This window comes from Meleagris gallopavo, chromosome 7, assembly GCF_000146605.3.
Source record: "Meleagris gallopavo isolate NT-WF06-2002-E0010 breed Aviagen turkey brand Nicholas breeding stock chromosome 7, Turkey_5.1, whole genome shotgun sequence".
Taxonomy (NCBI): domain Eukaryota; kingdom Metazoa; phylum Chordata; class Aves; order Galliformes; family Phasianidae; genus Meleagris; species Meleagris gallopavo.
The window spans coordinates 33,356,397-33,428,485 of record NC_015017.2 but is presented as its reverse complement, the minus strand read 5'-3'; the positions used below and the strand labels follow the sequence as shown (position 1 = coordinate 33,428,485).

General features: G+C 38.1%; 1 long non-coding RNA gene across 2 annotated transcripts; it reads right to left on the bottom strand.

Annotated features, from left to right (window-relative positions):
* Positions 1-21,524: 21,524 nt before the first annotated feature.
* Positions 21,525-37,246, bottom strand: LOC104911839. 2 transcript variants are annotated; one of them, XR_004160392.1, is made up of 5 exons: positions 35,959-37,246; positions 35,061-35,286; positions 34,433-34,517; positions 25,175-26,325; positions 21,525-22,291 (listed from the first exon to the last, which is right to left on the bottom strand). It is a non-coding gene; the product is annotated as an uncharacterized LOC104911839 (long non-coding RNA). The 2 variants fall into 2 exon arrangements; XR_004160391.1 differs by having other exon boundaries at positions 21,525-26,325; positions 35,959-37,235.
* Between the last annotated feature and the right edge of the window lie 34,843 nt (positions 37,247-72,089).

Below are 72,089 nucleotides of genomic sequence, written 5' to 3'. Positions count from 1 at the left end.
CTTTTCAATATCAATATTCCCGAAGTCTGTAGAGCTCCATGCAAGGGCTTGGCTCAGTTTTGTCACTACTCATAGGAAAAGCCCAATACTGCTTGTAATTTAGTATTTTAGGATTGAGCTCTTCTGTAATATTCTGCAGAATAAATATTTTGAGCACGGAGTGCTAAATATGTCCCACATAATAATGACTAAAATAAATCTGGACTTTCATTTTAGTAAATGCCTGTTTTTATACACAGAACAGGTAGCTGCGTCTCCAAGAAATACTGAAGATTTGTATGATATGAGTCACTTAATTACAGTCAATGTAGCTGTCTTAAATAGTAAGGGAAAAGAAATTAAAGCACATTCTAGAATTATATGAAAGATACCAATACCAATGCTGAATGCAGAGTTGAGAACACAGAATGTTGTGATTGCTGATGGGACTGTTTGACATTTAAAATTTTGAAGTAGCAAACTTTTTGGTTCTAAGATAAATCAGAATTTTGCTATCCATTTTTATTCACTTTGGTGCTTACTGAGACTTAACACCTTTTTTTATGAAACAGTGCTCACTTTAAGTTCTCATTAGCACAGATTTTGCACAGCTGATGATTTCATTAGTTCAGTCCTCCTTGCTGACAAGCACTTTGTGTCTCAAGACATCATGATTCATAAACTTCCTTTTGCTATGGGATTTGAGAGACCAGTATGGGAGTATCCTATTCCTACAGCAAAAGCTCAGATGAATAATGTAGTATGAGTAAAACGTGTCAGTCAGCAATGGAGATATTCTGTATGTATAGATAGCTTAAAACTGCTAGTCAGGAAAAGGTAGATTGATGCAGATAATGATCTTCTGAGTAAGATTTTGTCTGACATAAGAAACATAGTGATAAAACAGTCATTTTGCAGTACTGTAATTGGATACAAACTTCATTTGAGATTTTGTCTTTCAGCTGCTTTACCAAATTTACATAAGACAAGTGCTTGTTGCTGAAGAACATTATACATTCACATTATCCTCTGAGAGGTTCAGGATTCCACTGTTATCAAAATGTAAAAGTCACTTTTGTTTAAATATTCTATTGACACCACTGATTTGGAAAATTTGAAACTTGCAGTAGTTATTCATCATGACAGCATATTTGCACGCAGATTTCATTCTGTATGTATTTGTATTAATTAAAGAATAACTTTCAGTAGTTTTCCCATATATATTTTAAAAGACCAATTTTCTCACAACTCAAAGGTGAGTTGTTTAATTTCTTTTGTCTCCTTTTTTTTTTTTTTAGTACCTCCACCATTTTACTTGAATTAATTGAAGCTTAGAATCTGATATTTTCATCTGTCTCTTGTATCCCCAAGTATCTTTGTTGGTTCAGTAATGATCACATCCAAAAAGCAGGAGCTGACCTGACAACTGCAACACAGTGTATTTAAGTTCAGAACAAGTAAACAGTAGTTCCCTAGCGTGCTCCGATGATAAAGACCAGATAAATAACGGAATGGACATACTTTTTGTGCTTCAGTAGTTGTATAATTAAGAACTGGAATGTAATGTATCTTTCTGAGTTTCAGTTTTTTAAGATGTATTTAGGAGCATATAAAGTAGTTAAAAAAAGCTAAAGATATTCATCTTGGACAACTACCTTGAACTGCCTTTGAGTGCCAACACACTCTTGAAGTGTGTTACCACCTCAAAGTCTCAGCAGTCATAGATGAAATTTTAAAAAATATACCTTCTAAGAATACAGTCAAAGTTTGGATTTGTCATCTACAACAAACGTTCTGTTCTATGAGTTTTAAGGTAACAGAAGATGACAGCAGCGTATCCTCAAAATGAATAGATTCAAAGGAAGTCATGATCTCATAAACACAGAATAGCTTGAGGCTATCCAAGGTTCTCTGAGTCATATTTCCTTAATGATAATTTTAAGGTCACTGCTGAAAATGATCAGTTTATTTTGAGAGACAAGAAATAAATCAGAAGCAATACCTGGCAAGAAAGAAACAAAGATCAATTGGCGCAATACGTAGCTTGAGCTCAGTTAATCAAAATGCCTTTTGAAATACTTTTGATTTGTAGCTTTGCTATTCTGTTGTTCTAGAAATCTGTTTTAATTTTTCATCCTGTACTCTGTGAAAGAGGTCTATGAATTCCATAATGTCTGGATAGAGAACAATTTGGTTTTAGTACTTTGATCAGTCTTTGTTGACAGAGTAAGCTTTATCAACCATTATTGAGATCAATTTTTCCGATGTATTATCATCAGTTGGGCTTCTCTAAAACCTATTTTGAGTGCATGTAAGTAGCTAGTTTGCATGAATAGAGGGGAAAAAAGGTCAAAATATACTGAGGGAAAACTTAGTATCCTGTCAGCTATGCTGAAAACAGTTTATGGTGGTTTGTCAGTCAATTATTCATTTATAATCTAATACAATTTAAGATCTGACATGGAACATCACCCTTTGAAGAATTCCAACCTCTGGTTTTCTAGACATGAGATCCTTTATAAACTCATGGTATGGCATCCTTAGCTGTCACCCTTGTGAGCTCAAAACTTTAGCCCAAGGAAAAGCTGTTAATGTCCAGCCCAGAAGTTAACAGAGTTAACTGTGCTTTTAATCATTTGTGCTGTCTTATCAGGTAAAGAGCTTCAGCATCTAGGATTTTGAAATTTTAAATAAAGGAGTCTTCTTTGGACGTAGTAAGTTGGATAGCACTTGCCCAAGAAGCATAAATGGAAAGAAAGAAGCATATGGATAAGATGCCACAAGTCTATGTGCATGTGACTCAGAAATTTGACATAGTTCTAGAATTCCAGTTCTTCCAGGATAAAGAACAATTTGATTCTAAGTCTTGAGCTGTTAATATTTAGCATTCCTTAGATGGAATTTCATGTGAACAGATTTGTGACACTACAAAATGTCAAAGAAAGCAAACAACAAAACAGTAATGCAGCACCTACAGACAGACAAGCCATCTGCTCACCTTGGTATCCACATTTAGATGATCTTGCACAATATCAAAAACAAGAATTCAGTCTTCCCATAAACTGGCCTGATCATGAGAAGTATAATAAGAAAATGAAGGCAAAGTTGGGATTATCTTTTCTCTTTTTGTACTTTTGCATTGGGAAACAAGGACAGAAAATGATTGACCCTGTTACAAGGAACAATTCCTGAAATACTGGAATGGTAATAAGTGTCTGATGAGAATAATGGCCTGAGGCAGAATGAGACTGTACAGTGGGAAGGATGAAAACATTAGTGGCCATTAACGCAGAACAAAAAACAAAAATACAAAAGTTCAAGCTAAAGGAACCTGGAAACAGAGTAGTCAGACACCATGTGAGAAAGCAGACATTGGGTTCAGCATATCTGCAAGAGGAAGAAAAATGTTTAGCCTGTAAATTTTGCTGAGAGTTGTGTGGACAAGAAAAGTATCTTTGTTCTCTAAAGAAAATGAAAGTTGAACTGCTTATGATCATGCATAGAGACAACAAATGAAAGAACTGACAATGCATGACAAGATTCTCTCTGGTGTTCTCCATGTGCATTCTTCATATCCTGAAAAAGCTGATGCCACTTTTGCCACTCAACTATTAGAACTGGTGGCCAGCTGGGTTCTGCTGGCTGGCAGAGCTGCAATTTTATTCCAGCATCACTGATAATCAACTGTATTTGAAAGGAAATAGGTGACTCTAGAAGAGAACTTGAGCATTTTGAAAGCGGTGGATAATTGCTGGCTTTCAAAACATTCCTCACAAGAAGATGACTTCTTTTTTAACAACTGGCACAGAAGAGCCCTGCCTTCCAGGAAATCTACCTCTCAAAACAGCTGAATAAGGATCTCACTTGAGCCAACAGGTTGACTCATCATAGATATGTTTCACTTCTCTTCTAAATAAAGTTACATGATTTTTTTTTTTAAATTTTAAAGGGCCCCCTAAAATATCTCATAATGAGAAGTCAAAAACAAGCATTTGTCTAAAGTCGAAACAGAGTTTTTCCACTATTCCCAAACGGGGAATAACTTCTCACACTACCTACCTTTTTTCAGACATGCCTAGATAAAATTTAGCATAGAATCTCTGATTTCAGTTCTGTTCGACATTCTGGTAGATAGCGAGTATTTAGCCAAATATTTAGTGCAGGACAACAGATGGAGCAGTATAATAGAAAGGTGCTATAAAGAAAGGGAAGAAGATTGCCCACCTGTATCAAAAGATTCCAGGTCTGCAGGGGAAAGCTTCACCAAGAAGGGATCTCCAAAAAGAAATCCTTCCCCAGTGGCACTCAGCCCTTAAACGAGGTCTCATAGAGTATGAGGTCCAGTCATACAGCTGAGTTGCCTTCACCTGTGCTCCCAGGGCTGTCTGGGTCCTTTTTCCAGGTGCTCAATCTGTAGTTCAGGCCGTGACTCAACAGTTCCCATATATATGTTTAAGAGAACCTGAGAGCTTACCAGTCCTCTGTTTTAAAATATTTATGAAAACAAAGCTCTCTGTGAATGACTGTGTTATTTTCACACTTCACAGTTTTACAAACCCCAGTCTTTGATCTAACAAAATCTCACAAGTGTCACAATTATAAACATTCAAACTGAAAGGATGTAAAGTGTTCTCAGTTCTGTAAACTGGATGTAAACCAGAAGCAAAGAAGATGGCACACGTTTCTTCACTTGAAAAACTTCACCCAGAATCAGAATCTTCTTTCAGGGACAGCTTGAAAAAACAAATTGTACTGTAGTTTTGCAATCTGTCACAGTGGAGGACAGCTTCTCAGCTGTAGATGCCTTCAAATGAATCATATATCATTTCATCTGAGAATTTATAAACCTTTCTAGTTCAGTTAGTTTTTTTCTCTCTCAATATCAGAAACATTCCGTCCAGTTCTAATCCAGTACATACTAGAAAAACAATCATACAAATCCAAACCAAGTGTTGGAACGCCCCATTAACTGAATTTTGTCTATTTTTTCCTAATTTTTCTCTTCAAAATTAACGTCACGATAAAGCAAAGTGAAGAAGCATCTATTATTTAATGGGAGCTCCAGGCTGAACATGATGGCCTGTACTTGCTAAAGCTGAAATCCAGGCTTAGTGGATGTCATTAGTATCAAAGTACAGCACAGTTGAGAGGTTATTGTCTCTCTCTTGAAAAGAAAGAATATGTATAAGATCCTATGCAGTAGGTTAGTGTTAAGGTTCATGAAAATTCTGCCAACCTCAGATTTGAAATATGTGAATTCAACCTTGGAGTTTTCCCTGTTTATGAGAAATCTGCCTCAGTGCACAAGAATTGATATAGAATCTGGTCATGCTCTGGCACAATGCACATAAAATTGAAAAAAGAAGACAGAATTTCCTGATCTGATGTACAGTAGAAACATTATTTCCTCGGTGGCAGCCTGTTCAGTATTCATCTGTGATCACACGTACAGTAGGATTGTACTTTAATATGAATTCTGTTCTAACACATTCTCATAGGTGATAGCCTTTGAGGTTTGACAAAACCCTTAAAAATATTTTACCACTAATTTTCTTCTCGTTATAATTCCTCATCAGGAACTTTGCTAACTGCAGTTGTTATTTTCTCTTCCCTTGAGCGCAGTTCATATATTATTTTTCAGTTGAGCACTTTGATTAACTAAATTGCTGAGATTTTTAGTGAAGTAAGTGACTAATGATATTCATGTCTTATAAATGTGGAAGAATAGAGAAGGAAAGTGACTGTCATGGTGAGTGGCACGGTCAGTGCCAGGGCTGGGAAAAGAAACCTAAGATCTTTACTGCCAGTTCCAATCTAGCTGATGTTCCATAGGTGACATCTCCTCATCCCCATGCAGAAATGCATAAAAACAGCTTCAGCAGAGCAAAGTCAAGCATTCACAAGATAGGAAATGACAAAATAAGAATGCTTATGTAACTTACAGTTCTGGTCTAAAGGTACTTGTTCTGTGCAGTTTGCATCCATGACTGATTTGAATCAAATCTGCATGGAAAAATGCTTTGCTCCTGAAGAGATATGGTGTTATGTTTGTAGTGTCATGGCTGGAGTCACAGTAGTAATGACAAATCTGGAAAGAGTCCTGATGTCATCATTCTCTTGCCACTGTAGAAGACTCTTCCAGGCAAGTTTCTGTTTCCATTCCTGTAGTGGCTCATTCCTTTGACCTGTCTATCTCTGAGAAGTTTTTTGAATATATCCCCAGGTTATCCCTTAGTCCCTTAGGTGGTCTGTTCCTGGTTATTGGTCTGTTCTTGTTTCTGTTTTCTCAGTCTCATTCTCAGCAGACATGCTGTGCTTGTTCCTTCTGCCCACAACAAGATCATCTCAAAAACCTGTAGGCCAGTAGGATCCTTATTTAAAGTGATAAGTAGAATTAAGTTCCTCATTGTGGAGTTACACAAATAAGAAGTCAGTACGTTTTTAAGGGTAGTCTCTGAGTGTGTTAAAAGTTTAATCAGAGGAGCTAATTCCTGAGCTCTGACCCATCTACTCTTGGGCAGGTCTGGGTGATTCTTTTAGAAATATACTCTTACAACTTTCACACCAGAGAGCATGCAGAGCTTGCTGACCCTTTATCAGCACACTAGGTTGATGAACCCCATATAGCACTTTTGTCGGTGTTTGGGGGAGGGGGTGAGCTGAGTTGCGCAGAAAAGATGCATGAAATGAGCTAACAAGTTAACTAACAAGTTTCAGCTCACAGTAAGATTCTTATGCATGAATTATAAACCTTCTATAATAGAAACTGTAAAGGAAATTCAAATAGACTATTAATTGTAGCAACGCCAATATATTAAGATGAATAAGATTTTCTAAAGATATAAACTAAGCAATTTCGGTTCCTTTTATTCGCTTCATTAGAACTGAATTCCTTGTAGGTGCATTTTCAGTAAGCGTGTGTGCTAATTTAAGAGCTGTATTGGAGTCATTCACCCCAGCCAAGGCTCAGAAAACACTGTGCTCCTAATGCCACCAGAGTTATACTGCGATTACATGCTCCAGTATGCCTCTGGCTTTGTATAATCTTCATCTGACCTGTGGTAAATCCATGATGACTGTTCTCACCTTCAAGGAAATTGAGTGAGATTAAGGCTTCTAAAGGCATAAACTTTTCAAAATTAATCTCATATGCCTAAAACCTCTTGTCTGTTTCAGAACATGATATAGTTCAGCTGGTCGTGATATTTTGTTCACTTGACAACACTCTTCTGAGGAAATGCTGAAACTTCTCCATTGAGAAGGGCAGTTTCAGTTTTCTTGTGTGACCTGAAATCCCATATGAAATTTCAGACCCAGACAGGGAGAATTAATCCAGCACTGCCTATGGCACAGAGGCTGTGTCATGCAGTGAGGAAGTAGGCTAGTGGTTCAAGTTCCATCGCTGCCTGGTTCAGATCAAAGATTTCTATCTCAGTTGAGACTCTTAGCATTCTCTTCACCTAATCCTTTTTCTTTTTTTTTTCATTATTATTATAATTTATATAAGCTAGAACAGTTCTTAGAAAAGATGCTGAAAAATGGAAATGAGAGTTGACTTTTAAAAATTCTATGAGTGCAAGCTCTTTTACCTAGCATTCATTCTGCAGAAATAAATAAGTTGATTGAAGTTTACAATGCACAGAGTTGATACATATAAATATGGTAACTAGAACTAATAAAAAAAAAAAGAGAAGACAGCATAAAGTAATATTCCTAAATGTATTTATAATGAACACAGCAGAATTCTAAATGGAATAAAGAACTGTCTATGAAAGCCAGTCTTGTGAGTGAAGTAGAGAATAATTACATTTCAATGAATAATCTTCTAGAATGAGTTCTTTCCAGATGTGAATGAGGTTGTGAATGAGGTAATAAGGTCATTTTATTCCATCATTCATTCTCCTGTGTTGTTACTATACTATGTCTCTGCATATGTCATTGTAAACAGAAATTTTTAATTACATCTTCATAAAGTGTTTGTGATGATTGTATATGTGGCTACTTAAGTGTTTTTGTGGAACAGGCACATCTGCCAGAAACAACAGTGAAAAATATGCATCAGCTTAAATGGTTTCATGTTTTTCCTGGATAATCTCATTCTCATGGGAAGTATAATCACAAGCTTCCTTTAAAGGAAAGAAATGTTTGGACGACTCAGAGGGACAAAACCAATTTCTTCTTACTAAGCATCCCTAAATAATTAAACACCATTTTCAGAATACATGAAAATATTTGCTACATTTGACTTGTTCCATGATGTATCATCTCTGCCAACCAGTTCTTCCCTTAGCTTCTTTGAAAAAGATATTACAATTATAACTTAAGGAAACTCATCAGCAGAATAAAAAATAAAATAAGATCAACCTTATAACATATGACAACAGACTATCACAGAAGGAAGAAAATAATTTCTCTTACATGATCTTCAGTGTTTTATTGCATGCTGTTATTAAGGTGAGCCCAGAACAGTGCTTGTTCCTGTATGCTGAGGAGTATGTCCAAAACAGCAGTTTCTCACTATTTCCAACTCACAGATAGCTACCTACCACTCTACATTTAGCAGATTGAGTCCCAGATCTCTTTTTTGCAGAGATCCAAGGGCTGAAAATAAAAACAGTCTTTTACAGACTCTGGGCTCCCAGAATCAATGAAGATATTCGAATCCATCCAAGCCGAGGGCCTGGCCTGAGAGGCAGTGGTGCCCATCAATACATGCTGCCTCTATTTTGTTTCTTGCTCATCTTCTCTGCATTGAAATCACAGAACTCTTTTCTCTTAACTATTCATTACAGTTCTTTCCTGGAAGAATACCAGTAATTTAAAGGTTAATAGAATGCCAGATTCACTGTAATTAGAGCAGAAGAAAAACATTTCTGTAATCACTGTTAAAGCTTTCGTGCCACTCAACCAAGATACGGCTCCCAGTCTGATTCAGAAGGTGGGTGTAGAGATCTGTGTGAGTGAGAACTTGTGGCAGGGTGATCAGGCTAGTGCAGAGATGACGTCTGAGTCATTTTGGAGCATGCTGGAAATTCGTCGTTAGGCAACCCACTTGGGAAAAATAAAAGCCAAAATGTCAAGGATGAGCACATCCTAAAAATGTATTTGATGGAACCGGCTACCCTGGAAAAAAAGAAAAAAATTACGACATGTTGTTAATCAGAATATTTATTTATTTTATTTTCACTCACTGCATTATAGATAAACCCTTTACTTCCAGAGGCCTACATTTCCAAAAACCATGACACTGCAGAGCTGTACATGCAAAGGAGTCTGAAGTTGGTCGCACCCAGGCGTTTATTTCTGAAGTGGTCAGTTGTTGCTGTGCCTGGTCACATGCATGGCATCTGCTGGAGTGGAAGTGGTGTGTTAAAGCTCAGAGCATTAGCTGTGAGCAAACAGAGTAGCTGAGCTGTCCTGCTGTTGGGGGACCTCTGCACCGTGTCTGTGAAAGAAGGTACCTCAGAAGAGTCTGTTAATTCAGAAGTCTTGCCATTTTGACTTTCAGATTTTTAGATTTCTGAGGTCCAGCTTTACATTTCACTGCCTGTAGTTAGTCTTGGATGGCTGACTTGTTCATGATGGAGATTTCTGTGTTTGGAAGAATTCATAGTTTTAAATTACTTTTTATAAAATTCATACTGTTTGGTCATATTGCTTTAGTCTAGTCCGGTTGTTTCCTTTCTGGATTATAGATGCTTCTAATTAGTCAGCTGTAACAGTCCCTAGGCTTGGCTTCAGCACTTTATTCACCTTTTTTCCTTTTGGGAAGTTTTAATGGCTGCCTTCATCTTACTGCGCTTATTTCTTTCATTCGGCTGGTTTATAATGTTTTGGGGCCTTATCTTCTAATTTTAGGTTATAATCAGCAAGACTTATTGGCTGGGGTATGTGGTGCTTGAACAACTGCTGCGGCTTTGCCCGCATTGCTTTTGTGCATAATATGGACTTCCATTTATTAGCATAAAACAAAATTTTCACAGGGTAGTGTAATCCTCAAATGTATAGAAATACTTTTTTGTTTGTTTGCTTGTTTTTATGTAGATAGGACTTAAATTTGTAGTTATACAAAATTATTTAATGTTTAAAGAGCATAGAAAGAGAATAATCATTGAATGATAGAAGTTGTTTTAAGAAAAGTTAAGAAGCTGCTTTCCATGCCTTTTAAATGGTTGGCTTATATGCAAGCACTGAAAGTCACCCAGTTCTGAGTAATTTATGCCCTTGATTTTTTTCAGCATTGAATATATTTTTGCACTCAAGCAAACTGTTTATTTTTTATGTGTGTGCATTTATATATTTACTGGATGGAAATTGAAAATTGGTGGGTTTTTTTATGAGATAAAGTGTATGTCTGCACACACCTACCTACAAAAACATCTTCGTATGAACAATGCAAACTTTAGTGGAGATGCATTTGCACAATTCCTCATGAAATGTCCCTCTCTGATGGATACAGCAATCACTATGCTGCCACTGAGGCAGCGATAGGGCAGAGTGCAGCACTGTGCAGATGTACCAACTTCTTTCTTTAAAGCAGTGCAATGCTGTTAGCAAGGCACTGTGCTTGGGCTAATTAGCTCTGTCCTGCAGAGCTGACTCATTCAGTAGTAGCTCAGGTGTCTCCGTGGCATGCAGTATTGTACGGTGGAGACGTGCCCTAAGAAACCAATCAATGAAGAGCAGAAAAGCAGAATAAAAGTTAAAAGCAGCCACTGTGATTTTTACTGTCACGTATTTCCCAAGTTCCCTTCGTTAGACCTGTTATTAGTCACCTCGTAGCTTACATGTGTCACAGCAGATGCAGATTTTTAAAAAGGAGTTTGCAAAGAAGCAGCTCTGTTTCATTTCAGAGCTGGGATTCCCTGGAGGAACTTGGAATGAGAGAAGTGGCAAGTGCAGGTGAAGGTCAGAAAGACTGGAGAGGAACTGGATCATGCAGTAATAGACAGGAGCAAATAACAGCAAAAGTTCCACAGCAAAGGGAACAAGCATGCTAGATTAGGAGGAAGATAAATAGGCCTTTGAAACTTCAAATCTTCTCCTTTTCAACTTAACATATGAAAGTGAATTATATCTGAATGCTTATGGGGATCTCGTTCTGAAAAATAGCCAAGGTTCTTTCTCTTTTTACAATGTTCCAGTGGCTCAGTTTTCACTTTGAAACCCAGGTGGGAAGCAAAATTCTCATAATGTGATCTTCACACTTTAGAAAGACAAGTTCTCCAGAGATGGTAATTACAACAGCAAGTAGTGCTTTTTTGTATTGTCACTGCAGTGATCAGGATTCTTGTACAGATTCTTAGAATGTTGTACCAAACTGCTCCTAAGTAACTTCAATGATTTGAAATTGTAAAGATATACTTCAGCAGTACTAATTCAAATGTAACACCGAAACTGTATCCTTGAGTATATAATGCTGTACTACTTTTAAGTAGACTAAGCTGTTCGATTTCTCCTGGTGTCATGTCTGTAATCTGCATTAAAATGTGATTAAAAATCAGAGAGACCAGAGACCTTCATGGCCTTAGGCTTAGTAGAGGCTTTTTTAATATAGGCAAAACTGATTTGGAAGAATTATAATATCTGAGTACTTACTAAGTTTACCATCTCTCCTTCTTCTGGATCTTTGTTTTGACCAAATGTGACATGGAGTAGGAACCAAAGAGATTGGATATTTCAAGCAAAAACAGAAATTGGAGGAGTCATATCTCACCCCTTTTTTTTTTTAGTGGAAAAGTTTTTGACCATTTAGCTAACAAATGCATGGAAGAATTAATTCTATCATTTTTATCTGAACCAAACTTGAATTTTCAGAAACCAGGAACCTGCCCTTCAATTAGCTACAATTGCAAATAATTAACAAACCAGTTTAGTATAGGGAAAAGGTGAACTTACCCTCCACTTTTAGCCTCAATTTCCAGTGGCAAATTTGCTTAAGCAGAAATTACTACTCTTCGCTCTCTCTTCTCATAGGACAAGGTCCTAACACTGTGCCTGTTCAACCAGAACTCTGGCAGGAAGGTTGATTAATGGTCTTGAACTTAGTATTTTGGGGGCAAGACATCTAATGGTAGACAGATAGGTAAGGCTGTAACCAGAAACTGGAACTGTGTTAGTTAATCAGCATTCTTTACATTGCTATAAAAATTAAGGGAGTGATGGGCATGAAGAAGTCTTCCTGGCAGAAAGCATTTTCAGAGGACATGTGGCTTGCTCAGATTTGTAGGAAGGTGTTGTTAACAACCCTTGGAAATGGAGAACGCTTATTTAGATTGTGGATGGACTCCAGAGAAAGGTTGCCATCTTTCTGAAGGCCATCTCTCTACTAAAATGATGGTAGCAAGCTGTCTTGGCAATGGGAAGAGTTATCTAGAGAATAAATCACAGCCTTGTGCTGGAATCCCTATGCATACTTCTGAACGACAGTTTAACAGTAAGCTGGAGGCTATGGTATGAGTGTCTAAGAGCTCTTATGCCTTGTTGAATCTTCATTTTTCGCACATTTTTCCTCTTCTTAGTACTGTTGTCCTTTGGTTCTTGTACTACTTACTTCTCTAACCACAGATTTGGGAAAACTGGGAAAATATGCAACTAAGGGTTCTCAGTCAAGTCCTTGCAAGCAATGTATTAATGTCTAGTTCTGATTATGAGATATTTCATTTTAATTTGATACAGTAAGTAGTGGGAAATGTACAGCTCCTATATTAACTGACATAAACTTCTTAGAGGAAAAATCTGTAATGGATTTAATGCACATGTTGATGGAATGCAACATTTCATTTTGTCGAATTTGCAGCTAATGACACTCTCAGAGTGCTCTCTGAGCCACTTGAACAATGAAATAGTTTTGTAAAAGAAATTACATGAACTAAATCACCACGTAGGTATAAAACCAGCAAGGGTTCTTTACGCTCATACTCTGAACCTCTGAATAACATTTTAACTTCACTTTTAAGTGCCCATACTGCAAGATTATTTCAGCATATTCATGTTCAGCTTTTTTATCTAGCAGCAAGGGGGATAATTTGCCCACACAAGCTTTGCAGTTTTATGGTAAGAAAAGTAGTAAGAATAGTTTTGCTACTGCAATTAAAGGTGAAAATTATTTCTTTTAAATTTGCAAATATTTTCAGTTGATACTGGGCATAAACTTACAGACAGCTATATAATCATTTATATTATCTGCACGAGTATTCAAAGGTCCAAATACTAGCATAAAAAAAGGAAAATGAGATGTAACATTCTTGTCTTCTGTAATGTGTAATTTCTCAAGACTCTTATCAACAGCTCTGGTTTTATGATGAGGAGAATTGTCAAAATAGGCAAAAAGATTTTGTACTTTTTATTGTTATCTGAAATTAATCTTCATAGATATTTTTACGTGCACATTTGTTAAATGCAATAGTCACCTCAGCTGAAATGATTTTCTCCTTTACCTACCCCATATATCTAAGCAGCTAAGGAAAAATGTTTTCATTTGTTTCTGTCTTAGCACAGTAGTTGCACAATATTTTTCATGCCAAAAACTCCCAGAGCTCTCAGTAATCTATTAAAAAAAAAAACAGGAACGTAGTCCAAAGAGAGAAAATTTAGCAAAAAGTATTGGGTAAAACCCTGTTAATAATGTTTCTGCTGTGAAATGATGCCTTCTGTGCCTTTCAGCTGACACTATTTCCCTTGCCAAATGACTGCTCTGTTTGCATGTGCTGGCTTTCGCCTCTTTAGATATAAAATACTGCTGTGGTTGTATTAATAGTGCAGCCAAATGGTTTAATCTCAGGAAGGGACAAGAAGTTTTCATGTAACTGGATAAGAGTATCTTCTCCTGGCTGAAAGTTTAGGTTGTAGCCATTTATAACTTTCTATTTTCAGCTGAAATCTGAACCCTTGTTCTCTGCATGGAGAATGTTGTTTTCTGTTAATATTCCCCTGTAATTGAGATGGGAAGTTGAATTATGGAACAATATTGGGCCTCTACATTTCTCAGGGTCACATTCACTTATATTATTTTTTTTTCCTGAAAATACTGAAGATGTTCCATATGTCTATAAATTCTTTAATATGACTTTGCTATCTAACAGTGATCCACAGATTACACTTCATTAACCTGAAACCAAAAAATTGCATGAAATGCAACATATTTAGTAGGAATTTCTGCTACAGATGTATTAAGTTGTTCAGTACTAGGGAATCCTGCTGTTTCTGGATCTCAAAATGTACTTATCTGTAAAATAATGGTAGAAATGGTGAGTACATTCACTGTATTTGAAATTAATATTTCTCCCTGCATGCACCATCGTTGTTATAGAAGAAAAATAAAGAGCTATTTCTTATTTTTCTGAGCACCAGTAGATGTTACTTTCTATGCTTTTCACTGTAGGGAAATCATTCTTTCCTACTATATATAACAAAATATCTTTGACTTTATGTTCCTAGTGTGCTTGATTATTATATAAACAGCGTTCAATAGATGTCATGAAATCACATCCTCTTTCTCTTCTCACTTTAATTCAGCTAAAAAGGGGCAATTAAGCTGAGGAAATAAATGTGTATTTCACAAGAAACTGCAGTAGCCTGAAATGCCCTCTGTTCACAATCTCGCAATGGAAACGTGTTTTCATTTAGTGAGTGCAAAAGTTTATATTGGATGCCCAGCATGAGTCTATCTCATATTGGAGACCCCTTGTTAATAAAGATAGCTCTCATGTAAATATGCTTCAGTACTAAGACAGGGAGAAGAGTATAAACCCAGGATCAAATTGTGCTAAATAGCTTCCTGCTGCTATTTAAGCCATGAGGACTGTAGCTTGTAACTTATTTTGATGGACACAACGCATATTTTGTGTTTTGCATGTGGCACAGCCTGAAGCGAGAGAACTTATTGCAAGACCTAAGTATTATACCTGAAACTGCCTTGTCCTTTATTTCAGGAGCAATTTTGTCATTACTTTTCCTGTGCAAAAATGTGCAGGTTCCACCAAGTGAGTTTTGACATGAATTGAAACAGGTTCTTGGGTACAGATTTGCTTTAACCATCACTTTCATTCTCTTTTTGTGTATGTAGTGGGCTGCGTTTCTTTTTAATGACACTTGGCTACATCTGTCACTAGGCATTTAACCTTTTTTGAAAATAGATGTATGAGAAGACCTCTACTGAGCTGGCAGAGCTTGCTTTCAAAACTCAGTGAGTTCCCAGTCATACAAGCCCTCTGCAAGATTAATTCAAGTCAATAGAGGATTTAAAAGTGAAAGGGGAGAAAAATCAGGTCAGCAAGAAATATGAATAGAATGATTAAATCAGTGGGAAATGCTGTGGTAAAAGACAGAGGATTCCAATTCCAGTTATTATAGATTGGGAGGCTGAGATGCTTAATAGCAAGGAAGGAGAGGATTGCTTGAGAATTGGATTGAATAGGCAGAGTACATCCAATCAGTCTACTTCCAATAGATTGGTTGAATACGTAATATAACGTGATAAAAGTGTTTGGTCTCTTCGCTTTTTAACAGGACTTCCATGAATGTAGTCCAGATAAAAAGATCATTTATGTTTCCTCTCACCAAAGGGATGAAGTGTCTCTGTATGCATTTGATACTGTGATACATTTTTGTGGTTCCTGTTTTATAACAACGCTGGGAAAAATGGAGTGAAGCTCATTCATCATGTCCTACTTAGGAAGATGAAGATTAAGCCCTGATCTAATGGTTAGTGCCAGAGTCATATTACCAGTTATCCTTTGCTATCGATATTTTCAAGAAGATGGTTTGTTCTTTTAACTCCTAGATCTTACCATAGTTACAACATTCCCAATGGCACTGAAAATGGATACAGACAGAAAGAAGTGCAATTTAGGTTTTCTAACTCTTTCTAGGAAGAGTTGAATTTGGAATGAAAATCATCGCTTGTCTTAAAATTTGTATATAAGAGAAATTCCCAGTTTTGCTAAAGAGTGCTGTCATGTAGGTTTTATCTCCTGAGACGTAAATGTTCCCAGGAGGTTTGGATCAGATATACATTTTAGAGCTGGGATTGACTTTTTCCAGACTTGCATGAAATTACAAACACAATGGAATCCCAAACATTGTTGGAGAATCTCATCACTACCTCAGTATAAATATGCATCACTGGGGATGAGACAGGCTTTCTCACAATGGCATTACAGATGCACCCAGTGTGATGGCATTTTAATTCTGTTCTGAGGTGGTACAGTACTGTCACGCTGTAGAAACTAGAGATTAGAAAGTCTGTGTCAGCCTGTGCATTCCCCATACTGGATGGAGGAGAAGCTGTCTGAAATAACTGAGGGCACAGAAGGAACAGTGAATGCCTAGATTAAAGTTTAATGACAAAGGTACGCATACCATGAAGATCTGACTTGTCTCACTGTCATCTGACAATTCACAGTGCTGTTCAGCAGTGTGAATCTGTGACATGCTGTTTACACCTACTGATGCTAACTCCCTTTGTGGGCATGATTTATGTGTGTATTTATATATATGTATGTATATAGACTTGGCTCTCATCACTGCATGGGGCAGGAGTGCAGAGCAGCCAGAGATTCAGAAATATTTAGCCTAGTTTATTGTACACTGCCTTTCTTATGCAGAGAGGCTCTGCTCTAATCAAACTAAAGCCACTGCAAGTGTGAATGAGTGTTTACGGAGAGGTATCATGCAGTTAAATAAATCTGAGTGAAACATTAATTTTCTCCTTTGTCTCCTTCTACGTGAGCCCTAAATAGTTTTGCCATTTTTTTTCTAATAGCCTTGACAGCTACTTCACGAGTCCAGTTACATGATGTCAGAACAGGACTATGATCTGCAATCCACATCAAAGTAAACTTTGGGGTTTTTCTTTGCTGTGCTTTTCGTAGTTATGGATGCTAAGCTTCAATAATGTGCTTAGCACTGTAAGAGGCAGGAAGAATGACACTTCCTGGCCCTGGGAGTGTGCAATCTAACAACAGACAGACAGCACAAACTGTGCTGGAAGACCTGGGGAAGGTGCTTCTTAGAGAAATGTATCTTTTTTCTAAATAATGGTTGGGCGACTGACAACATTTACATTAACATTGATTAGTATTCATGGCTTCAAGATAGATGAGAGTTTAGAGAAGGGATTTGCTTCTTCTGCAGATTTCATTCTACCACATGCAGAGGGATCACATCACCCTGCCATTGATGCTATATTCATATAGGCTTCTTTCTTCTTTTTTATTTTTTTATTTTTCTATCTTTTAAAGTGCTGTTTAAGCTTGCTTGTTGATCTGTGCTCCTTACATTTTACACAGTGACTAACAAGGATACTCATGGTGCAGAGGAGTTTGCTGACTGCAAAACATGTAATTAGTACAGTACTTTAGGCACTTCGCTGCATACTAAGGAAGTTTTGATGGCCTTATATTGATGTCAGATATTGCTGTACCAAGAAATCATCTCCAAGAAAATAAGCTTCTTTAATCTATGGTTTTTGGTAAGTCCTTGAAAGTAAAATTGATATATTTGGGCTCTTCTTCTTTCTTAGTTATGGATATGTGTGGGATTAACACTTCTTTCTCTATTGGTGAACATCTAACTTCTAGTTAAATGAGTATTTTTGGAAGGAACAATTGTCTTATTATCAAAAGGTGTCCACAGTCAGAAGTGAAATCTTTCAAGTGCAGTACCAGTGCATTTGGTAAGTCATTTGGGGTTGATTTGGGGACATAATCCATATGAAGAAGTAATTTGGCATGTGCTTAATTTATGGATTTAAGGACAGGGTATCACTGCATAACATCAGTTTGAGAAAGTGAGGAAATTTGACTCAAGGTTCAAATTAATTTTTAGTGGGGTCAGTGAAATTTCTGTGTGAGGAACTAGAACGGACCTAAAGAGAAAAGAAGCTGTTTGGAGTAAAGCTGATGATTACAACAAAACTCCCTTTAATTCTTTTGCTCTGTTTGAGCTTTTGTTTCTGATATAGATTCTGTGCTTGCTGTGTTTTAGGCTGGATTCTGGAAGCTGCTGAGCGCTCATTATTTCTCACTGCATAATTGAGAGAAATCAGTCCTCAGCACACACTGGCTGTTTTATGTGTTTTTAATTATTATTTTGACTATTGTAAAGAAATGGCTCTCCCATTCAGAGTTACAATGTAGTCATTTGCTGAACTTAACGGGACGTAGAAAGTCCAGGTTTCAACAAAGAAATGTACTGCTATTACTTAAGTAGTAAATTAGCAGTAGATCTGTCATGTTACTCAGATGACAATAGTCATGATTTGTTGTAATTAGATATATTGATGACTTCTCCTCAATCTATTTACAGTGAAATGGCCACTGACTGCTGATGATGACCAACTCTTTATGTACTGTTACTGTCTCTACTTTAGGCCTTACCTGTGCTGAGTGGCTTCAACAAGTAATGCTTGCTATTTCATAAGAACTTCTGTAACTCATCTGATTTTGGTTCAATCTCTCCTCGCAGAGACTGGTTTTACCTGCAGATGTTAGGCAGTGTTGTAAATGAGCGTTTCATTGCCTTCTCTACAATGGTTGAGTGGGAGTTCATCCACAGTACACTATAGGATGCCTCTCTGGAACTGTGACATCCTTAGGATCAGTTCAGCCAGCCCTCTGCCCCCCATCAAGCTTTGGTTCACAAACCTGGTGCGTGCGTTAAACTGTGCATCAGATTCACTATAAAAGAAAATAGTATTTATGCAGTTATTTTTTCTAGTAACAACACTTCCTTGTGATTTCTGACTTGTTTTTCAGCAGAAATGGCAATTCCTGGTAGGCCGTGTTTCCAGCCACTTAGCCGCAGACCCAGACTTAATTAAAGATGCCTACGTCCTCTTTGAAATGGAATAGGCAGCAAGTCAGAGCACTCCTTTTGACCAGAGACAATGTCTCCAACAACAAGCCTCAGCTTGATGCATTTCATCTCCGTGTGCTTGTATCTCAGCAGAGGTTTGCAGGCTCTGACTTGCCAGTTGCTGAAGCCATCCCCCCGTTGTCAGGCAGCACGGGCTGCTTGGCAGTGCTGAGCTGGCTGCATTTGTTCCACCGGCTGCACGCTGCTGCACTTGTTCAAGCCAGACACCAGCAGCCCGTTCTTGTGAGTGGGTGGCAAAGCTTTGACAACAGAGGCCAAAGAGAAAACACTAATACAATGTGGGATCAGAGCTAGTGGCTCAGCTGCACTGAAATGAATCACCAATTTGGGTTCTGTCCTTCACCCTCAAGCTGGCAGGGGCTATGAGTGCTGATAAGGCAACGTACTCAGCTGGCACAGAACACCTCCCATTTCACTGTATCTCAGCTGTTCTCCAGTATGAGGTACATCCAACTTCCCATGACTGGGTTGGTGATTCAGCATGAGAGTTTCGTTGGTTGTGATGAAAGGGGAAGTCGAAGGTAGTGAAAAAAATAAGAGGAATCTTCATTTTTTGAGAGGGACAGATTTTGAGATGCGGTAATAGAGAACAGAAGGCAAAACATACTTTGCTGCAATAAAATGTTGCCCTTCACTTGTGAGCTTTCATGTGAGAACTTCACAGATGAGATTTGCAAAGGGGCTTACAAATAGATTGTATTTTTGCTAAATAAATGCTAACTAAAACTCACGTTCAAGCTGTAATACTACAAATTTAACATGAGAATATGTCACTGAAGCTGCTAACCTTGGCTATGTATACCCACAGAATAGAAATCCAGTGTTCTTTTAGATTATTATTATGTAGTTTCTAAGGGGTTATTTTCTCTCTCTCTCTCTTTTTGTCCTATGCTTGCCAAAAACAATCTCATAGTCCACAAAAACTTGAGTTTTTGCTTGTCACTCCACTCTGGAATGGCTGTAGGGACAAAAAGTGGTTAGTGTAAGTCATTGTCTGGCTCTGCCTTGTTTTAACATATTGACATTAAGAAAAAGTTGAAATCATATAGTAAAGCTTCAAACACACTACCACTCACATGGGAGACCCCATTGCAGCCTTCCAGTACTTAAAGGGACTTTATAAACAGGAAGGAGATGAACTTCTAATGCAGTCTGATCGTGACAGGACAAGGGGGATGGCTTTAAACTAAAAGAGGAAAAATTTTAGATTAGATACTAGGAGAAAGCTCTTTACTCAGAGGATGGTGAGGCCCTAGCATTGCTGCTCAGAGAGGCTGTTGTACCCCATCCCTGGAGGTGCTTAGGGTCAGGTGATGAATCCTGAATAGCTTGAGCTGGTAGGAGGCAACCAGCCCATGGCAGGGGGATTAGAACTAGATGATCTTTAAGATCTCTTCTGACCTAAGCCATTCTATGATAAGCTACCTCTATGCCATATCATCAAGGGCAACAAGTAGGTAGCACTACTTATGCTGTTGAAAAGCTGATGTCTGAAATTTTTGGTGGTTGTTTGTGCAAGATGGACCCAGAAAAGGTAAAACAGCTTCTGTCCTCAGATGAACAGCCAAGCTTGCGTGTCTGAAACCTGTCTGCCCATACAATTATATTTCTGTAATTTTCACAGTTCAAAATTGAATATTGAGACTCTCTTCTGCATAACTGCCTCCAGAGAAAAATCTAACTTGATACTGTAAAGTATGTGTGTGTAGATGTGGATCTGTATAAGTGCTCCTTATACATTTATTTGAAAGAAGGTGGTTAAGATTTGCCATTCTAAAAGTAGTTGCCATTGCTCAGGAAGAATGAAGGGGGCTGCCTGTATCACACTTAACTATCCTGCTCTAAGGAGGGAAAGAAACATAGCAATGATCTGTTAAAAGTTGGAAAGTTTGTAAAGAAATGATCCCACGCTTTCTAGCAGCAGCAGCTGTGTTGCAGCATAGAGCGATGTACCGGTTGTCTGATTGATTGGTTTTCCTTCTACCACTATTACTTCTTGGCAGCCAACCTAATGTAATTACGCATGTTTTCCTGCAACAAGCAAACACTTTATGTGGTTGAGGAAACAGCTGCAGTGCACTGAGGAGCTCATTTGCATAAATATGAAAGTATAGTCACAGAATTACAAAATTACATATCGTATGGAGTTACCTGTTAATGTCAAGGATTATAAATACCTGTAGAGATGATAAATACCTAAAATGCTCTTTTATTTAAAATGAATGTATATTTAACCATTTTTCATCTGACTATTTAGAAATACGACTGTTCAGCCTAAAAATAAGTTCTAATGCAACTCTGAGCTGGAGGAGCATGGGGAAACCTTCAGAAAAGGATACCAAAGCAATTAAGGTCTTTCTCATTTCTTTGAAACTTAAACCAGGCTCTTTGTTTTTAAATTCTCAAATCGGTTTCTAAATGAATCAAGCAAAAATCCACGTGTGAACTGCCTCACATTTTATCACAGAAAACAAATCTAGGAATTGCAGTAATCAGCAAGTCATTAATACACGACCAGGGATATTTGCTGAGTAGTTCTATGAGTTCTGAGAACTTCTTACCAAGGAAAAAAACAAAAAATAGAAAAACCAAGCTTGTGTCAGCACAAGAATCTGTGCAGATGTGTCAAAAGAACAGATTCAGTGCAGCTACATTTAAAAGGCTTTTTCAGTCCTTTATTTGTTTCATACTGTGACCACACTTGTGCTTTACAAGAGAGATTGCAATACAAAGCAAAGATAGAAGACAAATTTTGGAGACTATGGACTCTGCATCAGCCTATACTACCCAAAATTATACATGGAGTTACAGCATCTCACTGTGACAGCTGAATTCTTGTCACATGCAGGAACATCTCCTGAAGGAAATGCAGCTGCAGTAGTCTTTAGCCCACTGCTTTGGTAGAAACTAGACAAAAGATTTGGGCTACGAGGCTGTACACATTGGCTGTAAGCTGCACACGCTTCTGCACTTGGTACCAACAGCCGTAAGATCTCTCTGCTTGTGAACCCAGAATCCTGTGTGCTAAGAGCACAGTCAGCAGAGCACGATGCTGACATGGGGAGATGGCTCCAGCTGAAGCTCTATGTGCTGTCCCCACAGAAGTACATTGCTTTGAATTCTTGGGTTCTTTTATGCAGATGTCATTGACACGGTTTGTTTCAGCTGACAGATTCTGTTGCAGAGTTTGTTCAGTTTTGCATGAAGTAAGATCAAGAGAATGCACAGAGTGTCCTAGCAGGATGATGAAATGAACTCCAGCTCATCCACTCTTTACATTTCAAAATACGTTGCCACTTTTTCCTCCAGTAGTTCACTCTGCCCGCTTGCTGGGCTTTCTGCCAAACCAGCACAGGTTCGTGAGTGACAGAGGAAGAAGGCAAGAGAGGGTACCAGCCCTCCTGTTGCAAAACCAGCCTGCTCAGATGTCTGCCTGCAACAGTGAATCGTAACATATCCTGAGTCCAAAGGGACCCATAAGGATCTTCAGTTTTTCAAGTTTAGATTGGAAGTTAGAATTGGAGGTTAGTCACAATGAATGCCATGATTATTTGTATTTACAAAGCACTTCAAACACATACTTGGGGAAAATGCTTTCTTTAGAGGCGTATACCAGCAGCAGAAGTTTCTCTGCTCTCTTTACCAGCTCAGGCATTGTCCAGGGGCATGGCTTGACTGTAGTCAAATACAGTTGCATCAGTTTAAATGCAGCGTGGCCGTGGCCATGCTGGACAATCACTACAAAAATACATCCTGCAACTAACAGTTACAATCTCCCTCCTTAAAAGCGCTATCTGCTTGGATCAAAATTTTAAGATCCCTGCTGTCAGCTTACCTGTATTCCCAATTGCCTGCAGAGCCTTAATGGGGAAGGGAGGGAGTGTTGGAGGTTTTGTGTGGCAGGAAGCATTCTCAAAGCCTGCTGATCCTCATTTGTTTGCTTTGATATTTAGATGCCTTCAGGAACTAATAGAATTTCATAACAAAACAGTTTCCCTGAAGTAAATTGCATTTTTCTTGGACATTAGGCTGGGACCAGTGCTTTTGCGAGTGACTGGTTTGTGAGATTTTCAGGATTGAGAAGAGTGAGTAAATGCTGAAAATCCCTGTTTTGTACTGGCGAGTCACTGAGATGAACTGGAAACCTGCATTGAGAGACCAGGTTTGGTTTGGGGCTGAAAGAGGTTTTGTAGCAGGTAGACTGGAACTGTTAGCTATCAATAATAAGCTAAAAAGAACTAGTAGAGCAAAAGGCTAAAAACAATTTGGAACTAAAGAACAGAGAGCCAGTGGCAAATGGAAGATATATTAGTTGAAATAATGTATATGGAGGTAAATGAAGTGGCATTACTTAGCATAATGCCAGTGTGGACAAATCAAATGTACCTATAATGAGGAAAGACGAGTGAGGTAGTAGCGATTCTCTTGGTGCTCAAAAAGGGGAGCAGAAATCTGTATGTGTATTCAAATAGCATCAATCTATTGAATATGCCTCCTGGGTGCTCTTACGGCTCTTACAAGCTGAAAGAAAGTGTATCTGGCTGCAGAAGAGGTTGCTTACGCTTTTCAGATGATCTTGCTGAGACGAATAAACAAATAGGGCTGGGAGTATGGAAATAATAGGTTGGTAGGGTCTTCTTGGAATTTAAAGAAGTGTATTATTCACTGTGGAAAGGCTGTGCCTGAGAATTGATGGAACCCTGCAGACTTCCTATAAAGATTGGATATATATGAAAGAACGATAACATATGAGAACTGAAACTGAAAAAGCGTGCTGGTTTAAAGTGAGGCTGGAAATGCAACAGGGTTGTGTCTTGTCCTCCAAGTTGTTTGAAACTCTCAAGCATAAGCTTCTTAACATTTACTGGAAGAAGACATGCTAAAGATTACCAGCCTGAAGGTATTAGGGTATGCAAGGCATTAGGAATGGTAATTATCATGACCTCATACAAAAATAATCATTTAATAACACAGCTGATTTCCAGAACCCTAGCAGTGTGCTGTCAGTGTAGAAGATACAATATGAAAATTTCCTGAAGCGGGAAATGTCTTCAAGTTAAGAACCTATAAAGGAAGGGAGCTTTGGAAAACAAAATGGCAAACATTCAGGTTCCATAAAAAGGCAACAAAGTTCAGTAAAAGATGCTTAAAAGAACCCATAGGCAGGCATTCAAATTTTCAAGAGTGAAGCGTTAACAGTAAGCTCACAAACAGAGCAGGCCAGGGTTTTCATAATACGGGAGAACATCAGTTCCCATTGGACCAGTACATTTCTGGTATCTTTTCAGGTCAGCTAATTTCTAATTAGGTTCACAAATGTGAATGCAGAATTCTAATTTTAGATATATTCATGTTTGAAAAACGGGACTTAATCCATACAGTTACTTAATATGTCTGTTTTGTTATCTTGTTTATTACTTTGCTTTCTGAGATCTCATTAATTTTCTGGTTAGCATCAATTCTGGCAGCATTTCCAGGACAAAATATAAACTGTACAGCAGCAGTGGTGTAAGATGTCTAATAATTCACTGTGCAGTTTGACAGTAATTATTCATAGCTCCAGCATTTACAACTTGATAGCCTATTGTAACCATATTGTTAAAAAGGTTCTTAAGTAAACAAAGCAATCATAGTGAATTTACATAACGGGTAGTAACTACGTACACTTAATTTTTAATTTAAATGTAACAACACTTGGAGTACCTCTGAAATCATTCATGAAAAGACAATGAAAAGTAATGAATGCTATTAATTTTGTGCCGGAGACTATTTTTAGTCTGTGTTCCCCACTATCACATGAAAATTGTTTCTGAGAATGGGAACCAGATTCTAGGTTCATATTTATGCAGCAGACATATTTCTAATGAGGCGACACATTTCCAGGTAAGGCAATAATTTCATGGAAACTTTTAACAGCTGACTTTAAAAGCGTAGATTTTGTTTTTTCATGTCTAATTTACCTCAACCACATAGGATAAAGTTGATGGAAAAGTCAGATGATGTATTGTTGAGTAAGACATACAATTTTACATGCCTACATTGAAATTCTTCACCTTTTCTAAACTAACATACAAGCAGTGTCTTTTTATCTTTTCTGAGTGCAATACTAAGCTAGAAATGAATTATGCAAGGTGTGGGTTTATCGGGGGGGGGAAGGCAGTTGCTTGTGATTTCTTAAACAAAAAGCAAGGCATGCTGTAATATAATAGAAGGCATAACAAGATGGAAAGGCAGCAAGGTCTTAGGCTGTAGCAAGTGAGGATCTGCTCAGATGAAATAACAGTAGGCACAGAAATAAGAGAAAGAAGCTGCTTACCTTTAGAAGGCCTATAAAGCCCTCAAAAGTATGCAGAGAGCTCCAGATGAAACACCCTCACCTCTGCTGCCAGCCCTCAAATGAGGTCTGGTAAGGGCTGGATCCAGGATCTTCCAGTCATTCAGGTACATTGCATGCACCTGAGCTCCCCTGGGTCGGTCCTGCCTTCCCACCAGGTGCTCAACCATTGCTTTAAGCTGTGACTCAGCATTTCCACTACACACACACAACATTCTCACACTACCCCATAAGCAGTCACATTTCAGTAAGTTAGATAGGTACAGAATTATGTAATTGCATATTGGGTCACACCTTGTAATAATCATTTCAGAAATTATTTCCATGTGTTTTTTGCTGTCTTCCAACTCTTGCATATTACTGGTAGGCCACCAAGAGCTGTGGTAGCTGCTCTTTTAGATTCATTTTATTTTAGAGCTCAATCTGGTTATGTCTGTTAGCATTGTACATGAATTTCCCCATGTATCCTTGCAGGGTAGTAAGGTTTCTGAAGCTTTTACACCACACTATTGTTCTCTGGGAGACCTTTTTTTTCTGAGGATACTTTTTTGTACGTTGAAAAAAAACTTCTTTATAGTTTCCATTATTCACTGGATTTTCCATTTAGCGCCGACATCAGCTGAGGCCTGTGAGAATTCCCAGTGCATAACAACATCTTGTTGAGTGGCAGCAGTTCTGAAGGTGCTGTGTCAGAAATGCTGTTCGCAAGTAGAAAACTGCAATTGCGTTTTTTATAAAAACGGAAATTTAGATTTCCTTAGAGTTTTTTTTCTAATCTGTATTTTTTGGTCTCCCCACTTTATACCTGAAGATCAATAATATATGTGGTGCCAAAGGGTACGTTTCTTTATGTTATAAAACATCTCACTAGCTGTCATTTCCAAGCTGCTAGTCTGCAATGCCAAGCTGAGTAGATTCTCTCTTTAAATGTCACTGACATTTTTTGTTGCTTTTTTTTTTTTTTTTAATATCTTGACAGCTAACTTCTCTTTGTAAGTGTCTCTTCATTCATTTAATACTCATATTTCTGTATAGCTTATCATTTTCCACATAAAGACTGGAGTGCTGTATTCCTCTCTCTCCTCCCAGGTAGAGAAATCCCACGGTATGTTTGAGACATCAGAAGTAGGCTGCTGAAACAATAAAAACATGGAAGTGGTGTTCAAGTAGTGTTTTAGGATGGTTACTACTAACTCGATAATTAATTTAATGTAAGTTTTTTAAATCTGTCATTTAATCAGTTTCTAAAGTCATGAATCAGGCTACTAATGTCAGTAACAAAACGAAAACAGAAATGCAGAGGTGAAAAAGCTAACTTCACCTCCTTATTTAACTATAGATTGTTAACTGGGATTCTAACTAGGATCCTTTGCTTTATGTTATTTTCCCCTGATAACAGGGAAAAACAAAAACATTCTATTCTCATCCCATTCTTCTCAGTTAGAGATGGCCATATGACAGGACACAGCTAGGAGAAGAAAGGAAGAGTAATAGGTGACTAAGGTGTGAAATTCCTATAGCTGATCTACTTCTGCTAAAATTCTTCTCCTTCAGATGACTTTTAATAGGTCCCTGGTGTTTGCTTGAACCTTTCTAGCCACGGATGGCAGAAACTCTTACCAATGAGTGAAGTGCAAATGGCTGGCTCATGACAGGGAGAATTTCTTGTAATTCTAGTTGCTAACTTCTTGCAAACTGGTTCTTGTTCCAAAAAAAGTGAAAAAGCTACTACATCAACCAACCTTGGATTTCATTCTGTCCATCCTAGTTAATGGATCTTTTATGAGAAATATCTTAACCCTGAATCTTGCTTAATTTATGCTACAAACATATTAATCCTTTCCAAAATATTGCTCAAGTCAGATAGATTTTGTTGGCGGTGAGGAGGAAGGGAGAGTTGCTCTCTTGTGAAGACATATTCTTAAAACAAACTTGTGTGAGTCAAATAAGTGCAGTTGAATAGATCCCACTTCAGAAGTAGATCTACTCATCATTATTCCGTGGACACACTTCCTTAGCCTGAAAGTACTTGTTACCTTTCCTTCTGTTCTGAAATCGTAACAACTGTTTTATATCTGTTGGATTTTTTAATTTAATTGGAAAACCACTCTTTATAAAAACAGTGACTGCTAAAATAGTGGTTATACTCTTTCTTTTACATTGGCATTTTGATTTTTCTTAATTTTAAGTAGCTCAAATAATGAGAAAACATTGAAAATGAGAACAGCAAAAAATACTTCTATCATATCTGTCTATGAAGTCGGTGGTTATATTATATGTCCTGTATGACTTGAGGTTGTTGAAGGTTGTTTTAAGAGGACTAGAACCTGAGAGAAATGGTCATTTTACCCAGTGATATTATTTAAGAATATTTGGAATAATGTATTAAAGCAAGTAGCGTTAACTCTGCATTCAATTTCTGTAAAGTTCAGGTAAAACTATTTTAGGATATCTAGAATTTAAAAGAATTTGTGGTCTTGCAGCAGTGTAGAAAATACAGTTAGTTTTGTCTTCTTGACTGGATTTTTTTTTTTTTAAGCCTCAGTGTTTTAATCAGATGTACAAATTTCTCTGTAACCTGGCATCTGAAACAGTTTTCTTTAAAAAATGTGTTGCAGGGTAACAACCCAACAGTGTGTGAGGAGGGGCAAGGTAAGTAAGAAATTAATTTCATGGAAAAGTGAAATAAATTCTTCTGGTATAGCCTGAATAATTATCTGGTTAGAAAATTCTCTGTTGATTTGAGCAGATTTAGCTTTGGACATAAAGACAGCTGCCTAGGACTGAGAATCTCTGCTATAAACTGGGAAAATGGATTTTATGTAGGCTTGATTTGGATTGGCTCAGCAGTAGTGGTGGTCCTCTGGGCACATGTCCCCTGACTGGCTCTGACTACCAAAAATGAATGACCTCTTGGGTCACCAAATCAGGCATCCAGTTGTGCTACAGCAATCAAGGTCTGCACCCCTTTGCATCAAACTGCTCTCCTGGAGGGACGCTGAAGACAGAAGGAGCCCTGGAGCAGAAGCAAACACTTCTAAGAACTCCACAAAAAATACTCTACAAAGACTAGTTTGTTGATTGCTTTTGTACTACTCACAGTACACTGACCTGGAGAAGTTACAAACCGAAGAACACAACATTCTTCAAAACAAACTTCATACACTACTTCCCCTGTCTCTCTTCTTAAAGTCAGAACACGTGTTCTGGTGAGGACCTGGAAGAAATGCACAGTCTTTACAATTTTTTGGTCTTAAGGAAACTCTTCCTTGAACCTATATGAAGACTTACTGAAGTAACAGCACGAGACTTGAGAATACAAAAATCTTGATACCTATGCCTGAGAAACACATCTGCAGTAATTTAGGATAGGGCTTTCTAGTCTGAATCTGTTGTGTTGCGTATCTTAGCTTGCACACAGAACTTGTTCCAATAGATCATTTTTGTTACTGTGCTCACAACAAAACTGTTCTATCATCTGTCTGTTTTGACTCTCAAAGATGAGTCAGACAACACCCACACGTATACTTAAATAAGACCTACTGCTGTGAACAGATCTGGACCATCCATTTAGAGAAAAAAACTAGACTCCCTAAAGGAGGCTGACAAACTAGCCAGGCAACTGATTATGCACACAGAGTAATTTCAATGGCTAATCAAACGAATGAATTCTTGCTTGATTACATCTCAGTTTTGTATCAGCTAATCATGAAACCAGAAAATACACTAATGGATGCTGGTTTCTTACAGCACCTGTTCACAGGTACAATTGCTGTAATTTGGGAAGAAGAAGGGAGGGGGCAGCACTAATTTCTTAATCAAGAGCTGAGAAGCAAGCTCTAACATTCTCAGGGCAATTGGATGTTTTCCTTTAGAAGAAAACTAGAAGAACTTTTCCAGGATACTTGCAAGGATCACTTCCCTACATCCCACTGCATTGTTTTTTTTTTTTAAAAAAACACATACATGTTGCTCCTCAAGAAACTTTCTGTATCACATGACAAAAAGAGAAATTCATAGGAATTCTTAGAAAAATAAGGGAATATAACTTTTTTCCCATTCCTCAGATTGCTTTTCATATTCACTGCCCAACAGATGTTAGCAGAAGCAGGAAAACTCCGTGTAGGAAAACAGAATGGTTTTATAGCGTGTGCTTGCACCTATCCACATTTTGAGAAACTTTAATATCAACTATAAGATAACTTATAATCTTTATATGAGAGATACTTCTAAATGCCCTCCACCAAGATCTATGACTTAAGACGTAGCAAAAATCTCTGGGGATGATTTTAGTGCTTTGAGAAAGTCTCATTGTATTAGATAAGAGCACATGAAGCAGCAATATCTGCCCCAGAGAGCTTGCTTTGCAAACCCAGGTAGATGTTATTTTCATATAAAATATAGCAAAGGGATAATGTTAGAGGAAAAAAAGAGATAAAGAACATTGGGTTCTGCTTCTAACATTACATAGAACAAACAGTTCTCCATTGCATGGAGACAAGTTTTTGTAGTAAATTATGAATGAGATCTGACATCTTCCATAATGAATCCCACAAAACAAAATAATTCTGCCTCCTGTAAACTATCCCATGAGAACCAGACCAAAAAAAGGCAGGCCTCGATTCCTCAAAGGTAGCACCAATGCTCATACACCTTCTCGTGCTCCATAGCCTCACAATTTCACTGGTGTCAGGATTGCTGTGCTGATCTATTGGGCTATTACACATTAGCTGAAACGACTGTTAACAGAGCACAGTATTTGCAGAACGTCATTAAAACATCTGCCAATCAATACTCTCCATTTCTTTGAAGAACTCATTAGTGTTGCTTACCTACACAGTATCTCCAAAGTCTAAGAGGATAAAACAGGGACCAAGGGTAGCTGGATTAGTAGTATTAAGCCATAGTCAATCTATTGCATGCATTTTAAAAGTTTCTGTAAAAGTGGAACACTAGAATCTCTGCTGTGTAAATGCAGTGTAGATGCATTCAAGTTGGCAGAACAGTGATGATCTACACAGGCTAAGGACCGTCTCCAAGTCTTCCAGTAACTGCTACTTTAAATGGTAGCTTTTGATCTGTCTTTTAACATACTAAGCCACCAGACGGATTGCATTTAAATTATCAGTGACGATCAATACGTAAGATATATAATAAATCTCTTGTAAACACCATTCAGCTGAACTTCCTGTACTGACATAAAATACATTCATCTTGAATCTTCTTTAACTTTTCATACAAGCTTATAACTGGTGGAAAAATGAATAGTCTTTGAAAGGACATAGATAAACACTCCATTAGAAAGGCAGGATGTTACCATTTGTCATTTCATTGTTCATATAAAATCTGTCTAGAAATAAAAATAAATATATCATCTGAAGCGTCCAAAGTTACTGAGGGTAAAGCCAAGTTGCCAGAATCACATCAGGTGTTTTGTTTAGGATTTTTTCCTACTCCAGGCTTAACAGAAGAGGATGAAGTGCTTGTCCTGCAGGGAACCAACACTTTCTCAAAGAGGCTAAGTAAATTCCTGATCTCTTTCAGAGGCATTAGAGAAATCCTGGTACTTCAGAACAGAATCTTGGCATTTCTTGGGGTCTTTACACCGTATGAGTAGAATGTTTGCAGTTATAAGAAGTTTACTTGTTTTAATTTTTTTTTAATTTGTGAGATGAGTTAAAGGTTAAGCATCTATGGTAGATTTTCACTATGAAAAAGTAGTAATGCTGTTCTGTAAGAATTTCAGAGATCTAGGAAGGATATTTCTGTACTGTTATAGTACTGCCTTCACAGTAGACCCTACTTCATTTTGGTCTTTTGCCTGTATACTTGAAGGCACTGATTTATGTGATGTTAAAACTGGTTCTCACAATCATGCTTTGCACATTAATACAGAATCTGGAAGAAGCACCAGGAGATGAGAATGATCGTTGGCTATGAATTCAATAGACCTGATGTCCATGAGCATCCTCAGTTGGCTCCTTGTAGAGGAAATCATCCATTAGCATACTGACTGAATTATTTGCCTTACTCAGTGCCTAGCAAATGGCAGTCATGGGCCAAAGCCCTCTGTGCTATCTGTTCTGTTAAAAAAAAAAAAAGAAAATATTTCGGTTGCCACCACTACCAGAACTTACATCCAAAGTATAAGACAGGAGACAACAAATGGAGATGGACAGATGGTGAAGGGCAAAGTATCTACCAAACAATTGATGATCATGAAGGCAAATGGTATCAGCGTACCAGCTGCCTAACATTTGTCCTTCATAGGTGTTGAGCCAAGGAATGGTGTAAGGAATGATTTTGAAGGATGATGGGATAGTTCTGTGGAGGCTTTAGGAAAAGCCATTCTAAGTGAGTATGTCAGCAGGGAAGACTTTATCATGAAACCCTCCAGAAAGGCAGGAGTTGACATCTGCAGTGAAAGAAAGGCTATGAAGGGTATGGAGATGGGGAAATGTTAATTATAAGCGTACATGTAATGTAATGTTACATGCAATGTAAATTATATTTAAGTGAACCTGTGAAAGGGTGCAGAAGTGAGCGACAGCACAAGAAACTTGACTTAAGGTGTAGATATAAATGAGGCTAGACTTACACTTACAAAACAAAGATTGTAATAAATTGCTAAAAGCCTGAATGTTTTTAGATTGTTATTAGAAATAGTTTCACAGCTTTTGTACAGAAAGAATCAGTAAGGCTTTAACAAATCTTAGGATCCCCTTCCCTGCACTCAAACCCAAAACATCAATAAGAGTCAAAAAAAAAAAAAAGGAGTACCAGGGTTACATCTAATGGAGGAAGGAGGCTAACATCAGGCTTTCAGTCATGTTTTGTGAAACATAACGACTAAACATTTGTGAAGAGATGTCAGAGAGAAAAGTCAATGTTTTGTCATCGTGTGGTGATTTCCGTGCTACCTGGATTGGAGTCTATATAAAGACATCTATTGAGTTTTCCTCACAGATGCAATTACCGTCTAGAAAAGGCAAAAGTGACAAAGGTCAGTTGTTAGGGAAACCCCTGGAAGCTGGAGACCTGAGTAGATGAACCCTTGAATAGACACCGAGTGACCAGAAAACAGCAATGGCTGTCGATGGAGTTAGGACTTCACAGAATGAAGTAACTTACACTGCAGTTGGCTAAGTCAGGAAACTCCCTTGACAATCAAATGACTCCACTGGGAGAACTTGGCCTTGCACAGATGATGTGGTTTTTTTTTTTTTGTAGTAATCTTTACTCTCCATCACTTTTTTTTTTTTTTAATTGAGACCACATATCAGCTTTAACTGCAGCTGCTCACCCTTCTCAGAGGTGTTTTGGGAGTGGAATAGATTAAGGATTTAAACACAGGTGATAGCAGCATTGCTTGGAATAAGCAGAAATGTAATATTTATAACAAGCATATCAGCCTTTGGGTGGATAAGTGCTTCATAAAATTCAGTGCAGCATAATGTGAAGTAATGTAACCAACTCCTAAAAGAATAAGCATAAAAGTTGCAGTCTAAGTAGGAACACAACATATGAATTCATACTAAGAAGAGAACCTAGAAGGGACTGTGGATAGTGGAGTAAACCATTAGCACCCTTTCCTGCTAACAATAACAGAGATGAAAAAGAGCAAACAAGTTTCTGAAATACAGCTCTGGCAGCAGGGCACAAAGCTGCAGAAATTAATCAGGCACACTACCAATCTCATTAGAAAACAGTGCTCAATTTCAGCCACTTCATTACAGGAAGACACTCAAAACCTACAGCAGGGGACTGCCCAAGGTGTGTTAGTAACCAAGACGTGATTCATGAAGAAATGTTGGACATATTTGTCTCCTGTGTCTAAGAAAAGAGATAAACAGAGGATTCTTGCAGAAGTATGCAAGATCCTGAACAAACAGGAACAGATCAAAACTAAAATAGTTATGTCACGTGAAAACTTAAAATGAAAGCTCCGGGATTAATGTTAAGGAAGACTATTCACACAGCTTTTCTAGAAGGAAAACACAGTTCTTCACAAACAGTGAAAAAGGAAAGAACAGTTTTATGAGCTCACTTGAAAACTAGAAATAGTTGAAGTGATTATAGATGTGTAGAAGAGGTTAAGATTCTTCATCTTTGTTTTTAAAAAGAATCATGAACCAAGTTTCAGTTCTTAAATTGACTACATATTAATAAAGAAACCTCATGCAATAGATAGATATGAACAAATCTCCATCAAGTAGGCACTTAATTGTCTGAAGACAAAGTTTTAATGTCAGCTACAAGAGAAAATTTGATCCGTCTGTCCAAAGAGAGAAAAGTATAAAGAAAAAAATATATAACAAGATATCAGGTTCTAAATACCTTAGAACTACGAGGGTTCACAGCATAAGCAGCTGAGCTTCTTTATGTGGACTAGTCTTTTAAAAATAAATCAGACTGGAGCTTTTCTTCTGAGATGTAATAGGAAAAATAGCCTACATACTGAACCTGAAGACAAAATTAATTTAAGTATGATATGACCGCCTAGATGTCATTTCTTCAGCTTAGTTCCTCACTTGCAGGCTTGTACAAATGCCTCCAGCTGGCTAGAGGTATTAGGTTTTATTTGATTTCAGACCTGCACTTTGCTCAGCTTACCTTCTCTATTGATTTATAGTGACGTTGAGCATCCTCCCAGAACAATGAAGGGAGGGAATCCTTATACATGGGCACCTCTTCCACAGAGAACGATGTGGCTACATCAATATTGCTGCTCTACCTCTTATCCTTAGCCAATGAGCCTTTTTTTTTTCCCCCCCTTAAGCGAGGTATAACAAAAAGGTACAGAAGAATGACAGAGGTAGTGAGATGCATTACCTCAGAGTTTCAGATGGAAAATTTAGAGCAACTGTGCAAAATAAAAAAAAAAGGAATTATACTGTGGTGCACTCATGTGAGAGGCGCCCACACTGATTCTGTTAACTCTTACTGAGATGATATATCCTCTTCACATCAATGGGACAGATAAGAACACTTCTTTGTACTTTATCCCATAAGATTTCCTTAAGTGCTTTCAAACCTTTTCTTCGCAGGCTGGTGTAAGTTTTTTTTTAATTACTGATGACATTATTTAACCTTTTAGTTTTGATGCAGCCAAACAGTCTTTATCACCTGTACCAGAATCACGGTGAAATATGCTGTTATTATTCAGATCCTGGTTATCAAAACATTGGACTGTACCACATGCAGTATTTTTGCAGATATCCACGGTGACAATGAACTTACATGGGGAATGTCTTCAGTGTAGTCTTAAATGGCAGCAAGTACCAGGTTTTTATTAATTTTGTTAGTCACTTGTTGACCATTAGTTCTGAAAAACAAGAGTGTCGTTAAAGTTTAAAAGTGATACGAAGATGACTTGCTAAGAAACAAACAGACAAAAGGCAAAAAAACCCACCCTTGTTCTTGGAAGAAAAATATTTGAATCGTTATTTTTTCTGGTAGTCTCAATTTGTATAGTAATGTCTGCAGAAGAACCGATGCACCACGAGGGAATCCTCTAATCACATGTGCAAATGTGCAGATTTAACTGAAAACACAAACATCTAAATATTTTTGTAGCATATTTTGTGCATAAAAACATCGCCACAATTTATTTATTTTTTTCTTTAAAGTTTTAAACCGCTATGTCATTGCTTACTTGCAGGTGAAATACGAAATTCCAGCATTTGGCTTCTGCTCAGCCCCTCAGCCCTGAACGGCTGCCTCCCTATCTTCTCTTCTTTGTTGACACTGCCAAGAATTGGACCATTTACACTGATGCTTTTGTTTACGTGAAGTGGTTGTATTCCTAGCCAAGTGCTATCAACAAGCCGATGAGTTTGACTCCCGCTATTTAGTCAAGCATCCTTACCTCCTTGGCACGCATTTGTCTGGAGCTATCTCCAAAAGTCACACATCCTTTGTGTTCCCAAAGATCCACCAATCAGTCAGGCATTAACCACTGTGCCTGAGGCTCCCACAGACCAGATCACTGCTCTTTCCTTTCTCCTGGGAGATCTAGACACAGAACTTCAGTTCTCAGCTCTATCACGGTTTTGTGACACTGGGCAATTCAAGGAACTTCTCAGTGTTACCATCTATCAAATACATATAATGCATTCTTAACGTTCCAAGATTTTTATATTTGCAATATCCTCTAACATCTTTACGCAGGATAGGGGCTATACAATGAAATATGCTCTAAAACTATTTTTTTTTTTCTTATACAGAAAAGTAGTAAGATGCTACATTACTCACAGGTCCAATTTTAAATTTAAATATAACATCATTTGATTTTACTTCACAATCAGGTAAATTAATGAGAGAGAACCAAACAATATGGTATAATTACATCTGGAAATTATTCCTTCTGTCCTTCAAGTGTTCTTTTTGTTTAAGATACTGAAATTTGGTTTCTAAACATAAAACACAGTAACATCTGGTACTAATTGCTGGTTTAAATAAGATAGACAGATCTTCAAGTACTTCATGCTTTTGAAAGGAAACTTTTAGTAGGATATTCTGAGTCAAAGGTTACAAAAAAAAAAAAATGATGCCATTAAAAATAGCTACTACATCTAAATGATATTTCATGTTAAAAATTCCGCAAAGTATAGTTGCATTAACTTAGTTCATTTGCAAAGAAGAACCAGTTTGTATGCCTTTTAGATTTTCCATTTGCATGACAAAAGAATGCAATAACAGTGCCTTCCAACGGGATAAAAGCACTACAGAGCAATAGCAAGAAATAAAAAAGTAAAATAGCTTACCTCTTCCAACAACTCATGGCTCAAGAGAAGTGCCATCTGTTTGGAGAGAAGTTACTACCTCGGTTGCTAACTCTTAAATGAGGGTGAGGAGGGGTGGATCCAGGCTCCACCCCTTCTGGTCATTCAGCTGCATTGCTTGCACTTGAGCTTCTGGGAGCTTCTTACCTGGTGTTCAACCATTGGTTCAGGCTGTGACCTGGCAGTTCCACTGCACCGTTGTTTATGACTGCATATGAACTTAGTGTAAGTGAAGGTTAGAACAGTTTAAACCAGGACTCACTTTTACATATTCTCTTACACAAATTTCTTCATATGCTTTGAAATAAACTGTAGGAAAAAAAAAAATAAATGAGTAAGGGTGCTCCACCCCTTCACCTGTTCTGTGTTCTATGAGAAAAGTAGATGTGAAGTGTTACTGTCTGGCATTAAAGGCATGTGACTAGTGCAGTGACTTGTGAAAACTTGTCCTTACCAGTGGGCCAGGACTCCTCAAAAACCACGGACAAGCTGAAAGTAAACTTTTACTGACATCCTTTTCGTGTCGATAGTTGTCAGGCCTTGAGGGCACCCAAAGGCCTATACCCTCCCACTTCACCTGGGGTCTCACCCACACCCCTGCCCCTGAATGAAGGGACTCCTTTTCAGGTCTTTCCTGAGCTGTGTTCAGCTATCCTGTCCTACCTCCAAGATGGGCCTTGTGTCCTGCTGCACTGCATCCTGGTGTGCTGGATAGATGCTATGGAAGTATTTTACTGCTTGTCTACAGCTTGTGTCTTTGGGCCTGTCTCCTGGATGGACTTGGTGCTTGTGTAGTGACCTTGTCTCCTGAACCACTTATGACTGTGAAAACAGCAATCTTCAACAGCAGGGAAGGCTCTACAAGCTCTGCATCTAAGGAAAAATATAGCAATTGAACATCACTAAGGTAATCAGTGATAACTTTGTCTGTCAACAGACGCTAATTTTGTCCATCTCTCTTCTCCCACTCCAGGAATTTATCAAACTTGCAGCTTAATTTGGTTATGGGACGTAGCGTCTTTAGTTGTCTTAGTCTGACACCTGCTGCTTTCTTGTTCCCTAGATCTTACACTGGAGAATACATATAAAAGCTTTTCCCTTCTCTGCTCTGTTTTTCTCTCCTCTCTCTTCTGGAGCAGAACTTTGGGTCTGACTCTTCCCTTTTACGCTGGATTATTATAATTATGCTACCTAATTCCACTGACTGTGAAGATGCCTCGTTCCTGGGTTTTAACTCAGAAAAGAGTTTAAGCATATGCCAAGCTCTGAGCATGCAAGGAAATCCCACACATTTGAGTATTCTTGAAAAATAATTAATTGTATGTAAATAATTGTTTGCCCTCCTTTTAGTATGAGAAGGCTTGGTTGAAAAAAATGGGCTTATGTTTTGCTGTATAGGGATTAAGTTTTGTGATTATACTGACCTTTCCAAAAAATGAGTTATCTTGCTTTTAATCTGTTCAGCCACCTGTATAAAAGAGCTATGAATTCAACCTCTTAGAATCTGCATAACCTACAAATGATTCATTGTCCCAGTCAGCAACATTTATTAGTATTCCTGAAAGAATCTCCTCCTTCCCCATCCCACTGACCCCAGGCCACCTTCATGCAAGCCTGCACTTCATTTATTGTCAGAAACTCTGAGAAACAAATGTAAGCAAAACAAGTTATGACCTGAGCTTTCTCTGGTCTGTTCAGTGCTTTTTACATTTAGGCACAAAACTAGATTTGAAAACTACAAGGAGTTATGAAATACATCAGTAGCGCCTCACGCACCAAAGAGTCATAAGCTGATCACAAACAGAACATACTTCAGGTCTGGTTAGAAAAAATACACACTGATCCAGATTCTGTATGCATTTGTCACAGTGGCCCTATACACTGTGAGATTTTCCATCTTCTTTTATGGAAAACCACTCCAAGCATGTCTGGCAGTAGCTCAGGTCAAGTGTAATTTTTTCCTTTCATAGCCAAAGTATACCATCTGACATCTACACATTGGACATTCAAGAGAGAAGCTTGTACCATCCAGCATGAAAATTTTGACATGAGGTATCAGTTGTGACAAAACATAATAGCTCAGCATCCCACACAGTGGAGGGGAATATCATCAGCCTTCCAAGAGCAAATTGCTCTCTTAGAAACTAGCCAACCAACGCTAATTAGTTCCTGTGCTGTACTGATAGCTACATGATCACTGTGAATCATACAAGAGAAGCAGACACTAAATCATCTCAACCTACAGTCAAACATCTGCAGTAAAAATAAGTAGGCCTGCTATGCAACAGCTTTTAGAGAAGACTCACACAGGTAAGGAACAGTCTGACCAATTATTGTGGACTCTCTTTCATACCTTCTCGTTTAGTTTAGCAATAGAAACAAGTCCTAGTTACAGATGGGATCTCTTTCTGTGTTGTACTGCAGTCAAGCAAGAGCACGTACAGGTGAAAAAAGTATGGGATGACATATTAAGCTCAGAAGTTCTTTTAGGCCAAGGTTTGACCCCAGATCATTGAAACACCATGGGCAACAACATTTTGGAGGCTTAGTTTTTAAAGAGATGTAGCTATGACCAATCCATGAAAAAAAAATGACAAATTTCCACAAATCTAGAGTGGCTGGATATAAGATGGAGTTGACATTCCTAAAACAATTTATCACGAATGGAGCCCATGTTATTTCAGTGGCACAATAAGTTTGTGCTTTACAGAGACCCAGGCATGTGTGATGGCTCTTGTTAAGACTACAGAATGTGTGCTGAATTTGAAACATCTCCCAACCCACAATCAAATAATTGATCTTTAGCATGACATCAGCATTCAAATTCAAGCACCTGAAGTTCGCCATCATTTGGCACCTAACAGAGTGGTTTGCCAAAACTGCTGAATTTGGTGGAACTCAAGCATTCCAGTACACCTCGTGAACAGCTCAAACTGCAGATTTGGGGAAATGGCTGTAAGGTGCTCACAGACCATAGGTAAAAGAAATATGGCAGAGCTTCTGTGGTCGGGCTCTGGTTTAGTTTTGCAAGGCTGGAGGCTTATAGGCAGGAAATTCATCTCCTAGCCAATGTGCAAACTAATAAATCTGTTCTTAGATAACTCTGCCATGTAAGGTTCATTTGAAAAGCCTTCCTGGAAGCACCTCACTTTTTTCTTATTGTCTTGCTCGCAGATAGTTGTAGATTGATATCTGCAGATCCCCCATTAAGAAGTACCTATTGGCATCTGCAGTTAGCTTGAACTTCAAACAGCAGCAGATGAACTAAAGATACTCCAGGAAGAGTTTGTGAGGGGAAGGAATTTCCATGTGTTATGTAGCCACTGTTAGCACCAGTTGATTTATATCATGAATTTCCAAAGGTCTTGTAATATTTAATAAGATTCTAAAAGGTGTTTGATAGTTTTACATCTCCCTTTAAAGTGTAGAAGAATTCTCCTTGAAAGCAGGGCTGAAGGATACAAGGATAAGAGAAATGGTTGTTCTGTTCCAACAGAGTAGGCCATTTCTTTGCTGTAGTCATCTAAGTTCAGGGTGATGTGATGTTTAGATTGGAAAGCATTCTGCTTTCTGACTTGCTAAATTTAATGGGGAATCTGATAAATAATATATTTATCTTCTTATGTTCTTTTTAACAAGATAAAATATTACATTAGGAAAAAAAAGAGAGGAAGACAAAAAGAAATTAGAGGCAACAATTAATAATTAAAAAAGTCACATCCTCCGGTTTTTAACTTCTCAGCTACCTGTTCCTGTATTTACTTTTTGAAGACATTTCAGTTTGAAATCTAATTGTTTAAGCAGTAGTGCTCCCATGGTTGTTACTAGTTATCTAACAGTCATTCACTCCCTGCTTTATTTTTAGTGCTTATGTTATGCTCTGTTGACACTATATTGCTTCAATTGTGTTTTTCTGCTTCTGCACATGGAATATAGATCATTGTATTGCTTCATTGGATCCTAGAAATGTCTGTCTCTTATGATTGCCAAAAATCGGTATACAGACTAGAAAATGGCACTGCATATTTCAAAACAGTAATTTTCATCACTGAAGCTATGCTAATGAATGTTAGTGGTGACAATGTTCTGATAAAGATAGCAACACTTCTGCAGGATACACAAATTATTCCGTGTTCCCATGTAGTAGTAAGAAAGTTTTTTTTTTGTTCATCTTTTCTCTGTTTATTTGTTTTAGTTTAGAAAAGTAGGGACAATCCTGAACTTAAAAGCAGTGCTGTTTTAAATGCCTAAAACCTTGACACCAACAGAATTGGGTGTTTAAACCCCATTAAAGCCACCAAAATCTAAGCTCATGCATAATTTAAGCCCATAGCTGTTTTCTTGGGCTGGTGGCTCTGTGAATAAATGATGTTAGAAGCCAACTGAAGATGCTTAAATTTACACTTAATTGTCTAGTTTATTCCTGCTAGCTTATGTTTTCTGTGCTGTTATTTCTTCTTTGTGTTGACTCAAAGTTTCTTGATGTCTAAGCCTCTATGAAAATCTATAAACCATTTGGGGAGGTATTTCAGCACGTTTTTGAGTTTATTCTTTCAACCAGCACTTAAGATCAAGGCCAGGCTGGATGTGGCTCTGGGCAGCCTGGTCTGGTGCTTGGCAACCTTGCACATAGCAGGGGGCTTGAAACTAGATGATCATTGTGGTCCTTTTCAACCCAGGCCATTCTATGATTCCATGATTCTAAGTCACAGCGTAGGTTTTAGCAAGTGCTTTCATTTTAGTATTGGTTAATATTTGCTTTAACTAGGGGCTTAAGCTGTGGCTACATATCTTCTGGGAGTTACTTCCACCATTTGCCTTTCCTGTTTACAACTACCCCTCAGTGAATGTGCATGTACATTTTGTAGATATGATTTAAGTCTAAGGAGCGTGATTTTGCTAGACGGTTTAAATGCTTGCTTTAGTTGAAATTAAGGCAGTAAAGCTTTTAAAAAGTGTTTAAATGTACCTACTTGTAATGAGAAATTGGCTTATGATGACCGAATTAAAGCTGATAAATAGTTTTATTGCATTTTTAAAACTGTTGTTCTGCAGTAGAAAGAATGTTCATTGCTTGAACATGTCATGCATGTTCAAACAAAAACCTCAGAAGGTGATTTCCTCTGGCTGGGAGCAATTGTAAGCAGCATTGGGATGGGCTGGGATCCATGCAATCTACATGGCTGCATCTGGAAAAGGATGTAAGATCATAATTTTAGGGTGCTCTGCCTTGAAAAACGCAATAAAGTGCTTTAATATTGGATAATAAAGAGAGACAGCATTTATGGAATTGAAAATGGATTTTTTATGTAGAATTTCTAAGAGTTCAGGGGACTGCCGGATACCAGATCTTTTTCCTGGTTGATTTCCAGAGAGCTGTGATAGGCACAGACCTGACATGTGACCTTTGTAAACTTTCCTACAAACTGAAAATGTTTTTGGATCTAGGAATTTATGTAATCAAGATCTGAATACCAAGTGACTTCTCTTGCTGTGAAGAAGTTCGTTGAACTCCTTTGGGTAGGTCAAGATTTAAATACAGTTTTTCATGTTATTTTATATATTTGACCTTACAGAATTTATTACTATTATTTTGTTCCCCAAAGAAATGTCCTTCAAACTACATCTTTCCAGTATAGCAGCATTTTTATCAAATTCATCTGGAGCTTACGTTGCCCTGGAAGCTGACTGAAATGTGGGTCAAGTCTGACATCAAGTGGTCAGATGCACTCTGTTCCCAATGGGACTGCTAACACTGTGCCTCTCCTGTCTTAAAATGAAAAACCTCCACCTCCACTTTTTATCTCCAAGTTTTTTCTTCTGTTAACAAGATTTCTTAGTACTCATCTCACTTTGTCTTCCACCAAGTTCATGGTGTGTCATTCCTGATAAATTTAAGAAGTGTTGCATTAGTCTTGCATTAGGTACTGCAACTGCAGAATCAGTCAACAGAACGTCATGACTGTGTAAATAAAGTCTCCATGACATGGAACTGCAGATAGGATCTTCACATGAACTGCTTTGTTTTCCCAGTAAATTCTAACAAGATCTATTTCTTTTTAAAAATACTCTTAGCTCTTGAGGCACTGAGGCTGCCATCAGAGCAGAATTTGAAGCTTATGAGAACTGCAAGAGGGTTTCACACTCACATGGTGCTTCCTACTGTTGAAACACATAGCAAACTCTAATTCAATAACTCTTGTCATTCAGTTCTGAAGAAACATAATGAAATTATTCATTCGAAGGTATAGGAGATGTAGTGGGAAGAGAGATCAGAAAGAATTGACTTGGGATCTTAAGTTTTCCTAAATGTGTCCCTCAGCTTCAGTCTTTGGCATGCTGTGTTTTTAGTGGGCTTTGTACCCCTGCTGACTCAGAAGCAGGTGAGGAAAACAAGCTTGGTGTTACCTTCCTCCAAAGTTGGCGTTATCTTCCTCCAAAGTTGGCGTTATCCTTCAGTGGCCAGAGGGATGTTTTTCATCTGTCTGCTCAGTGATCAGCAGGTCTGGTTTGACCTGTTCAAATGGCAACAAACGGCAGGTCGTGAGCTGGACCATATAAACTTTTTATCTGCACAACTGACTTATTTTTCACTGAAACAGTAGTGTATTTCTGTCCCCTCTGCATAAATCAAACAGCACAAAGATCAGCATGCCTTGTAACTGTGGAGTCAGCAATGCAAATACAAATATTCAGTTTCTCCCATAAATGCCACAGCTTGATAAGATTAGCCTGTGTTTATGTCTCTGGGACTCCGAAATATCCATTAGCAGGTGGGCACCATTTTTTAAATTCATCACAGAGGTGGAGATACTCACTTCAGCGTATTTCCTTCTGGGGCAGATTTGGCTTTTTAGTCTGGAGCAGTAGTTTTACAAGGATCTTAAGCTGACATAAACCAACATTGCTGCCAAAAGAAATACAGCCCTTCCCCTGGTTCAGCACAGCTGTTTTTTGCAGCTCCGCAGAGACCTGGATTGGGAAATTCTTACAATAAAAATAGCAAACAAACAATCAGGCACATTTAGTTCATAACCTTAACCACTTTCTATTATGTAATTTATGTCAGTGTCTAATGGTCACCATATCCTCTGTGAGCAGAACTTGCTTGAACTGTATTTCTTACGACAAACAACTCTTTTCTGTGAGGTAAGCGGTCACGGTTCACTTTCCCAGCATGTTCTCTGTTTAGAGATCACTGAGGAGAATGGGTATGCAGAATTTTTGTTCAAAAGTCCTGCAGCCTCCTTTACCTGGAAATAGTACAGAAATGAACAGAGAGACACAGGATTCTGCTCTATGGTTAAAAACATAACGTGCTTGACTGGAACGTTCAGTGCTGTAGCTTTTTTTAATGTAAGCTCTATTTTAATGTATCTGGACACAGTTTGGTTGCCATCCATCTGATTTTGAGTTCTTTATCCTTACTCTTCTGTAATTTCAATGTCTAGATAAAATTGTGGTGAATCCTCTTCATAGTTCAAGGCATACTTGTGTATGTATCCTCATGGATGGCTCCTACCAAAAACGCATTACTAAAATAACTATTATAATTTAAAATTGCTTCTGTTTAAATACTAAGTATATGATTTGTACTAAACCTTGCTATCACTGAAATCCCAAATCACGCTGTAACTTGTCCCAGCACTGTGCTGGGATCCATGGTTCAATATCCATAGAGCACTAAGAAGATTTGCCTTTGACTCAAGGAGATGGTGTTTTAAAAGAAATAGGAGGGAAAGAATATTCAAGGAAATGACCACAGACTAGAGTTCAGAATGTCTCTTCAAACAGATTTTCAGATTGCTGTCCAAGTTAGAAGCCATATGGGGTGTGAAATGTCATGGCTTCATCCTGGGTAAAAATAAGCTCAGAGCAAACCTTTCTTTTGCATCTCTATCGTAGCCATCTAATTCTCATAAAATATTTCTGCTGAACCATGCTGTTTTCATTTTAACCAGATACAGCATTTTTCTGTTGAGTAAAGCTTAGCTACAGCAGAAAATATACCAAATGGTACTACTGAGCATTTTAAAAGGGCATTTTTTCAGGGCACCTATTGATGCTAGACTGATGGGTGCACTGAGGTTCATCACAGAAAATAATCTTGGTAGCCAAATGGCAGAGCTATGTGGCCCAAGCTGCATCTTAAGAGCTTTGAAAGGAATTTTGGCCGGAGTTCACAACTGTGGTTTATTGCAACTCATACAAATTATACAGTAATTTTACACAAATCTGGGCTTTTTTATACTGAACAGACTATTCAGCATGTGTGTGCATTTTTAGCAAAACAAATCATTTGCTTGTTTAAAAACAAAAACAAAGCACTACATATGTTACAGGACTATAGTTACCATTCTTTATTTTAAAGTCATACACAAATGGTTTGTTCTGCTCTGATTAGCTTATTAGTTAATGTTGGATCTGAAAGGCAGTTTTGGGGCATTGTCTGTCAACTTAGTGGAAATTAGGACAGTGAGTGCCTTCAATAGTCTTTGTTCATTAAACCATATCTCTGCAGATGTTCAGTGTTTTAACATTTCTTTAGCAGCTCTGAAGTATTCTCATTTTTTTCAGCTAAAGAGAAATGTGCGACTTTTTGTACTGTTGTTTATTAGAGATGCAAAAGAGGTAGTCTTGTTATTCAAAAGACTGACACCTTTTCTCTGAATATATTATACCCATAAGTGCCAATTCACATTTACAAGCCCTCTAAGAGAAAGATGAGCGAATTGAAAGAATCTAGAGAAATTTTTGCTTTCAGGGGAGCCCTGAGAGCATGTTCTTGTAATCTAAGAAATCATTAGTGCCAGGGGAAATTCAGCTTTAGCCAGCTGTGTTTCTCAGTGAAGAAGGGTTCACATGCAGGTTCCCACTGCCAGCTTTTCACTTACACTTCTGTAGGTGCTTACCAAAGTTAGAATGCTGTCTATCTGCAGACAGCTAATAAAAGGGCAGGCTATGTTCTTCTGATGTCTTTGAGGCAGAACTCCCATCAGAATGGCAAACGAGATGCTGTTGTAAGTGGAAATCTTTCTCCAAGTGATGAAGTCAAAAATTTCTGACTGACACTGTGCTCTCACTCCTAGCAGAAATGCCTTATTTATGTTGAAATAAAAGCGAAGACAGTTGTTCATACCTGAAGTGCAGTTAATGGGCCCGGCTGGCGATGACAAGTGAGTGCTCTAATTGATTAGCTAGGGAAATGTACTTTATCTGCTTCTCTTTGGTGAGCTTTATGCTGGATTGATCATCAGGGTGCTAGTTTAACTCCTTAAGACTGATTTCTTCTTCAAATCATGCACATCATTAGTCAATAGGATGGATGGAAAGGTGGTGAGGTAGTTGTTTGCGCTTCTAAATAGGTATTCATTATGTGTGTAACTGTATTTTGTTGGGATTCTTGATCACCTTCTAGTTCCAATTTGTGTGTTTTGCTTTACTAACTTCCAATCTGGATAGAAATTTGCTTATTCATAGGTAATGCTGCTCTTGCTGGATAAATTAATGAGAAAATATTTATGAAATTCGGAAGGGTGTTTTCATCAGGTTTACTCACTTTGACCCACTCTTATCTTGAAAGTACAGATAACAGCCAACAAGAAAAAAAAATATAATACCATTGAAATATGAAAAATTAACTGTTTATGAAAGGAAAGGTCATGTTTTATCTTGCTGCTTACTATCATGTGTTCTCTGTACTTACATATACAAGAATATATTGGACTGAAAATTAGGATAACACTACAATGTGTAAAAATATGAGTTGATAGTAATATAACTGGTCATTGGGACAATATGTGCTTTATGGGAACATAATATAGACATAGGTTGATAGTACAAAGAAAAGGGTTGTTGGAGAAGTTCAGTATATTAAAAATGATAGCATATCAGATATGGCAATTACACTAGCCATCAATCTTCAATAGTTTGTGAAGAATCCTGCTAAAATGCAGTGAAGCTTTATAAGATTTGTGATCACAGAGTGTAAAATATAACAGATGCTACAATATTTAGATGCCTGCTGGCATTTACTTTTACCCTACACAGCTCATTTCAGTTATATGAAAATTTTATGTGCTCTGTAACCCCATTGAAATAGAGACATATTTGCAAAGAACTCACAATGGAGAAGAGTATTTTCAAGATACGCAGTATTTGATCTGTCTAATAAGGTAAAAAGAGAAAATGACTAGTTAGACTAAACTACTATTAGTTTATTAGTAAATTACTATTAATGCAGAAACCATGATACGTGCAATGCAGTCTGCTGTGAGCTCTGCCAAATATGTATTACTCTTAACTGGCTGGAGAGTTCATACAGCCACTGTGTAGTGCATGCTGAAATCTTGTGGGGGTGATCTCTGTGAGCCAAAACTAATGAAATAAGACAGGGAAAGAAAGTTCCTTTGCTTCACTATTCCTTTCAGCTGGGAAGGATGACAGACAGCCTTCTTTGTGAAATGGGAATCTTTCATAATAGCTGCCAAGGCTGCTGCAGTTTCTTGCCACTCTGAAGACTACTAGAGGACTGTGAAGTCAGGACCTAGATGTACTCGCTAATTAATACTGTCTTTTGGAAAGGTGCCCAGAAGTAGCTTTTGCTATCACGCTATGTAAGTTGCCATGCTTCTGCTCTTGTAGACCTCTGTTTTCCTTGCATCACATCTCTGATGTTATTTACCTTTTCCTAGTTTCCCTTGAGGCTACCGTATTAAAAAATGTAATAGCAGAGCGTGTCTGATGTAATTCTGGTAATCATTGGACTCGTTACACTAAAACAAAGAAATGAATTAAGGTCAAAAACATCCTCTCTTACGTGAGAAGTGTTCCCAAGGCTTGACCTTGTAGATGTCTGACACAGTATTTGATCAAGAGGAAAATTCACTCAACCCAGACATTCTAAAGGACACCAAAACTTGCAAAAGCTTTTGAACTGGCAGATTGTCCATATGGCATTCGGCTTGCTTTCTTGCCATCTTTAGGTATCATGAATTGCTTTTCCATTTGCTAACCTGGCAGATCTGCAAGTGTTGGGCCTGTATGCTTTTCATTATAATGGAGGCCTGTTCAAGTAGCCAGAATAACTCTTAGGTAACTCTAAGTTGCTTTCTTTTAATCATTAATATTTTTATATTGTCAAGAGCAGTCTGGCTCTTTCTGAGGTCAGTATCTGGATTTTTTCTTCTTCAAAAACATGAAACCTTTCATCCACAAAGCTCGTAGCAACTAGCCCAGTGTTACTGACTTATCTTTTATAGCCACTCAACATTTATAGTTACTGTTTACAAATTAGATCCCTTGGCACATATGGAGCCAAAATATTTTTTCTTCTTCTACTTGCCCATAAATCATAATATGGTAGAAAGCCTATCATTTTGTGTGAGTCGACTGGAAACAAGTTGGCTTGGGCCATGGAGATAATTTCTGCTGTGAGCCTGAATTCCTTGAGCTTTAAAGAGCCACTTCAGTGACTCTTCTGTCCTGTACAAGTATAAGGTATTTTACTGAGAGTCACTGCAGCTTGACAGTATACAAGATAGCCAAGTTACATTATTGCTGGAGTCATCCAAGCTGTATGTTCTGTAAATCAAAACAGTATCTTGAAGTGATGTTGCACTTCCGTTTCACTGGCTGTATACATACAAAGAGCAAAAGCATCTAGCCACAACTAAATCTGGTAAATTTAAGGGCTGCCTGTTCTGCTGCAAAGCAATAAAACAGTCATTTTCTAGTCTCATCAAGCATGTTTTGATGTTAGAAGCAGTATAATTTCATTTTGTGCTTCTGCAAAATCAAACAAATTGTGTCCAGATAAAGGACATAAGGCATAGGCATTTCCCTATGAGATGAAATAAGTCTATAAATGTCAGATAATATTGAACAGTATCTTCATCAGAGTAATTTTGAAATGTAATCTAAGCTTATTTGGAAATGCAGGTGATTATTATAACATATTTCTGTCATAGACATAGCTTTGGAATTAGTGAAGTCTTTGGTGCAAGTGAACAGAAAGTCCAGGAAAACCAACTAGGTCAGAGAACTTTAGTCTGCAGTATTTCTTGTTAAATTCTCAAAATTCAGGCTGTTAAGTGAACTTTAGCAGTTACATGACAATAAATTTTCCAGTAGCTAGAGAATTGAAGTAAATACGTGAACTAATATCACCTCACCTGGCATATAAAATATAAAATTATGCACATGCATAATATGTGTCAAATGTTTCTTGCTCATCTCTGGTGACTGCAGAATGTTGGCTGCATACTCCTGGTTGGAGCGTGAACAGTTCTGCCTGTGTTTTCTAGAGGTTGCTGTGGCTTTGAGCTGCTGGGATGTCAGCTTTGCCCTTCCTATGGATGCTGTTCCTGCTGCTCCATCCAAGCAGTGATTCACCCAGGTGGCACTGGGAGCAGTGGCAGATGGCATAGCAGGTGGCAGTCGGAGAATTTGGAGAAGTATTTTGATATCCTTCCCAAGTGCCCCAGTTCCTTCACCAGAGCCTTGGCCAGTAACGGTGAAGGAGATCTGATCACTGCCCTCCAGCTCCAAGAGAAAGGTCTGTCCCAGGATGCAAGTGATGTTCGTATTAGCTCAAGTCCTCACTTTCTGCCCACTCAACGTCCCTACTGCAACTAGCTGCGACTAGTTGCACGTGCTGCTGGTAGTTGTACAGTTGGCTATGTCAATGAAGGATCCCTCAGAATAAGTGTGGTATTTGGCTGTCTAGTTCATGTGCTTCTTCCACGTCCCCAGTCCAGCCTCAAAGCCCCAGGACCTCTTTGTGCATAGCCACTTGCCTGGCCTCTGCAACCTTCTTGCTTGGCAGCGGTGCTCTGGGAAGAGTACAACTGTAAGGGAGATAGAGATGTATGTAGCAATCTAGTTCCAGGTCTGCAGCCTGCTCCTCGGAGCATCTTTCCATTGACTTCAGTGGGTTTCAGCTGAGGCCTTTATTTGGATATTATATTCTTTACTCAGAGATCACATCCCAAGAGGCAAAGTTTGTCCTGCTTCACGTTCCATGACAGATCTATTCTGAATCCTTTTATTATTAATAATAGACAGCAAATTCTGATCTCAGAGTTCCTGTGGAAGAGTCAGTGATATCTGTGTAATTTAAATCAAACCTGTTCTTAAAGGTTTAAGTGAGTTCTAAAGATTTTATCAGCGCAATTTCTCCTGCAGCTGGGCAACCTAGCACGTAATTAGAGATAAGAGCCAAGAACTTCAGAAGTGCAAGAGGTGAAACTAATCTTTGCTAATGAAGGATATCACGCAAATAGTATTTGATTTTTTGTGTGTATCTGATGCTACAACTGAACAAGGTAGAGTTGTTCAGTGCTTAATGGTGACTTCTGTGACAGTATAGGCCTTTGTGTGACAAATATTGTGACAAACTTTGCACAGATGCAAGGGAAAGAGGATTCTCTCTGTTGAATAATGACAAACCTGCCCTCTCTTTAAATTAGCTCAACCTTTCCTGCTACAAAAAGTATTAAAATGATAACTCCTTCCTCTGCAAACAGAGTAGCAGCACAGAAACTGCTTCTATTTGTCTGCCCTAGTCTCCTATGAGGCTGTATATGGCCCCCAAACAAAAGACAATGAAACTAGTCAGGGGAAAATGTCATTTTTCCCCTATAGCCTGTCTTACCTTCATGCCCTTGAGCACAAGAGTGACCCCCCCGTGACTGCCATTTCTCAAAGTCAGATCTCAGCTGATTCTATTCCAGTAATTTGGAAACTTTAAAATCTACACAGATTTCCTGCAGTTCTTTTAAAGTTTTCCAAAGAAGGTACAAGGGCTAATGTCTGAAGAGCTTTTGATATTAGGAGGCAAGGTGAGATAGTTGTAAATTTGAGTTTTGGTAATGTTTTGATAAGATTCTAATGATATCCCTTTGACTCAAAAGGCATTTGCAAAACTGTCGTTACCTTCATGATACCGCAGATGTGACATTCATGAGTTAATGTGCAATTGAAGGCGTAAGGTTCTCTGAGCATATTGCATATACTCAGTATGTTGCATATACCATCACTGCAGCAGTTTGAATTACCAGCAGGCTCTGAAGCCACAGGATTCTTCCAGCAATTATTGGTAGGATTGCACAAGGCAAGGAGACTGTGTGAATAAATACAGGAGTAATTCAGGTTTTAAGAGTTGCTCCATCTCAGAGCAAGGCTAGCTCTGCATTTGAACCAATCTGCTCAGAACATGATCCAACTGTTGACCAATACCCCAAGGTGCCCTTCTGCAGTGCCAGTCCTCAGCCTCTATTGTTGTTGAGGATTATTTGCAGTTTGTTGAACATCATAAAGTTTTTGTTGGCATATTCCTCCTGCTTATGTTTCTCCAAACGATAGCCCTGTCATATATGCTTTGAATTCTTCTTGTAAGTTTTATGAATATATTTATTTCATTTTTAGTTTGCTTACTATTTCTTCAGATGAAATGGACTCATCATTGCCAGATTTTTTCCTTTCATACCAAACTTATAAGTTTGCTTTTTGAACATTTTAGAGATTGTGCATGTGAACTGTAGTTCCAGGCTACAGCTAAGTACTAGCCGTGCTTTCCTGCCTTCTGAAGAGAGAAGTTAATTGCAGCAGTAGGGTAGCTACGCTGTTGCTGCATTTTACCCTCACAATTTCCCTCATGCAATCTAATTAACATTTTGCAGACTCGGATCACATCTTCCTGTTTGCCACTTGTGCTTATGTAGGCATAAATATCCTTGGAGCAAAATACCTTATTCTCCACCAAGATCATTATCCCTATTATAAGATTAGCTGATTGTCTCTTATCTCTGCAGCATCCCAGTACTATTTGTATAAAACAGTAAAGAACTATTGTTTCCATTTTACAGGTGGGAAAAATAAAATGACACAAGGTTTTAGAGGGCCGAAGCCCTTACCTTAGCCTGTTTGAAACTGGAGTAACTTTGGTACAAACTGGAAAGCATACGACATGCTGTAGGGTGAGACATATGGGATGTAAAGCCACTCTTCATCAATCTGCTCCAGGAAAATCTGGAGGAACTGAATTAGAGTAATGCAGGTATAGTTACATTTATCCCCTTCATAGACATTTGGAGAACTGGGATTATATACACAGAGCTCCATCCATAAATGGCAAATCTCTGGGGAAAAAAAAAAAAAAGTAAAAAATTCAGCCATTTCTTATAGTATTTTTGAACAATATTATATTTATTTTCAATTGAAAATAACTTTCTTCTTTTGGAGAAAAGCCATCTCTCCAGTAAAATTAGGACAAATAACCAAGTACTAACTGTAAAGGGTAAATTTCCTTTGCTCTGTAAGAGCTGAACAACAAGGGAGTTCTGAGAGCAATCTACAGAAGACACCTTTTGTTTTCATTGGTGTAGCAATGACTACAATACACAGAGGAACCCCCTTCCCTTGCTGTCAATTACAACACATCACTGCTTCTGTCCTGTGCAAGTGGGTCAGGCATTGTGATGTGCAGCACTAGTACAAACAGCAAAGCCCGGTTGATTTTTTATTAGCTGTCAGTAAGAAATTGTTTTGTTTGTGAAATCAGAAGATAAAATACAATGAAGTCTCTTAAGGAGTATTTGACAGTGATTTAAAACAGGATCCTAAAAAGGGAAGGCCATCAATACAGTACACAACAAACAGAACTAATAGATGCAGGGAAATAGATTTATTACCTACACTTGGCAGCTTCCAAACTTAAGGTTCTTGTTAAAATGCTGAGTCAAAACAAGGAAGAATTATTCCTGTGTTTCAAATGTTTCTGTCTTGGTCTAAAATGTGGGCAGTAGCCAGAGCTGGTCTGCCACTGCAGCAGTGCTTTGGGAAGGGCGTTTGGTCACCAACGACTGACAAAGAGCCAGAAGATCCCACTATGGCTTTCTGTCATTTTCATCAGACACTCATAATACCAGCAAGGTGAAGAATCCAGTCAGACATAATTTGATGGACTGATTTTATAACCCTTGCCTTTGGTCATAAAATGACTTTTGAGGAGTATGGCAATGTTATGTTAATTGTGTTGGCTCATGGAAATAGTAATGGAAAGAAGAAATGGAAGCTTTAATTGTCTGAACACCAACGTGTGCATTTACACTTAACTGCCATGCAAGCTGGCTCCATCGATAGGCAGAAGTCTAGGTGCTGCCAGGACCTGCGTACCATCAGCTATGCCACATACAAATGATGCTGCAGCCTCAGCATGCCGAGCAGCCCTGTCTCACCTGCAGTAAATTATTACATGCAAAGCTTTGCTCAGCCCCTCTTTTGGACATGAGATAGGTTGGTGCACTACATCTCCTGGCCTTTTTGTGGCCAAAAGCAGGATCTGGCCTTCTCTCTTGGCTAAATTAACTATGCATTTGTTATGATTGATTTAATCTTGCTTCATGAATCCTTTGTTCACGTTTTGTTTGTTTTGTTTCCTTAGTTCTAATAGACCTAAGTAGCTCTGGAAGTTGTACACGCTACAAAAGTACTATTTCAGTAGCACAGTTGTTTGCTGCTGAGAAAATAGTTGTTGAGAAATCTTATAACAACCACTACCGATCCCTAAAGGGGATTGCTTCTCCCACTAGCTATTATCTAAATTGGATGTTTTCTGGAAAGACAAGCTGAATAAATAAAATAATGCTAGCAGGACTGGAGTGCTAAGGATTCAAAGATTCTGACTGCACCATTTTAATTTTAGTGAAACTCTACTGAACTCAGTAGAGTTATTCTGGCTTTAAACCTCAGCCCTGGGGTCCAAAACGCTATAGGGAAAGAAGCTGTCTGCTCCCATTTGAACAAGAGGAAGGCCACAGCATGACTTTATTTACATAAACTGTCTACCAGATGGAGAGAAACCCTGGGGAAAGGCTGGCACTCCCTGCCCCCACCACTTCTCATATGCAGGGTGTTGGAGAAGGCTCTATCTGATAAAAGCGCCCACCTCTTTCCTTCCAAAGGCACCTGAGGACTCACTAAGTGCTTTTCCAGACTTGTTTGCTTAGAGGGAGTAAACTAAGAGAATCATATTTTAGACCAGATGGACCAAACCCACTTGACATGGTTCTTGCTCAATGCAACCATGCACTGCTGGGTCTGTGCTCAGGACCATTTTTTGCTAGAGGGACTCCTCAATGGGAAAGAGCAGCAGAAGATTTAGGCCTTACCCTTATTATTCCACACACCAAAACTGTTTGAGATTTCAGCTTTGTTAAGGAGCAGAGGCTAAGCAGCATGCCAAACCTGCAGTGGGAGCTGGCAGAGGGAGGAGGAAGGGACAGCCATCCCTTGGATAATGCCAGTTTTAGGAGTCAGCTGGTGAATTTCAGAATCTTGAAATCACTAAAGTTGCAAAAGACCACTAAGATCACGTCCAGCCATGACCATACTCACTAAACCAGTGGGGTAAGCACTAGCTGTAGTTAACATGCTCCTTACAGCATTGATTCTTATTCAAGTAGCTGTAGTCTTACTAGATGTGTCAGAGCTAATTTTTTCTAGTTTTCTAAACGTAAATTTCCCAATCCATACATGGAGTTTGTGTGAGATTCTACTACCTTTGGAGGGCTCTAAGGATGGGTAGTAGTTGGAAGAGTGCAGGCTACAGCCCCTGCCCTAGGTTATATGGATGCTCAGGGTTCATCCTGAGCTGGCAGGGATGATGACGGTGCCTGGCTGTTTGCAGGGCTGTGTTTCTGGTGCTTCCACTTTGCAGCATAAAAGCTCTGAGTCTGGGACTCAGGATAACACATGGCTTTGACCACCTTTGTTCTGCTCCTGCTTCCATGACAGCTTCAGCAGAGGTCAGTAGAGAATTTGGTATCTGATACTAACACGGCTGTTTACCAAATTCTAATTCAAAAGCATAAGGCATTTTATTTCTGTTTGGTTTTCTTTTCATCAACTCATCTGTCTAGGATCTCTCTTTCTGGAAAAAGGCAGGGTGAAGAATTTAGTTTAATACACCATTTAAATTCCATAAACAAGACAGAAATCTAGTAGCAGGCAGAGAATATATATTGCAGCAATAAAACTTCTCTGAAAGAATTGCAGCAGCAGCTAGGGAATGCTAATAAGGGTTTATTTCCTGTGGAGTAACATTTGCAGGCCTAGGTTGGCTTGATTTTCATTTAATGAAACACTGCATTAATATAATCATGTTATTTTGTGAGGAGGAAATACTCTGGAAGCTTTTTGATACTCTTCAAGTCACTTCTCTCTCTCCAGCATTGCTACTGCATTGGAGAGATAGGAGGAGAGTGATTGTTACTGAATTTCACTTTTAAAAGAAAATGTACATCATAATTGGGTTTAATATGTAAAATTCCGAGTAAAAGATAAGTTAAACTTATTTCTAAATTATATAGAAAAAGTTAAACTACTCTAAATTAAGTATCTGCAGGTTTGGTGTGAGCAACATCAGCTCCTGCTTACGACTCGAGTCTCACAGAGCCCAACAGCAAGTGTTTTGTCCCATTTTTCAGCCACATTAAGAATCAAGTCATGGCGAAGATCACATAGAAACTAGAAAAGTAGGTCTAAGAGGACAACTTGTAGGAAGAAAATGAAAAGAAAGTGCTTGTATGTGAAAAGTCCTTTTCCATTTTCTAACTAAGGACACGTAGAGCACAGCACTCAGCAGGGTGGAGGGCTGTGCAAAGAAGGACATAGTTTGCTGTTATCATCTTGAGCCACTGCTGGATTTGTCCTCCCCTTAATTAGATACAGAAGTTATGAAAAAGAAAATTGAAAACATAATGAACATGAGGAATGTAATGCTTACTTGAGTTATATTATATGAGGCTGGTATTGATAAAACAGGTCTTACTCCAATTACAGCCAGTAGCAGTAGCCTACTCAAGCAGATTGGATTCTTTTTGCCATATATGTCAGGTTATTGGTGTATATTGTGTTAATTGCAGTACATTAGCAAAGAACCAAGCTAATCCATGTGAAAAGACTGCTTCCTGTGGTTTCTGCCTGCCTACTGCCAGTTTCACGCTTAATCCACTGCTCTATTTTTTTATTCCTCTCTTGCCAGCAATTATATTTCATTGGTGACTGTTGTAGTATAGAATTGGAGGCAAGGACTCTTACATTACCTGAAAAGCAGTATTTCATACTGTGTATCACTTCTCAATGTATAGAATCCAGAAAACTGTTAATTCCTCACTTCATTTCCAGCATAATTTACTACACTGAAGGAATAGTGCTGTCAACTTCTTTTGAAAGTGGTTTGTGGTATTTTCTGTATCTAAAGGCTTGCTGTGCTTTTGTATCTTCTATCAGCTATAAGAGAAACTGTACATTTCCAGAACTGTTACCTACTTCCTGACCCCCTCATTTTGTAAGCTTTGAGGAAGGAGATGATTTACTCTTTTCCAGAAAAAAAAAAAAAGCAACCAAAAATCAAGGCAGCAAACTAAAAATTAATCAGAGAGGTGTAACTGGTATTTGTGCAAATCCACAGTCAGATTTTTTTTTTTTTTTGTCAAGTCTGCAGAAAATCTTCTCATTTCCTTTAGCAGCTGCAATGCTATAATAGGATGGAAAGTAGTGCAATAATAGCAGGGTGGCAAAGTCTTTGGCTACAGCAAATGAGAACAAGCCCATGTGCAACAGCCACAGATGTAGAAATGAAGGAAAAATGCTGCTTACCTTTAGAAGGCCTCAGAGAGGCAGGAATCTCCAATAAGAGATGCCCTCACCCCCACTGCCAACCCTTAAATGAGGTCTGGGAAGGGGTGGACCCTTCCAGTCACTCGGTACATTGCATGCACCTGAGCTCCCCTGGGTTGGCCCTGCCTTCCCACCAGGTGCTCAATCACTGCTTCGAGCCATGACTTTGCATTTCTGCTACAGCAGCAAACGTAAAAGTCCTGATTGACATAGATAATAATAACAGTGTGATGTATACTACTGATACTATTAAATACCTGACTATGTCAAAGCAGGCTGAAGTGGTGTTGCTCAGGGTACAGACACTGCTAACTGAAATGCTTCGTAGTTGATAGAAAGGTATTTGCAGTTAAGCTTGTAAAATAGGTAGTTAAAAAATTAACTGACTTCCAAGTTTCCTCTGGGTTTGTTAGAGCAGTGGATAGACAGAATGATGTTGAAATCTTGCAGACTTACTGCTTGAAACCTGAAGAACTGCTAGAGAGAAGTTCTTTGTAAATCAAATATGACAGCCAGCAAAACTTTCCTTTGAAAGCAGTATACTGGAAAGTGTTTGTATGTACTGTACGAATGAGGGTTGGAACTGGATGATCTTTAAGGTCCCTTCCAACCTAAGCCATTCTGTGATTCTGTGATGTGTTTAGGAACGCTGTTGTGTAGTTCATCTTAGTCACTGTTTAGAAGACAAGCAATGTCACCATCTCTTTGGCACTGGAAATCCATTTTATTTAAAACAGGTTTTAGTTACTCTCCTCTTCCTTTCTCCAGCAACTGAAAGCTTACTTGGAAATCTGTAATTGCTTTGGCGTAGTTCAACTTCCATGTAGAGTGCCAAGCTTGGGAACCCAGTCCAAACCAAGTAAACTGATGAATTACAAATGCATTTGTGATAATAAGAGTTTCACCCACAGGCTCTTTTGTTGCAGACATTGTAGAAAGCAGCCAGCAGTTCTGTGCACTGTGAAGGTGAAGCTTTGGGCACAGTATGCGCAAAGCAGCCGCTGATTGCTGTTAAACAATGTCCACATCTTTGAAACCGGAGTAAGTTGCAACACTGGCAACCCACGTGGCTCTGAAAGAGATGATGTCTGTGCATCTTTAATGCCTAGTAGCTTTCATTTTAGCACAGTGTGACGTTTTCCCATCCATGGAAGCTCGGCTCTAACTGCAGAATGTGTCCTTGTCAGCCCGAGTGGTCCAAGCCTCCAGGATTGTGCTCACTATTCATCCTGCTCAAGGAAGCATTTCAGATAAGAGCAGGACTGAGGTCTGGGAACGTGCCATCACAATTATTTTCCAGAAGATTCACTTACCATAAAATTAAAATATCCCAGCTGAAAATGTAACAGAGACTGCTCCCTGTCTATCCTCTCTGTCAAACAGGCAGGCATGCAGGCTTCCTGACTTCTTGGCATCATGTCAGCCTGTCAGGCAAATTTTTGTTACTGGAGCACTGGTGACTGACCTAGGACTGACGTGTTCCCTGACCCCAGAGTATTTTGGGAAGCCTCAAATTTCTGGTTTGCTTCTGGGGTTCCAGAGATTATGAAGGCATTTGGAAACACTAAAATAGAGCAAGATTTTCATGGCTGCAGAATATAATGTTAGAGTTTTCATTTCTTGTATAATTTTTCCAAGGCTTACATAGAAAACAGTGCTCAACATTTCCATTCCCTGCATGTCTTTAGTCTATACCATAATTGTTCCTCCGTAGGTTTTATACAGCCAAGATAACCTTATAACATGATACCTTTAATACCTAGAAGTGGCTGTTCAAGCTCACATATGAAAATTATACTTATAAAATGAATCTCTTCCTGTGCTGTTCTGAAACAGCACAGAGCCAGTCATCACATGAAGTCTCCCAAACCTGAGACAGATTATATTTACAAAGTGTGTTGAGTCTCATCTTTGTCAAACATTTTTTCTCTTGATGCTAACTAACTTTCTTCTGGGTCACTTATCATGTGCAGATGGCTATGAACCTATTCTTTGGGTTTTCTTCATGATAGGAGAACAAATCTCTGAAGTACCCTATTGCTTAGTGGTTTCAGCTTTAGGAGTACCACTATAGAAAATGCCTAATGAACAGTTATTGATTGTATAGTAGGATTTTGGTTATTAAGTCTCAATCTCCAATTGTCCTTTGGAGGGATTTCTGTGCTGGGATGTAGGGACACATGTACTAAGGCACCATGGGTGATGGGGCATTCCTAATCTGCCCTGTTTTGTACCTCCAGAGGCATTCCTTCTTCTCTCAGCATGGCTTATGTGAACACCAAACTAGATCTGAACTCAGACAAGGCCACACTGCTCCCTCTGCCTTGTCCTGCAAGTTGTTCAGTTGCTGTTGCAGTAAATATATTGTACTTCAAGAAGAGGATGCTAAGGCAGTAAACCAAATTGCTGCAGCAACATATACGCTATTTTCAAAGCCTTCTAATAGTCCATTACATTTATGATGACTTTGGAAAGAGCAATTAGAAGGTTATGCCTTTAAGAGAAGCTGCTTTGAAACTAGAATTGACCACTTGGAACAGTATCTGTTGGCCACATCTCTTGCATTTTATTGAGCATAGAGGATTTAAAAAAATATTTCATTATCATTAAACCTGATAGATTCTTTCCATTAAGCAAAGGGAAGCAGGTATAATGCCACACAGCTAGTGGCATTGCACTGGTTGGTTGCTAAAACATAGGTGTTTCAGCTGGGGTCCCATTGCACCAAGTGTTCATATTTTAAAGAGATTTGGAAGCTTCTCATTAAAGATAATGGGAATTGCCAGGTGCCCAGTAGCTCATGAAATGAGTCCAAAATATGCTGGTTATATCTTGTAAATGGATTTCTCTTGTATTTAACCCAGATTTTCAGTAAATAAACTAACACTTGTAAACCAGACTACTGATACTATCAATCTGACTGAGTAAATTCAAAAGTACTTTGAATAATACATTCAATATATATATATTTAGTAGGAATATACTTTAATTTGTATAGGAGAAAGTTACGATCTTTTTAAGTTTACTGGCTAAGAACTTACTTTACTTTTATCTCAGTATTAATGACTCAAACATAATTTTATCTGAACATTTAATCTAAATTAGCTGTCTTCTGAGGTGATTACATTGCTTAGAATTATTTTTTTTTTCTTCTGGACCATGCATTTCCCTGCAGCTTAGTTTGCTGATCTTTGATTTGTGGTGATACAGATCATATACAAGCTGGTTTGTTGTTTTTAATGAACTGGATGTGTTGTATAATAGAATTGCTAGGTTTGTGTTAAATTACAGCTTTGGGACTCATTATTGTGAGATGTTATCCACTTTGAACCGGCTTATTTTATCACAAGGAAAGAAATTGAATTTGCTTAAGATGGCAAATGCAGCAGTAGATGGGGTGGGTGGTGGGTGTTTTGGGGCACCCCGTTGAGCTGGTATGCATTATATCTGATCTAATTCACATTCCACCCAGAAGATGCATACACCCCTACGTATGTCAGAGTCCATATAAAAAAAGCCGAAAGCAAACAACAGCCACAATGTGTTGTTAAATGGTTAAATGTTGCTCTCTAGCCATTGGTCTTTGACCATTTCAACCGTAAATTTATGAGATCCTTTCCTTAGGGTGTTTTGTTCCAATTTTTAGAAATGTGCATGTAAATGCTAATGATGCATTTCTCCCTTCACGTGTTTAGCTTCAGCATGCAAATATTTCAGCACATGCACAGAAGCAGTTATCAAGCACCAAAGTTAGAGTGTGTGCAGCAGGGTAAATTGAGTAAAAGCCAAAAATTATATTCCCTTTGACAATTGCAGGCATGAAAGATGAAGCCTCTGTGTGCCCTTCTTGGCATTTCTTTTGCTTTGAAAAATGTGATAAGCTTTCAGCCTAATGTAATGCTATATGGGAAAATTTACAAAAATGTTGTTTACTGAAATAATTTTAGCTACCGTGTGCAACAATATGTAAAAACGCTGCCTTGCATTGATGGAAAATACAGACACATGATGATGGACATTTCTTATATCCAATTAGTTTAAATCAGTCAGAAAAGGGTTTATTTCAAAGGTGATTGTGAGAAAAGGAGCAGTGTCTGACTCATTTCGGTTTTTACATAGGGATATTTGAATTACTGCAGTTAGAGTCAGAGTCTTATAATAAATGAAGGTTAATTGATAGCTATGGGGAGCTCTGGTCTAAAAGGTCATTAAGGTTAAGGTTTGCAATGTAACAGGTCTACCCTCCCTCCAAAATAAAGCCAATAAGCAGCAAGAAATATATATATATTTTTCAGAACATGCTTAATAACTCATTTTAAATGAATCTTCTCTCTGTGTTCCAGCATCACACGCCACAGCAGAGAAAGAAATACTGGCTATTTGCTCTCTGCAAACCTTAATATTTAGGGTGGGCTGGAATGCTGAAGTTGACATTGAACTCTGTGCAGTTAATTTGCTTTTGTTGAAATAACCTTTAAATTATCCTTCCCTTAAATAGACTTTTACTTTGCATATTGGTAGGTGCTCTGTTCTATTCAAATCCATTGTGCTGCTTTATATCCTCTCTCCCATCATTTTGACTACTGGTATTCAATAGATAGGATAGTATATACCATACAGCATGATATTTTCCTTAAATTGCTTTCCTGTCTTAAAGAAGTTCCAATTTTTGCATGACCTTGGTTCTAGAGGCCCTGATTTACATTACATTAACAGGTTTATAGAGTCGCTTTATAGTTTGCTTTATTGCTGAAAAATGGAATGGTTTTACTGTTAGAATTTACTGTTCGTTTTTTTCCCAATTGTTTTTGGCATATGTTCATGCTTTGAATTTCTCGTCACTGTTAGTAGTAATTACTTTGCTTCCATTTTTTTTTTTTCTTTAATAGAGGATAAATGAGCATGTGATATTTTTCTTTAGTAGAGTCTGAGTAAATTTGAGATATCACTTGCGATGGGAAGAATACTGTGGATATGATTAATAGCATCATCATTGTAACATAATTTAGTTAGAAGGACTTATACAACTGATAAAGTGTCATGTATTGCTACTAAACTGCAATCTAAGTGAACTGTATTTCAGGTTTTTATATCCTCATTTCTGTCTTCCGTAAAGATATTACTGTAAGATTCATACAAGAGTCTTTATAGTCTCACCATAAGCAGAGAAAGTTAAATCAGAGCTTTTTGCATTAAACATTGTTTTTTGATATAAAAATCGAGTAATCATGATTTTGACGAAAGAACAAATTAGTTCACTAAATACATTCATTACAGACTGAAGTTGAGACTAAAAGAGATTGTTAAAATCTGCTAAAATATAAAAGACTTTTATGCATTTGCACTAGATAATACCTTCAGTCTGACAGATCGTGGACCTTGTATTAATTAATTAGAGAAAATAGAAATGTAAGTTAGAGGCTAATAAATGGCCATTTCTGTCTTAGGCTACTTGACCCAACTTCTTAGGCCAATTGAAATATTGCATTTTGATTTTGTCTGTGTGTGTTTTCATCAAAACTGATAGGTTCATGTAAAACCTCCTTTCCCAACTTACCTATATAGATGGAAATTCTTGGGTTTCACTGATTTTTCTTTCTTGCTACATTTTCCACCCAACCACTGCATTTTGCAGAGACCCTCTATAATTATCTTTTTCTTTCTTTACAGATAAACTTGTTCCTTGTGTAGTTTGCATGTCTCATCCACCAGTAAAAAGAAGCAACCTTCTCATTGAGCCCCTTTCTAACTCCCACATTCAAGGCCTCAAGAGGAGCCCAGTACCATTTTTTTCATCTACATCAGCCAGTAGTCCTGTTTCTTTATCATCCCATTCTGTTACCAGCCTTGTCTTGCTTTGGTCTTTTCCTCCTTCATGTTATCAAGCTGCTGCTTTGCCTTGCCATGTATACAGTCTGTTTTTTCAAGATCAAACTTTTACAGATTTTCAAATAACTCTGAACCCCAGGATTGCAGAGCACATCTATCTGTGATTTGCTGTTTAGGAGTTGTATCATTTCCAATTCTTCACTGACTTGGTCTTCTGCATTATTTTCCCTTTTCTTCTGTTGTTTCCTTTTCTTTTCATGGTCTGTTGTGTTTTCAGGCACTAAACCTTTCCAATGGAGTTGTTTTGTCCAGCATATTAGTATGGTGGGGCTCAGTCTGTGACGGCCACTATAGGCAACAAAAATAGAATAGTAAATGGGCTCCACTAATTTATTGAATCTTATTACAAATTCTGACCCCAGAACAGGAGCGTGCACATCTGACTCCTCATTTCAGCTTGCTCAAACACAAGTGATTTCTTCATCCCTCTCTGAAGCTTCATCTTGTCTTGCTGCTGCTTGTACTCCTTCGGCAGTTTCCTTGGCTTTATGCTGAGTCCTTGTACTCTTATTTCATCCACTACCAAGACTGAGAATAGAGTACCCAGCTAATTGGTAAGTAGCTCGTTTTGACTTCACACACTGAATCACAGGACTGACACTGTGTAGACCCAATACTCAGGTAGGGCATTATCTAATTATTATTGAGGAGGAGGCTCTGTAAAAGCTATGGTTCATACTACTTCATCAGCCTTCTACTGAAAAATGGAATGGGCTTAAAATTAAGATCCCCTTACATAATGGAAGTCATAATGAAGGGTATGGTTCATAAATTTCAATTGTTAAATAGTCTCAGTGGGAAAGGTGACTTGACGTTCCCATATTTTAAGGATTTAAAATCCAAATTCAACAATAATGGTAGAGGGTTTAATTATCAGCTTATATTAAGTCTTGAATACACGAGGGACATTTCCTCTCTTCTATATCTGAGCTGTAAGCCTTTGACTGAAGATTTCTCCTACCTCTGAAGTTCCAAATTCTAAAGATGTTTTTTACTGGATGCCAATTGTAAAAAGTACACTTTACAGATGCAGTTAGTCTAAAAATGTCCTGATCTGAGCTATGTAAAAAGATGGTGACAAGTCCAGTTTAATAATTTTGTAAATGTTCACATTTACACAAACTGTCTTCCAGAAGCATGTGACATGTAAGGCATTTTAAGAATACCTAAGGAGGCCACTAAATGGCCATTAGGCAAAGTAAACTGTATTGCTTCTGTCAGAGTGGGAAGGAGCATTTATGGGCCAGAAGGCTTGGAAGGAAAAAAATCTTTGCCTTTCCACTCCAATATACAGCAACCTTTGAGGTGCCTCAGAACTCACTGTATTAGAGACAGCAGCATCCATAACAGACCAAACGTTGCTGTTGTTCATCACAAAACTGATGTGCTTCATATTTATCTGTACAGTCTGAGATTGAAAGACCTTCTGTTTCAAAAAAATCCCTGTAGAGTTCATCCATTTTAGGGTGTGGGGTCTGTGACTTTCTTCAGGTTTTGAAAGCACTGATCGCATTGTGGGCATTACTGTAATATAAATAAATAGTAATTGCAATAGTAAGAGTGTAACACTGCAGAAAGTGATATTGTGTTTGTAACCACTGCTGAAACAGAGGTAGTGAGTGATGACCGTGTTTAGCTAGACTGCTGATGCAGGAATACAGAAACTGGAAAGATATCAACCAGCCTGATTTAAGACTTGGAGAGAGTACAGAGCTGCGAGATTGATAGCACAGAAAGGAATCTTTTGGTTGAGGTCCATGGCCTGCATCAGAGCTTTTGGGATTGATAGCACGCAGCACTATCAATCTCACAGCAGCAAATGGGACGACTATTCTCCATGAAGAATGGGTGATATTAAATACCCTGACACCCACTAGACTGAGAACTGCAGAATGACTGAGGAAGAGTACATGTTTGTAGAGATAATACGGTGCTGATTCTTCATGTAGTTTGTTTTGCACCTGAGAAGCATCAGTGGCTACTCCAAGTTCAGCTCCTAGAAGCTACAAATAGTACTGAAAATAATAACAAAAAGCATAAAAATGTACAGAAGGTAGGGAATCCATAAAGGAGAGTGGCTACTTCAAAAAAGTGTCAAAAATAAGCTATGCTGCTTGCTGTGATCTATTTACCATTTTCCATTTGGATTTCATTGCATATTTTGAATATTGCATCCTGGATTTTTCCATGCTGCATACTTTGCTCAGAAACTGGTGGCAGAAACCGTTTTCTTGTATCTTGTTTTCCAATTCTCCATGTCTTAGGAGCTTGTGAACCTGAAAGCTAAATCCAATTTAGGTAGACATGTTGTGCTTCAGGTCTGTGGAATTACTGGCATGAGTCGGCTTGCATTTATTATTTCATATATTTATTTAACCCAGTCCTATATTCTTCTCATCAATACTGTCCTATGTAGCACTATTTAATGAGAAAAGTGTAATTTACTCACTCTAACGTTCCAAGGGATGTGGAAATCACTTTCTCCCTGTGTGGACACAGTTGCCTTAGCAAACATTGCTGCTCACAGCACTACCAGATGCATTGCTAAATGAGCATAAGTACCTCATGTGTGAAATGATTTGCATAACAGCAAACCACAGACAGAACCGTTAGAGGACACAACCCAAACTATTGTTGCCTTCCAACAGTAGAGAAATGCATGAATAGTAGTGGAACACCCCCGAAATTTGGAGGTTATTTGCGCCTGTAAATCCTTACTATTTATCAATGTATTTGATTGCTCAGTATAAAATTAGGGAATAAGTATCAAACTTTTGTCAGACTATTTTTTTTTTTTTTAAGTATCTGTTCAGAAGTCTGTGATAACCAGACTTTTACTTAAATGTACCCTTTGAAGAGTGTGAAGGCAAATAGAAATGTTTGCATGAAGCAAAAAGTAGCCAATTGCCTTTGTTGGAGAGAATTCCCAACTGCAGACAGTGTTACTAGTTTTTAGTATTATTTATTATATAGTATTTATTTTCCTTTATATACTGCAGCTTTTTCCCTAGGTTTTAGTAATTTAAATCTTGCTTGAGAAGAGTACAGAATTATATTCTAGATCTGCTGGGCATTTCCTTAATGGAGTGACTCTTCCCTTAAACCCCTTTGGAAAATAACAGGATCTTAAGGCAAGATGCATCCTGTTCTAATTCATGGCAAATTCTCCTTTCCAGTGGTTCAGGACAGGGCTTAAATAAAAGGATGGTAAGCTATAAAGACCATATATTTCATCTGAGAAATCAGTATTTCAGGTGTGATTAATAGGACTTCCAGATTATGTTAAAAATGCTGATTTATTGTTCAGACTCTCTTTGTTATATGTACTGAGTTTTGATTGGAAAAAAATATTTTTTACGTATTCAATTTTAAGGGCATCCTTTTGTGAAGAAAACAGAAAGGCTGTTACAGGCTTATTTACTGTAGCGTGCCATCAAAAATCAAAGTACAGTTAAACTCAACTTTGTCTATGAAATACTTGAGGCTGGGGTGATTAAAATGAACTGTTGCTTTCCTGGTAATTAAGGAAGATGTAAAGGTAATCATATTTAGATTATTAGAAGGTGTTTCATAATAGTCCAAAGGGGATTTTGAGGTCAGAGGTAAGAACTAAAATTAGCTGAAGGAGTTTTAATGTTTGTGTGTCACAGATACAGAGTGGGAAGAGGCTAATGCTGAAGCACAAATGTTGCAGATTGTGACAGATTGAAATAATAGAACCTGTGCAGAGGAAGACTGTAGTTGGCATCAGCAGAATACGCCCTTTAATTATAAACTGAGTTTCCACATGTAATGCTAACATCAACTGAGTGCATAAAGAAAAAATCCCATGTGTACAGTATAGCTCGTTTGGGAAGACATCTAGATTATGGGACCTACCAATGACAAATGAAATTCAGTCCAGGTAAATGAATAAACAATGAAAACAACAGCTATTCATAAACTGGAAAATGTGCTGATATCTAGACAAATAAAGCAATCTGGATATTTCTGCATTAAAATAATCCCCAAAGTATTCATCCCAGTGTGTACTGGCAATGAAAAACAAATCAAGTAGTATAGCGAATTGAATTACTTGTCCTCTGCAGTATAAATCAAAAGGAGATCCAGGCATTTTTATTGCTCCAGATGGTAGAGTTGGCCATTATCTAGAGTACTGTTTATAATACTCACATCAAAGTAGGGAAGTTATTGCTGGAGGAGGCAAATCACAAAGCAACCCAAAACAAGAAAACTGTTAATGTACCTTTCATTAACAAAGAAAAATAAAATGACAAGTCAAGCTAACTATGAGAAAAGAGAGAAGGAAAAATAATTGAATTTATTAATCCAAACCTTCTGGTCAGTGAAAAGAATCTGAAATTGAACACAGGTGATGAAAGTGGAGAACCAGGAGGAAGTTTCAACAAAGCTTCATACTGATACAAAATTCACATTCAACTACGTGTCTTGTCCTCATCAGTGGTAAGCTAATGGAAGTGGCATTATCTACAGTTCTCATGCGTGCCTGAAACATATCAAAGATGGGCATACTAACTGAACAAGCCTGTGAGCTGGATGCAAGGCAGAAATGCACGAATGTAACTTTGTCTCCACTCAGACCTCAAACACCAGTGGTTACAATGCAGGGTTTATGAATGAATAAAATTAGGACATGGTGAACATAATGCTGATTTTGTCTTTAATACAAAATTCTGCTTCTTGGATTTCCACTTAGCGTTATCCAGCTTTGCACCACATGTTTGCACAGTTCTAGAAATTACAGGTGGTTGAGCTTGGTTCTGCTAAGAACACTGAAGGGTTTTGATTTGGATCTGCACTGTGTTGCAGGTTTGCTTGATTGTAACTCTGGAGGTCACTGCCCCACTAATACAAAAAGGTAACTCAGTAAATAGGAGAAATGGCCAACTCCAAAACGTTTAAGGATGAACTAAATCATCCTGCTAAGTACTATCCAGCATGGACAAGCTTATGTAGGAGCTGAAGAGGCTGTCCAGCCAGTTAGAGATCTTACTGTGCCAACATAACAGACGCTGAGACCCTTTCACCTTCCTACTTTCAAACTGTCACTGGACCTCTTCCTTTAAAAACTCTTCTGGCATCCACCAAGTTTGGTTTGTCCTGTGTTGCCTTCAAGCCCAAGGGAGCACTAGCTGATACAGTTTGATCACAGTTGCCTCAGGGTTTGCTGAGTTTACTTATTGTGGATTTACAACCTCAGGTTTAGGCTCATCAAAGTATGCAGATGGGAAAGAGATTACCTTCCCTTTCCATTACTCGCAGCAAACTGAAATGTGTGGAGCTTCCAAATACTGAGTTCCCTCTTCTGTGGAAGCATTTGGCTTATGCTAGCCTATTAGAATCAGAATGAATTTTAAGCATGTTTCCACTGAGTATAATTAAACATATCAGAGACTCAATGAATTGTATTGTCCTATGGCAGACTAAAGACTGCATGGAATAAAATAAACGAAAATGGATGTCAGAGTGAAAAGAAATTAACATTTAACACATCTATTAAGATCAACCAAAAATGCATTGTTGTTCGATTTATTTAACAATTTTCAGGGGATGTAAAATGAAATTCTCATTGTTGGTTAAAACTAAAACATTGAAATGCTGCTAGATGTTCAGAGATAATATAGCTAACCTGAGAATATATCACAACTGTAGCAACAACCTGATAATTAAGCCTTTGTTTCAAGTGTAAAACCTCTTGCATATTATAGGACTCTGGAACTTCTGTAGGTGACATGATAAATGGAGGCAAACATTTTTTCCTTATTTGTAGACATTGTTTAAAAAAAAAAAAGAAACAGAGCAAAACAAAGCAAAAAAAAACAACCAACCTGTAGTATTAAAGCTCAATTCAGCATAGTACTTCGTATTTCCAACAGTAATATCTGTTGTTTTTTTGCATCAATAAACACATTAATCAGAAAGAAGAAAGCTGAAAACATTATTCAGTGATCCAATAAGATTGTATAATAAGAAGCTAGTAACGGACAGAACTGATAGATGAATGAGAACAGTGATAACATGAAAAAGGTAGCCTTCCAAAACGCAGCCACGCTGCTTATGGTGTTTGAATGAGTTTCAGAGTTTAAGTATGAAAAATTACTCTACGTTAACCTGTTTTAAAAGCTCTTACAATATAAATTTATAGCACGGAACTTGAATATTGAACAGATCTGTACTTCCATTTCTGACATGAGAGGTAAATTCTAACTAGGAAAACATACCATACATCCCTGAGAAGTACACCAATTCTTCCCCATGATTATTAAAGACTGTAGGAGATGCTTTTGCAGTGCGCCTTAACAGAGGATATCACCTTAAACATTAGTTCACATTGTAAAGGTGTTACTGCCCACTTCTTATGGGCTTACAGGTAGCTTTTCATGAATCAATCTGTTTGCTGTCAGACAACAATATTTTCATCTGATTTTCTGGAAATTAGGCTTATGCAGTCACACTGATTCTAGGCAAGCCAGCTGGCAGCTTTCAGACACATCGGCCAACTAAGTGGGGAATCAGTGATTACTTGTAGTTATTTTATAAAACTAGTTGAAGGAATAAAGCATAAAAGGCATTTTCAATCTGAAAGAGCATTTGTCTGTGGGACATTGAACTGCTTACATGTGGTCATATAATTATCCCACTTGTAAGAACAGTTTCTAAGTAAATCTGTTATAAAACCTCAGACAGACTCACTTAGTTCTGAGAACTACAATGGATTTTGTTCATATATAATATTTTATGGTCTTTTTCTTTACACTGATCTGTATGCACACCTAACAGTATGCAATCTTTACATTCACATGAAAAATAAAAAAGGCTTACTGGCTGCTAGGCAGGATGAAATCCATCCAGACAAGAGCCATCTACTGACATTTGTTTTCCAAGTTCTGATCAAAATAACAAAACCTTATTTACATCAAACCACTTAAATTTAAGTTCAATTTATCAATCCATCTCCCCCAGCTTATTTAAAGCCAGACAAGACACACACATATATTTAAAGGGGCATATATGATTTTAAATTATGAAAAACATTTGGTAAAAATAAATTTTTGGACGATTGGAGCATGAGATCTCCCATTGGATTTTGTCACTATCACACATTCTTCTAAAAGTACACTAATCCTGAAAAGCTGAAGCAATGAATTTTTACTTCCCAGGAAAATCAAATGGAAGGTTTCTGTTTTCAGTGCAAGTCCATTGACTTCCATGGATTTTCTGTTGATTTATGTGAATATAAATGAAATCAGAGAGGACCTGGTAGAATATGTTGTAGTTTACACAAAAAGGATTTATTGCAAGGACTCATCAAAAGAATTTTTCAACATAATTTATAGAACTGTTTACTGACTATAACTGACCTTCAGAATTGCTATTAAATATTCACTCTAAGGACTGCTCTGTATATTTAACTCAAACGGTAGTTTTAAAAGGTTGCCCAGCACGTTTCTACCTAGCATCTGTTTTCCTCCCAGCTTCAAAGACAAAAATGCATAGCTAGGAAGTACACATCTTTTCCACTTTGAATTGACAATGAGAAGTCCAATAATTTCTGATAAACAGTCCTATTTCATGACTTTAAGTGCCAACCCGATTCAGTGTGCTAGATTAAGCACTATTTCACTCTTTCCTGCTTCCATGATGCGTCCTCATCATCATTATGTTTGAAAAATTTGTCCTGACTCTGTTTGTTAGCATTAACTACATACTGCTGGTTTGTGTACAGTGATTGAGGTCTACATCTCCTTGTGTGTGTGAGAGCAGAAAACGTTCCCTATGACTTTAATAGCAAAAAAGCTTGCTTTAGCCATATACTAGTCAGAATATGATACAGCCATGCTTTGGTAGGGTGAAAATAAACTTCAGAAAAAAGTTAGAACTTATTGGCTAATGCTTTTCAATGATGCATTTTTACAGCCTAATCAAGATTATCCCCAGGAGGGAAGGAGAGGTTTGAGAGATGGACCTGTGCCCCGTTTGGTTTTTCAAATGGATTAGAAGTCCATTTTATTAACAGAGTGCAGTGTAGTATGAAATAAACCTGAAAGTATATGGTTTTGCCCTGCCAGTGAGCCACAGGTTGATGTTCTGCTGTGGTTCTCCCACTCCCATCCTCTCTCTGCCAGGCTTTCCAGCACTGGGCTAACAGCTAGACCTCCCTTCTGCTGGTTTTTTGAGGTTACAGCAGTGCAGAGAATTAGATGGGACAGCGGTGCCCAAGCAACTGAACCAAGCTGATTGACCATTGCTTTGATGGTGGCCAGGTACAGCCTGCCTTAAATGCCCATGCGAAAATGAAATGGTGTTCCCCATGTGCCATTTTCTTACCATGGATAGCATGGTAAGAACTATCTGTGGCACAGAGGTTCCATTTCCATGCAGCATCTCCAGCTCATGCAGCCATTTCACATCTCCATTGCGGAAAAAGAACAAGCAAACAAAACAACAAACTCACTTGGTTACTTACTATTCTTCAATTTCTTCTCTGTCATCAGTGTGGACAGTCATTGGATGGAGAGTGCCAATTACTTGTAAATTAAATTGTACTAGGGAAAACTTTTCACGTGCTGTGTTTCCTGTTAACAGGATAGCTTGCTTTCTTGAGTAAACAAAACACACCTCAGTTTGTTCTCAAGAGCAGCAAGTGGATCTGTAAGATCAGTAAGTCCTTGTTGATCTGCTGCAACCCTGATACTATTTCTAGCATTCATTCCTTTTGTGAGCCTCTGCTCTTTTCCCCACAGCTGCCATCAGGGAGCAGAGCAACATAGCATAGTTCCCATTAAATGCAGCCTTCTACCCAGATCAGGGAAATGCCAGCGTGGATATGCATGCAGACTGATCGAAACATCCTTACCCACAGTGCAAAACAAGCCCAAGATTCCCTCACATGCATCCAACAGAAGATCCCACATAATTCCTGGGATTTTTGTGATATTTCTTAACACATCTAACAAGTGCTTCCGAAATGTTTTAAATTAAGTCAGTTGCAGCTGCTCTGTCAGGAATTCACTAAGCACTGCAGCCACTGAAGCAATTAAAAAAATTGCACAGAAGGTAATTAAAAGCCTTACTGGTTCTTGCTATTAGACTGACATTTTAAATGCCTCTAGATGTTTTATTGTGCCAATAACCTATTTCCCTAGTCTCAAAGAGAAATACAACTGACATCAGTAATTTGCTGAAGTATTCTACAGGTATCATAACGTTCCAAATAGAAATCTATATTAAATTACCACAGTTTCCTGTTCTGCGCAATCCTCGCTGCACAACTTAGTGAAAGAGTGGTTATTTGTTAATGGGTATTAGAGCTTAGTCTCTCATTCTCATTCCCTGTAGTGAGCTGCGTAATATTTGTGTTTCTTGTACACAGAGCGTTGCATTCTGGTTATCGCATGGGCTGGAGGGATTTGCCTTTTACTGCACAGCAACATAGAAGCAGCGCTGGGTTGCTGCACAGGGTGATTTTTTGTGGCAGTGAGCTTTGCACATGAGCATGGCTGCAGGCATGGGACTCTGCTGTCCACAGGGCCAGCAAGAACATAGCTGGGCTTCTCTCCACGTGTCTCCATCCTCACGTCCTGTGCTTGCAGAGGTGCTAACAGAAAGACCTTGCACTTGGCATTATTGAACCTTATGATGTTCACCTGGGCCCAATGTTCAAGCACATCTAGATTCCTCTGGATGGCATCCCGTCCCTCAGGCATGTCAACCACACCCCAGAGCTTGGTGTCATCAGCCAACTCGTTAAGGGGGCACTTGATCCCACTGTCAATGTCATTGATGAAGATATTAAAGAGCACCAGTCACAGTACTGACTCCTGAAAGACATCACTTGTCAGTGATCTCCACCCAGACATTGAGCCATTGACCACCACTCCCTGGGTAAATTGTAGTTTCTTAATGATTAAGAGAAATTATTCTGATGTATAACAATCAGAATTAATGATGAGCTTTAAAAACTTCAGTTTTTTCTCTCCTGAGCAGCTGATTCCCTAGCCTTATTAATGTATAAACAGAAGTGCTTTGGAAGGAATTTCAGCAATAGACACACACGTTTCTATGACCCATTAAAAGCCTACATAGACTGGCTTACACTGACCTCTGTGGTGTCTTGTTTCATATCATGCTGATCAATACTAGATGTCTCTACAGTTTGTATCAACTAGGATGCAAGACTGCTAAACTCTCTTGGCACTGATCTCTGAAGCCGCATCTAATTTTCTCTTTCAATGAGGCATTGAATTATTCCATACAGTGAGATGCTTGTCAGTTTGTAGCATAGCTCTGTAGATGCTGTTTTTCCACCAGGCATAAACAATCAGCGGGATTGATCAGGCAGACAATCAGTTAAACAAATCCAAGTAGAAAAAAACCACATACACCACTGAAAATGAGGCAGATATTTGCATAAAGTTATGTAAAGGTAATGATACAGTGACTGATGCTACCTAATTAATAGAGAGTTTTGCATAAACAATTTACTAGAAAAGGTAGATGCAAGGATTAGAACACTTAGA